Source organism: Lacerta agilis, chromosome 2 (assembly GCF_009819535.1).
Source record: "Lacerta agilis isolate rLacAgi1 chromosome 2, rLacAgi1.pri, whole genome shotgun sequence".
Classification (NCBI taxonomy): domain Eukaryota; kingdom Metazoa; phylum Chordata; class Lepidosauria; order Squamata; family Lacertidae; genus Lacerta; species Lacerta agilis.
In genome coordinates, this window is record NC_046313.1 from 105,044,258 (window position 1) to 105,116,169 (window position 71,912).

The 71,912-nt window shown below is 45.6% G+C and overlaps 1 protein-coding gene, 1 long non-coding RNA gene and 1 other non-coding gene across 3 annotated transcripts; all 3 read right to left on the reverse strand.

Moving 5' to 3' along the window:
• Positions 1–8,298: 8,298 nt before the first annotated feature.
• TRNAQ-CUG lies at positions 8,299–8,371 on the reverse strand. Its single transcript has one exon. It is a non-coding gene; the product is annotated as a tRNA-Gln (tRNA).
• Positions 8,372–30,659: 22,288 nt separating this feature from the next.
• On the reverse strand, positions 30,660–31,978 carry LOC117042963. Its single transcript, XR_004426121.1, has 3 exons — positions 31,950–31,978; positions 31,477–31,568; positions 30,660–30,795 (listed from the first exon to the last, which is right to left on the reverse strand). It is a non-coding gene; the product is annotated as an uncharacterized LOC117042963 (long non-coding RNA).
• A 2,359-nt stretch (positions 31,979–34,337) lies between these two features.
• Positions 34,338–35,478, reverse strand: LOC117042371 (probable cell wall protein ARB_06477). Its single transcript, XM_033141919.1, has 3 exons — positions 35,379–35,478; positions 34,462–34,589; positions 34,338–34,364 (listed from the first exon to the last, which is right to left on the reverse strand). The coding sequence occupies exons 1-3, from the start codon at positions 35,473–35,475 to the stop codon at positions 34,338–34,340; spliced, it is 252 nt and encodes an 83-aa protein (XP_032997810.1). The 5' UTR covers positions 35,476–35,478.
• Between the last annotated feature and the right edge of the window lie 36,434 nt (positions 35,479–71,912).

Here is a 71,912-nt window from a genome sequence, read left to right on the forward strand (position 1 = left end):
GATTCTCTGCTGAGGGATGATAGCCGAGCTGCAGATCTCATCCGTGCCTGTCTCTGCCTGCATACTTTCACCCTCTTGCCTTTCCTGAGGTGCGGCTCCCCTTGATGGCAAATTAAAAATAAAGTGTCCGGAACGCATTGCATCACCTTTGTGCTGGAGAGGTATGCATATTGCGGGAAGAGGAACCTAATAATAGCAGCAGCAGGTTTTCAGCGCCTTGACGGCCGAGTGACACAGAGATATGCTCCTCTGGCTCACTTTGAATTTGCGTGGAAGAAGGTGGGCCGCAGTCAAGTTTCGGGAAGTCTGGAGCCAGGAGTGGCTTAAGGAGTGGAAAGTATGCCCCATTCATTGCTAATGCCCCATTGAAAATGAGAACGGCATGTAATTTCTTCTATGCTTCCTCATGTTTATCCCCTTCGTTGTCTGCGCACATTCTCTCCCCACCCTTGCAGCACATTGTTTTATTATTCCCCTCCCCCCTTCAATATCTGGTAATTGAGTATACTTTGAAATAACCTGGTGTTATCTTTAGGGATAAATCTATTTTGAATGGGTTTCTATACATGGCATTTGGCAGTTCTCACCTGGTCGAGCTTTGCCTGCATCCCATCATCTCTCGCATTCAGCACTTGCTCATTTTCAGCCAGCTGTTCATTGCTGGGATATTTTTTTTAAAGCCTGGCTAATTGCATGCAAAAATTACACACAGAACTGTATTAAAAATGCATACGTTATATGCATAATATGCATTAAAGGTCAAACTCCGTGCAGTTCTCTATTTCTGCTGCATAATTGTGTAAGTGTTAATACATCCATATTTTTATACCGTTACATGGACTTTGAGTGAATCTGTTCACGTGCTCTTCACTTTAGGAAACCTGGGATGTAAATACCTATATGTGTATATTAGTATTATTAACCTGCGATTCACCCTGAGGTCGCATGGCAGGTCACAGCAATTTAAAACACAGTGTTAAAACCCCTTTAAAATGAATTAAAAGAACAAGAGTAGTCTGGGTCCTAACACAGCTGCAGAGTCCTTCCTTTCAGGAGATTGGACTAGATGTTCCTCAGGTTCCCTTCCAACTATCTGATTCTAAAATATATATGCTGAAAGGAAGAATGGGTTGAATTTGGCAAAAGAGAACCCAAAAGTTTGGGTTTTGTATGCAGCTGAGGAAAAAGGTTGCTAGCAGTTGCAAGTGGCTTGCATGCAGACACTTGGGGAGTTTCTTTCAGCCTGCTTCCCACCTACTCAACCTGTATATTTGTACAACAACATGTGCTACAAATGCACTGCAAATATTCACTATCCTCCCTCCTCTCACATACCTCTACCTCTCTCTCCCAAACTCCCTCTCTCCCCCATCTCTCTCTCTCTCTCTCTCTCTCTCTCTCTCTCTCTCTCTCTCACACACACACACACACACACACACACACACACACACGGGTGCCTGCAGAAATTTGGGGGTGGGGGGTTCTGAAGGGGGGGGGAGATAGAAAAGGTGGAGCAGGCTAACTTCCACCGAAAAGAACGTTGTCCGTACATTTTGTGTCATATCTCGGGTTCTAAAAATGCTAGAAATTCGCTCTCTCTTTTAAAAGTGAAAGATAGGAATTTGGGGGCTATGGTTCACTCTAGGGCAGGGGTCAGCAACCTTTTTCAGCAGGGGGCCGGTCCACCGTCCCTCAGACCATGTGGGGGGCCGGACTATGTTTTTTTTGGGGGGGGGGGAATGAACCAATTCCTATGCTCCCCAAAATAACCCAGAGATGCATCTTAAATAAAAGCACACATTCTACTCATGTAAAAACACGCTGATTCCCAGACTGTCCGTGGGCTGGATTGAGAAGGTGATTGGGCCACATCCGGCCCCCAGGCCTTAGGTTGCCTACCCCTGCTCTAGGGCCATCAAAGAAGGGGCTGGGCTGGCAGTTCCTGTGGTATCCTTCCTACTCCTATTCCTCATGGTGAAGCAGATTCTCAACAAGTGCCTAGGACTTCCAGCCACTTAGGAATGCAGTGAGTGTGAGAGATTCTTTCCCAGGGATAAGGCTGCTCTCCCTCAGTTTACCCATGAGAGATCAGAGACTTGTACCTACTAACTGGTTTAGGCTTGTCCCATGTCAAGAAAGGTCTGAGCAGTTTTTAGTGTGCCCTACTGCTTCCCCCAGGTTTTACCGGGAAATTGGAAGGGTGTGTGTGAGAGACCTCCCCCCACCCCACGAGCCTTGCCTTTCCACACTACGAGGCAAAGACAAAGAGACTCCGCTGCACATTACCATATGTAGCAATTCACTGATAAATGTACCTATGTACTGGCTCAATGGGAAAACTTTAGAAATTCATAAGAAATCACTGGTCGTATCAATCTTCTCAGTTCCAATGGCATTTAGGACCCAGGGAAGTGAGGTATAAGGGGAGAGGTTAGTGAGCCCACCATGATGTACAGGTCGTAGTCATGACCGGTGATATCCTGCCCTAAGAGTGTCAGACAAATAATGCCTACCCACCCCATAGTGCGATGAAGGCCATACAAGACAAAGGGGTGTATTTGACTTGACTCAGGGACCAGGAAACTGTAAATGCTTTCCTTTGTACTGTGATGGAGTAAATGTGAAAGACTATATTTGAGTGACAGGGGCATGTCTGGATCTCAGGTTCTACCTGAGACCACACCTTTTCTGTGACATATCTATGATGTCTTGAGGATGCATCCTGAGATGTATTATGGGAAACTTTGAAATATGGATGTAAACATTGTTTGGAGCTTCTGCCAGCTTCGTCTTTGTGCTAGTGGGAAGTCTCGTTGCAACAATAAAGATCAGGCCTACAGGCTACTCTTTTGCTTCTATCTTCTGGGTGAAGTCTCTTGCTTGTGACCCCCCCAACCTGAACCTATGGGAGCCAAGGTTAGGAGATTGTGGGGTGCTCCAAGTACTCCCTTATACACAGGAAACCTGCTCTTTACCTCTGAACTGGAGCAAACATCGATCTGCAGAAAACCCGATGGATATTTGCTCCAATTCAGCAGTAAAGAGTGGGTTTTCCCTGGGTGGGGTGGGAGGAAATGTGGACAAGCCCAAGGCTGTTATACAGGCTTGTGTACAGGCGATATACTCAAGGCTGTATACAACCCTGTGCTAGCCATAAAGGTATTGCTGCAAGTTAAATGAAGGGTTTCGGACAAGGAGGTTACGAGTTCAGGACTTTACACTGAGATTGTAAACCCCTCTGAGTTTGCTCGAACATGACCTTCTGTATAGCTCTTTTCTCCTCTTGTCTTTGAGCAGCTTTGGCCAAACCTCCCTCGATGCATTGTGCTTCTAGACCGGGAACACTTTACAGAGAGGTGCTTGCGGAGAACATGGCAAGGGCACAACACGATGTTCAGGAGCAGACATTCCTGCATCACCTCTCCTCTATGTTCTAGGAGGACTAGGACTGGGGGACATGTGGCTGGGTGGCTATGACAGCAAAGGTAAATATCAACCTCCTTCTCCCATGATGACTAGCAAGCCTCTGCCAGCTCTGCAGAGAGTGACTACCGCACATAACTCAGATAGTTGTTCATTTCCTTGACTTCTGGCATTCCACACTACCGAGAAGGCCCTCTGCCTGGTTCCCTGTAGCTTCACTTCTTGCAGTGAGGGAATTGCCAGAAGGCCCTCGGAGCTGGACTTCAGTGTCTGGGCAGAACAATGAGGGTGGAGACACTCCTTCAGGTATAACAATTACTGGGACATGCCAATAATTAGACAGCGCAGTATTGTTACATTTATTTATTAAAATCTTCCACAGACAAATATATATTTTGAATAAATACATCCTGGCTAGATTGTACATTCCAGAACACATCCATTTGGGATTCGTAGCCAGCGGTGTTGTTAAGATGCGAGGCAGGTGTTTAACAGAACAGAGCCCAAACTTCTCTCTCTCTCTCTCTCTCTCTCTCTCTCTCTCTCTCTCTCACACACACACACACACACACACACACACACACACACACAATAAAAAATAAAGTAGAGGTAGCTAGGTTGGCCCATTAGAAACTTCCAAAAATTCACCTTGGGGCAATACTTTTTATTAGAACAATAAAAATATCACAAAATAGTATGGAGTATGGCGAACTTTCAGGTGCTCCATCACTCTTCACCAGATGGTTAAAAAAAATGCAAAGGAACTTGGAGGAGGAAAAAAATATATTATATAGATATATATTTGGCTGGTGGTATTCCAGGTTTCCAGGTCTGCATCTTCTAGAAAACAAGTGCCACATTTTTAACCAGTGCTTTTCTTCTAGAAAAAAGAGGGGCTGGTACTACATACCCTTGAGGACCCACAGAAAAAAAGTACTGAGTATGGAAGTTAACTGGCCAGGATTAGCCAGTATACTTCCTGTGCCCGAGCACAGGTTTCCCAAGTTCTCCATTTGAGCTCTGCTAATTCTCAGGTCATCAGCTCCGTGTTTCCACAATCCTGCCCATATTCTTTATTTTTGCTGAACAACATGCTCAGCTCTCAGATCAAGTGGGCTCATTTGGCTGCACAAGGTAGAAACAAAGTAGGCAAATAATCCCTATAGATTTCACTGGGTTCCTTTCTAGAGTCATTTTGGGACTAAATGTTTCAGGGATTCCACTTCTGCCCCTCCCGGAGGAGTCTTTAGATGCTTGGGAAGAAAGCTTTGGGAGCAGACCGAATTCTGCAAAGGTTTTCCAAAGAAGCTTATCGCTGTAAGCGGCTGCGGGTGAAGCTCCTTTCCTTCACCACCGACTGCGACTCCGAAAACTCTGGAGGAAACTGTGGGTTCGGTAAACTGGGAGTGTTTGAGTGCTGTAGCTCTCTGTCCTTAGGGAGTAGCAAATCTACAGAGGAGAAACGTGAAGAAAGAAAGAATGATGCATCACATGAGTAAGAGGTGGAGCAGAAACAGCATCCGTAGCTATTAAAACGACGACTTCTACCATTAGGACAGAAGAAGAGTCCTGCTGGATCAGGCCAATGGCCCATTGTGGCCCAGCGCTGTGTTGTCTGCTCTCAACCAAGAAGAAGAAGAGAAGAAGAAGAGTTTGGATTTGATATTCCGCTTTATCACTACCCGAAGGAGTCTCAAAGCGGCTAACATTCTCCTTTCCCTTCCTCCCCCACAACAAACACTCTGTGAGGTGAGTGGGGCTGAGAGACTTCAGAGAAGTGTGACTAGCCCAAGGTCACCCAGCAGCTGCATGTGGAGGAGCGGAGATGCGAACCCGGTTCACCAGATTACGAGTCTACCGCTCTTAACCACTACACCAATCACACACAACTTCTAAAAACACATTTCTGCTCTCCATTCCAGTGTTTGTTGTTGCTGGGTGACTTTCTCATACCCTCCGGCATTTCTCCGATGGAAAGAGAGACGCCCTATTCCATACCCTCCAACATTTCTCCCGTGAAGACAGGGATGCCCTGCCACAACCTCCAACATTTCTCCCATGAAAATAGGGACATCCTAAGGAAAAGCAGGGCATTCCGGGGTCAAATCAGAAACCGGGACGGCTTCTGTACATCCGGAACTGTCCCTTGGAAAAGAGGAATACTTGGAGGGTCTGCTTTCTTGCGCCACCCATGTTCCTTACCAAGCAGCTGAGGAAAACCACGAGGACGGCTCCCAACACAGCGGATACGCTGATCAGAATGATGGCCCAAGAGGGGAGGCCTTCGTCCTGTTTGGGGTTTTCTGCAGAGAAAAGAGAAGGGTTATGAGTCCGGCATTAAAAGAACTATGCACGTACACACTCCTTTTGTGGGTTACCATAATGAGGAGGGAAGGCCAATGGCTGACAATTTATTGGAAAGCCACAGGTTCCCATCCCTGGTGTCGACTGCACTGTGCATTTAAAGCGCATTTGATGCACAATGAAAGCCGATGGCTTTCAGTTCATACCTTTAGGATGTTTCTCCTCATGCCCATCCAAAATCTGGGTTGCTGCAATTGCCACCAGTCAGATTCTACTATAGTGCTTTCTGGGGCAACCGAGGACAATTTTCTCTTAACCAAGATACACAAACCTAGTCCTTCCAGCTGTTAAGAAGTAATGCCTTTCACAGCCTGTGCCATTTCAGACTGCCAATGAGGGCTTCTATATCTGGACCTCCAGTGGAAAAAGCATATCCCTGCATGTAGGAGCATAATATGCCAGGGAAACACCCAGGCCAAAGCCTTCTTCACATAATATTCTTGTCTGCACAGATATTTATGTCTAATATGGGGACCTTAAGTGCTGTGCTGTAATACCAATAAATAAACCTACCTGTGGTAGCGTTTGATGGCAAAGTTAAATCTGTGGTTCCAGAACTCATTGTAACATTGGCACCAGGGGTGGGGACTGTTGTGCCGGGAGTGGAGCTTGCAGTGCCTCCTGAAGCTGAGGTGCCCGTTCCAGTGGCTGCTGGGTCCGGAGTGGCAGTGCCAGAGGTTGCTGAAGATGAGGTACCTGTGCCAGAGGTTGCTGGAGGTGATGTGGCTGCGCCAGAGGTTGCTGCGGCCAGAGTGGATGCACCAGAGGCTGCAGGGGCTGGAGTGGTTGCACCAGAGGCTGCCGGGGCTGGAGTGGTTGCACCAGAGGCTGCCGGGGCTGGAGTGGTTGCACCAGAGGAGGCTGCAGGGACTGGAGTGGTTGCACCAGAGGAGGCTGCAGGGACTGGAGTGGTTGCACCAGAGGAGGCTGCAGGGACTGGAGTGGTCGCACCAGAGGCTGCCGGGGCTGGAGTGGTTGTACCAGAGGCTGCCGGAGCTGGAGTGGTTGCACCAGAGGAGGCTGCCGGGGCTGGAGTGGTTGCACCAGAGGAGGCTGCCGGGGCTGGAGTGGTCACACCAGAGGCTGCCGGGGCTGGAGTGGTTGCACCAGACGCTGCCGGGACTGGAGTGGTTGCACCAGAGGAGGCTGCCGGGGCTGGAGTGGTCGCACCAGAGGCTGCCGGGGCTGGAGTGGTCGCACCAGAGGCTGCCGGGGCTGGAGTGGTTGCACCAGAGGCTGCCGGGACTGGAGTGGTTGCACCAGAGGCTGCTGGGACTGGAGTGGTCGCACCAGAGGCTGCAGGGGCTGGAGTGGTCGCACCAGAGGCTGCCGGGGCTAGAGTGGTTGCACCAGAGGAGGCTGCCGGGGCTGGAGTGGTTGCACCAGAGGAGGCTGCCGGGGCTGGAGTGGTTGCACCAGAGGCTGCCGGGGCTGGAGTGGTTGCACCAGAGGAGGCTGCAGGGGCTGGAGTGGTTGTACCAGAGGCTGCCGGGGCTGGAGTGGTCGCACCAGAGGAGGCTGCCGGGGCTGGAGTGGTTGTACCAGAGGCTGCCGGGGCTGGAGTGGTCGCACCAGAGGCTGCCGGGGCTGGAGTGGTTGCACCAGAGGAGGCTGCCGGGGCTGGAGTGGTCGCACCAGAGGAGGCTGCCGGGGCTGGAGTGGTTGCACCAGAGGAGGCTGCCGGGGCTGGAGTGGTTGCACCAGAGGCTGCCGGGGCTGGAGTGGTTGCACCAGAGGAGGCTGCCGGGGCTGGAGTGGTTGCACCAGAGGCTGCCGGGGCTGGAGTGGTTGCACCAGAGGAGGCTGCCGGGGCTGGAGTGGTTGCACCAGAGGAGGCTGCAGGGGCTGGAGTGGTTGTACCAGAGGCTGCCGGGGCTGGAGTGGTCGCACCAGAGGAGGCTGCAGGGGCTGGAGTGGTTGTACCAGAGGCTGCCGGGGCTGGAGTGGTCGCACCAGAGGAGGCTGCCGGGGCTGGAGTGGTTGTACCAGAGGCTGCCGGGACTGGAGTGGTCGCACCAGAGGCTGCCGGGACTGGAGTGGTCGCACCAGAGGCGGCATCTATAAAATACAATTAAACTTTATTAAAACATTTTAGAGTCATAATTCTAGTCCTGTTGAGAGGTTTGGCTACGCGAGTGCCAAACTGAGTGTCGGTGTGTGTGTGCGTGTGTGTGTGCGTGCACATCTCTGCTAAATCTCCATCCTTCTTTTTTGTTCCTTCTTTGCTGACAAAAGGGAGTGCCTTGCACACTTAGAATATCAGCAGAACCTCTTTATTCCTGTATGAGTACTGTATACTTTTGACTATTTTTATATTTCATAAAATTTCAGAACTGTTCTCTTTGTGGCATTTTGCATTGGCAATGGCAAGGGGAATGTCTCCTTGAGCTGTTTTGAGACAATCCCTGCTCCGCCGGTTCCGCATTTGCACATAGAATATCACAGAATCATAGGGTTGGAAGCGAACCGCAAGGGCCACTTAGTCCAACCCCTTGCAGTGCAGGAATCTTTTGCCCAAGGTGGGGCTCGAACCGACAACCCTGAGATTCAGAGTCTCATGCTCTGCCGACTAAGCTACCCTGTCGGAACATAGACTCACGTTGCTTTATGCTGCCCAATGAGTGAGCATGCAGGACCTCCTGCAAAAGAACCCATGCAAATGGGCCCATCCCACAGTGTATCAAAATATCGTGCATCTCCCTTTACATGACACCTCTGTATTGCAGGCATTTTAGGCCTTCCATACGTCAGGAAAATTCCTGACATGTCCTGGTTTTCGTGTGTAAAAGTGGCCTCAGGAGCAGCTGAATTCCGAGACCCGACTGTCATGCAAATTATACAAAATGTAGTGGTCTTTAGCTGCTAGTCGACAGCCGAAAAGTGACACTAGAGTAGAACACGGATGAAGATCCTGCTCACCTTCCTTAATGGTTTTTAAGTGCTTCCGACAAGTGAAATTGACTGAATATGCAGAAATGGACAAATTGACGGGAAGAATCCAGGAGCAGCAGGACCAGAAATTCATCAAAGACTGGTTAAAGTTTACGAACTATTTAAAAGACAATTTACAATTGAATACGCTAATAGGACTTCAAGAAGTTTTGTAGTTAATGTGTAGAACTATTATTGTAAGTATGATAGTAAAAGTAAGAAGGAATTTTCTGATAATGTAAGCAATGGTTGATTAAAGAAATATAATGCTAAGATATAATTCAGAAAGCCATGTGAAGGGATTGAGGGAAGTCAAGGCTTGCAAGCCAAATGGAAAATGTATGAAAATGTTTGTTTAAATGTAGTATTGTAGTAGTTTAGTGTAAAAATGTAACCATTATGTCTTCATCGCATGTCAGCATGCCAGACATTGGCCTGATCCTAGCAAGGCTTGGAAGTAAACCAGACCAGGCAGATACTGTATTTTTCCGTGTATAAGACTATATTTCCATCCCTATTTTTTCAAGTTTAAAATTGGGAGTCTTATACGCGGATAGTGCATATGGGGGATTTCTTTATTTGGAGTCCCAAAAAATAGGAGTCGTGTTATACACGGGGGGTGGGGGTGTTTATACACGGAAAAATATGGTAATTTCCAGGCTGGAATTGAATTGAAGGAGTTTATCCAGACAAGGCTAGGTTGCTGCCATTGTGGGCTGAGTGAGATGAGGATTGCTTTCGGAGCAGCAGCTTAAATCTCCAAATGGATCACTGAGATACGATTACTGCCAGAAAGGTTGAATAGGCATTAAATTGGATGGGGGAAATAAAGGGCTGACATTTTTATGTCAACAAAATGCTGGGCGTAAAAGGGGGGGGGGAGACACACACCCACTTTCACAAGCAGTACCAATTCCACGCTAAACATTGATCTGGAAGCATCCAAACAAATTCCTTATGGCATGAGCTTTTTGGGGTTATAGTCTGGGTGCCAACTTCAATAAAAAATGGGGCGGTAGGCGGCAGGTTAAGTCCCACGCCACATAGTCGATCACACCATTTGAATGGCACTTCCCACCAACACTGAGGGATCCTGGCCCCCTCAAATATTTTATTGGGGAGGGGCAAAGGGACTTTGGCCCCTAGGAGTTGGCTCCTATGGTTGCAGCAAACTTGTTCTTGATTTGAATGAGATTTTTTTTTTATTTGTAAGTCAGTCCGAAGAACTCATTGGGGCTACAAAACAGGATCCTAAATAAATATTATTATTCTTTAAAACACACATACACCATTTTGCATACGGGGAGGGTTATATACGGTGCCCACAAGTAAGTATCCCTCCCCCCCAAAAATACACATAATAGAAATTCAGATTATTTTCAGCTGCTCCTTCAGCTTCTCATATTTCGAAAGAAAGCATACTTGCTCCATCTTAAAAAACCCCACACATTTTCTTTTGGGAAACTGGTGGTTTCTGCAGGACATTCCGGGATCAAATCAGAAACAGGGAGGGCTTCTATAAATCTGGGGCTGTCCCTGGAAAATAGGGACACTTGGAGGGTCTGCTATGAACCGCCATCCTCCCACTGATTCTCCCTTGCTAGTACCCTCCTCATTTGCCATAGGAGAGGAGCAGCTTCGTGCCTCTCTTGTAAGGTCTGTTTTGCCAGCCACCTCTATTTTCAGGTGGGATCCAACTGCACACTGGCAAATTCAGATTGTGCAATTATAGTTGATTGGGAGGTCTTGCATAACACGTCCGCTTCTTGAGAAGAACCTTACGTTTGTAATAAGAAAAGCGACGGGGCAAATGCGCTAGGAAGCGTGGACTTGCTTTGATTCAAATTCATCTAAGCTCCCTTGCAAACAAATCAGAATGAACGCCGAACAAAACAGCTTGTCTGGAAGCTCTGTGGAACCTGGGAATCTAGCATGAAGGCAAAAATCAAAATCAAAATCCTTACCTGTCAAGTTGAGGCACAACAGCAAAATAATCCACAAGGAACGCTTGGATAATTTCCGCAGGTGGCCCATTGTGGCTTTAGCAGTGCAAGAGTCTGGAGAAGCCCTTTCTAAAACGGTCGCATTTATAACAGGTGGGCCAGAGTAAATGTGCCACATTTGATCGAGAAGGTGTGGCACACCTTATTCATCCTAATGGTCTCTCCACGAAGGGCAGGGCCGAGAATGAGTCTTCGTAAGAGGTAATATGATTAATCTTGCCCTTTGTTTGTTTTGTGACGGAAATAAGAAATACCTCTCTCGACAAGAGGAGTGGAAGAGTTTCTGAATGCTTCTCAGCCCCCCCCCCCCACGATGCAAAAATAAATAAATCCTCAGATGCGGTTTCTGTAAAAAGGGAGCGTGCGTCAAGCAATTGTTAAGAGGGTGAACAGGAAAAAAATCATTTCCAAATGAGCAAGAAATGACGACTCACATATCTCAACCTCCCCCCCTTACTCAAAATTGCTTACATACCAGGAGAATGGCAGGAGAGAGAGAGAGAGAGAGAGAGAGAGAGAGAGAGAGAGAGAGAGAGAAACCACTTGTTACAGAAGAGGAGGAGAGTGAGAATTTAGTGACGGGAGAAACTGGACAGCGGTAGGGAATCAATTTTGTTCTAAGGGTTACGTTGCCAAAAATATTTTACAGGGGCGCTTGCTGCCCTCCCTTGTGCAAGCATGTATGAACACACACACAAACACACACATGCAGGCACATGCAGAAGACTGGTTAAAATGTCACAAGATCAGATATAGAGGCTGCCATATGTCTAGACATAGCTGGGATTTGTTCGCCAGGCATAGCACCCGGGAAAACCCGGGCATATGGCAACCCATGTTGGAAGTGGTTTTTTGGGGGGGGGGGCAAATTTCCAAAAAACAAAACAAAACTCAAAAACTTTTCACTTTTTGAAATAACGCAATCCTAAGATAATAGAGTGGGACGCGGGCGGCACTGTGGGTTAAACCACAGGGCCTAGGGCTTGCTGATCAGAAGGTTGGCGGTTCAAATCCCCGCAATGGGGTGAGCTCCTGTTGTTCAGTCCCAGCTCCTGCCCACCTAGCAGTTCGAAAGCACGTCAAAGTGCAAGTAGATAAATAGGTACCGTTCTGGCGGGAAGGTAAACGGTGTTTCCGTGCGCTGCTCTGGTTTCGCCAGAAGCGGCTTAGTCATGCTGGCCACATGACCCAGAAGCTGTCTGCGGACAAACGCCGGCTCTCTCGGCCTATAGAGTGAGATGAGCACACAACCCCAGAGTCATCCACGACTGGACTTAATGGTCAGGGGTCCCTTTACCTTTACCTTTAAGATAATAGAATCATAGAATTGTAGAGTTGGAAGGAACCCAATGGTCACCTAGTCCAGTCCCCTGGAATGTAGGAATCACTGCTGAAGAACCCCCAACAGTTGGCCATCCAACCTCTGCCTTGAAGCCTCCAAGGAAGGAGAGTCCACCACCTTCTGAGGTAGCCTGTTCCAGAGCCAAACAGCTCTTACTGTCAGAAAGTTCTTCCTAATGTTTAGCTGGAATCTCCTTCTAATTTGAATCCATCAGTTCGGGTCCTACCCACCAGAGCAGCAGAAAACAAACTTGCTCCAAGTCTTCCACGTGACAACCCTCCAGATATTTGAAGATGGCTTTCATATCACCTCTCAGTCTTTTCTGCCCCAACCAACTTGACTCCCAGACCCTTTATCATCTTGGTCACCTTCCTCTGCATGCGTTCCATCTTGTCAATATCCTTCTTTAAACTATGGCGCCCAGAACTTGGCACAGCACTCCAGGTGTGGTCTGACCAAGGCAGAACAGAGCAGTACCATTGCAGACCCTCCAAGTGTCCCTATTTTCCAGGGACGTCCCTGATTTAGAGAAGCCGTCCCGGTTTCTGATTTGATCCCGAAATGTGTCCCACGTTTCCTTAGGTTGTTCTTATTTTCACTGGAGAAATGTTGGAGGGTATGGAGTAGGGACGACCCCCTGAGCCGTCTGAAGGCAATCCTGTATAGCGAAGCTTTTTATGTTTAATGTTGCATTATGCTTTTATATACAGTGGAACCCCGGGTTACGCACGTGATCCATTCCGGGTCGCCATGCGTAACGCAGGCGTGCGTATCCCGAATGCACGAAAAACCCCGAAAACCCGGAAGTAGCACGATCTGAGCGCTTCTGCGCATGCGCGAAGTGCTCAGAAGCGTTCTGCGCATCCGGGGGTCACACGTGGGTTGTGCGCACTCCGGAAACGCTTCCGGGTTGTGGGCGTTCTTAACCCGAACGTATGCAACATGGAGCATGCGCAAACCGGGGTATGACTGTATGTTGGAAGCTGCCCAGATTGGCTGGGGCAACCCATTTCGATGTGTGGCGTATGAACAGTAGAATTATCATTATGGAATGGGACGTCCCTATTTTCATCGGAGAAATGTTGGAGGCTATGCTATTGCTTCCCTTGACCTGGAGACTCCACTTCTGCCTATATTCTGAATGTGCTGAACATTTCACATTTCCTCTTCTTAGTTAACTGTTTTGTGTTGATAATTTGTGTGTTGACGCAGGCATGACCGGGACATTTTGCTCTATGAGATGTCATAGGATATGTTCCCATCTTCCCAATCAAGCTGGCCGTGTTATTTTTGGCTCCTGTGGAATGGCAAAGGTCTCCATCTCGACTCCCTGCAATGGCTGGCCAGGTTATACTATAACATGAGTCAGAAAATCCTTCAAGCACCTCTCTAGGACTAAGACTATAGTAACAGTAGTAGTAGTGATAATGACAACAGCAATAATAACAAAAATTTCAAAGCGGACCATTTGCTGCCCTGCCATGAAAGCCGAAATCAGTCGCCTGAGGCAGCTGCCTCACTTTGCCTCTTAGAAGCAAAATGTTTAGGTATAATTTGCTATGATTTTTGGAGGATCTGTTGTGACTGAACTGCTTCTTTGAGGTTTGGGAGCATTTATTCTCAAGGTTTCTGTAGGTGATAATAACTGAGACGTATGCTAAGTTATTGCAGAGCCGACGAGGAGAGATGTAGAGTTGCAATCTGCCTTTCCTGTTAACTCTGGAAAATAATTAACACTAATTGGGCAGTTGAGGAAAAGACTCAGGGTAACTGTTGCCCACCAGGAAGCGTGAAATGAGGGCTTCTGAAAGTTGTTACCCCTACATTTTGAAGGCCTTGGAGATGCTAAGTTATCTCACCTCATTTTGTACACCCAGTGCTTTTTTAAAAAGAAAGAAAGAAAAAAAGGGTGCTGGTACTCACCATGAAGGAACTTTTAATTTTTGGGGGGTGGGGGGAGTGCAGGTACTACATATCCTTGAATACCCCCAGAAAAAACCCCACTGTGTATACATCAAGAAGATAATATGAGAGCAGAATGTGAGACCAGAAATTTCTTCCCAGAGAGCTAATGGGAGTTAAACACAGATAGAATTTTGAGTCAAACAATGTGGTGGTGAATTTACTTGGAATTCTGGTTTGTCAACTTCAGCAGGAGAAAGGCAGACAGGATGTGATAATTCTTCCCCACAAATGATATATTACCTATAGGACAATTAATCAAGCTTGCAGAAAATGAGCCAGTGGCAGAGACAAAATCCAGTCACCTTTGCCAACTTCTGATATTGCTTCTTTGTCGGAACAGGAAACAAAAGATGACTGGGTTTTTGACAGTGATTCAGACGACTTGGGAATATCCACCTTTGTGGAATGAAGCACGGCGAGTGAACCCAGGTCACCAAAGGCAATCATGGATCCAACATGGACAGATGAACGACCACATGAACCCGCAGATTCAAAAAAATGGTTTATTTAACACAGACGTGTGAGATTGGCAGCAGGGCAAGGAGGTCAGGGGACCCAACTCTGTTGCTCCTTTCCTTGACATAAATAAACCTCAAACTCTCAATAAAGAAATTTAAACTCCAAATGAGGACACATGGATGACGAGGGAGTCAAATGGACCTAATGCAAGATAAGGAGACAGCAGAGAAGCTGAATGAATTATTTGTATCTGTCTTCCCAACGGAAGATATAGGGCAGACCCCAGTGCTTGAGCTAACTTTTGCAGGAGAGGAATCTGAGGAGCTGAGACAGATGATGGTGATGAGAGATGAATGGAGAAAATAAAAACTTGACAAGGTCCAGACAGTATCCGAACAAGCATAATGAAAGAACTCAGCTGTGAAATTGATGATCTTCTAACAAAAATCTACAACTTGTTCCTCGGATCAGCCTCCATAACTAAGGAGTGGAAAGAAGACATTGTAACACCAATTTTTAAGAAGGGGTCAAGAGAGGATCCTGGAAATGACAAGCCAGTTAGCTTAACATCTATCCTGGGAAAACTGGTGGGAAGTATTTTTAAGGATGGAATAACCAAGCATATAGAAGATAAAGCCTTGCTGAAGAACAACCAGCATGGCTTCTGCAAGGCCAAGTCATAGAATAATAGAATCTTAGAGTTGGAAGGGACCCCAAGGGTCATCTAGTCCAACCCCCTGCAATGCCAGAATTTCAGCTAAAGCATCCATGACAGATGGCCATCCAACCTCTGTTTAAAAACCTCCAAGGAAGGAGAGTCCACAATCTCTCGTGGGAGTCTGTTCCACTGCTGAACAGCTCTTACTGTCAGAATTTATTTTTGACTGTTTAGTCAGAATCTCCTCTCTTGCAACTTGAAGCCATTGGTTTGAGTCCTACCCTCCAGAGCAAGAGTAAACAAGCAAGCTCCCTCCTCCACGTGGCAGCCCTTAAGATATTTGAAGTAATAATAATAATTTATTATTTATACCCCACCCATCTGGCTGGGTTTCCCCAGCCACTCTGGGCGGCTTCCAACAAAAGATTTAAAAGATTATCTTCTCTCAGACTCCTCTTTTCCAGGCTAAACATGCCCAGCTCCTTCAAGCACTCCTCATAAGGGTTAGTTTCCAGACTCTTGATCATCTTGGTTGCCCTCCTCTGCACACGTTCCAGCTTGTCAACATCCTTCTTAAGTTGTGGTGCCCAGAATTGGACACAGTATTCCAAGTGTGGTCTGATCAAGGCAGAATAGAGCGGGACTAAATTACTTCCCTTGATCTGAACACTATACTTCTGTTGTTGCATCCTAGAATAGCATTAGCTTTTTTTTAGCTGCTGCATCACACTGTTGACTCATGTTAAGCTTGTGGTCCACCAAAACAGATTAGATTTTATAGATTAGATTTTATAGTTTTAAGGGTATAGATTGGATTTTATAGCTTTAAGGGCTTTTTAAAAACCATTTTTTGCATTGTATTTATTGTAGAGACAAATTATATACTACAAAGTGGTATATAAATTGTTCAATTATATAAATACATGGGGGGAGCAAGAGGTAAAACAATGCCCATATTCCATGTTTTATGGGAAAAGTACAAACTAGTGTGTAAGCTTTTGAGTTCGCCAGGATTCTTCTTTGTTTTTCTTTATTCCTGCTGTCAAGGAATCTGTGCATTTTTGCTACAGATAGCACACCCTCCAACATTCTTCCAATGAAAATAGGTGCATCCTATTCAACAACAACAACAACAACAACAGTTTTATTATTTATACCCTGCCCATCTAACTTGGTTGCCCCCCACTATTCTGGGAAGCTTCAACATATCTAAAAACATAATAAAACATTAAAAAGCCTCTCTATACAGGCTGCCTTCAGATGTCTTCTAAAGGTTGTATATTTACTTATCTCCTTGGCTTGGGGGGTCGCACAACTCCATACTCTCCAACATATCTCCCATGAAAATAGGGGCGCTGTGGGTTAAACCACAGAGCTTAGGGCTTGCCGATCAGAAGGTCGGCAGTTCAAATCCCCATGACGGGGTGAGCTCCTGTTGCTCAGTCCCTGCTCCTGCCAACCTAGCAGTTCGAAAGCACATCAAAGTGCAAGTAGATAAATAGGTACCGCTCCAGCGGGAAGGTAAACGGCGTTTCTGTGCACTGCTCTGGTTCGCCAGAAGTGGCTTAGTCATGCTGGCCACATGACCCGGAAGCTGTACGCCAGCTCCCTCGGCCAGTAAAGCGAGATGAGCGCCACAACCCCAGAGTCGTCTGTGACTGGACCTAATGGTCAGGGGTCCCTTTACCTTTACCTTTAAGGGAAAGCCACACATTCTGGGATCAAATCAGAAACTGGGATGGCTTCTGTAAATCCGGGACTGTCCCTAGGAAATAGGGACACTTGGAGGGTCTGAGATAGAGGCAAGACTAAGTCACAGATGGATTTAGAATGCTGGACTTTGGCCTGACCCCACATGACTCTTTTTATGTTCTTAACCACCATTACATCCATCCTTCCCAGAAGCCCTTAGTGCAACCTAAAGCCTTTGCAGCACCCAAGAGAGCCTCATTTGAATGTCTGCTGCTTCCTCTCACATTCCAACTCAAGACCGTGACCAGATGCAGGCTCCTTGACTTCAGCGTCATTCAACTCCTTTCACTCCCTCCCACGCATTATCGAATTGTGTGAAAGCTTGCACAATATTGTGTTGACATTTTGGTTTGTTCGAGAAAGGTATGGGCCGAACGTGGATTTTGGAATGCTCCTTGTGGTTGCTTCCCGTCATCGTTGCTGTTACTTGGGCAGCTGGCTAGGACGTCATCCAACTTCAAAATGGTGGCTGGGAGATGGAGAAGAGAATGTGAACTATTTAAATATGGAGCCGAAGGAGCCAGCCCTATGAGTCCATGGAGGGTCTAACTTCCCAAGAGAGGGGATGCAGATCTTGAGGGGGTTAGAGGATGCAGAGAGAGTTTTGAGACAGTTGCTGAGGTGTACTCTCGTCTGATGATTTAGTCCTAGTTATGTTTGATGACAGCTCCTTTTCTCAGTAATTATGTGTGCTTTTTAAGCACCTGACTCTGCCATTTCTATTATTTGGAACAGAATTAACACTTACTCAATAGCGAAAGTACAATGCACAAACAATGACTGTTGGCTGATGGGTACCTGCCACATTCCAGACACTGTGTGGTTCCAGTAACATTACCTTATCTACTAACTTCAGTAGCTGTCAAGACACTCCAAATGCCTTCTGAAAGGAATGATGCAGTTTTTCATTTTTGCCTTGGGCTGGCTATTATGAGATATGGGTGGGTGGGTATATACCAGTCAATATAACTGTATGCAGGATGGATAAAAATCAATGATTAAAATTTTGAAAATTTAAATTGGATTTTTTTATTTATTCAAATTGGATTTTTTTAATTTAAATTGGGTTTTTAAAATAAAATGCTTTGGGAGCAAAAATCTTTCTAAAGAAAGTTTTTTATTTAAATTACATTATAGTCCAAATATAGGGGACGCGGTTGGCGCTGTGGGTTAAACCACAAAGCCTAGGGCTTGCTGATCAGAAGGTCGGCAGTTCGAATCCCCACGACGGGGTGAGCTCCCGTTGCTCGGTCCCAGATCCTGCCCACCTAGCAGTTTGAAAGCACGTCAAAGTGCAAGTAGATAAATAGGTACCGCTCCAGCAGGAAGGTAAACGGCATTTCCGTGCACTGCTTTGGTTCGCCAGAAGCTGCTTAGTCATGCTGGCCACATGACCTGGAAGCTGTACACCGGCTCCCTCGGCCAGTAACGCGAGATGAGCACCGCAACCCCAGAGTCGGACACGACTGGACCTAATGGTCAAGGGTCCCTTTACCTTTACCTATAGTCCAAAGGCTATTCATCAAGAAATAAGGATTTGTTTAAGTTTCTCATGTGTGCGAAAACTCAGTCTAAGCTTTTTTAAAAAATTGTTTAACCACATCTGTTAACAAACATGGATACAATAGCCATAATGTTATTGTTTTAGTTAAATAAATTGTTTAAATTGTTATTAAGGAAATGATTATTTTTCTCCTTCCAATAAAGTACAGCAGAAAAGTTGTCCAAATACAAAGTTAACTTATTAAACCTCACAACAGTTTCATAATAATCCGTCTGCCCATTTCTAATAGTATAACCAAATCAGTAAATTTTTTTATATAACTGTAAAAACTACTCTGAAATTTTTTTATTGCAAAGATGAAACCTTCATCTGGTTGTAAATATTAAGATTATACCAGCAAGAATGAGTATTTCTGTAAAAAAAAAAAAAAAGATTTAAATCAAGCCCTGACTGTATGCATATTGAAATACATTGGTACCTCAGGTTACAGACGCTTCAGGTTACAGACTCCGCTAACCCAGAATTAACACTTCAGGTTAAGAACTTTGCTTCAGCATAAGAACAGAAATCGTGCTCTGGCGGCGCAGCAGCAGCGGGAGGCCCCATTAGCTAAAGTGGTGCTTCAGGTTAAGAACAGTTTCAGGTTAAGAACGGACCTCCGGAACGGATTAAGTTCTTAACCCGAGGTACCACTGTAGTTGAAAAGAAGAACCAACATTTACTGACATTGGTGGCTGTGCAGGGAGGGCAAGAGAGGACATTCCATGCCACCTCCCCATAATCTAGGATTTATTTATTTTAATGTACACACACACACACACACACACAAGCAGCAAGTCAATGAGAGGTTTAAAGTGATTTCCAAGACCACTCCAACGGAGAGTGGCTGCCAGATTCGGACTCTTCACATTTTTAGGGAGGTGAGCAGGCAGCTCAGGGGAATGCTGCTGGCTTTGATCTAGGCTGCATTCAGATGGCACTTTATTCTGTCTTTGTGACATTTCCTTACCTCTCCATTTTTACATTTCACGTCATCTTTCACATGGTGTAAAAAGCCGCTTCTGGAAACCTAGCTCAGTCTAGAAGAGGTTTAGCGCTTGTTTCCATTTCAATTGTTTCCAGAAAAGAAAAATCCACTCGAAACTTGGAAATTCACATGAGTTTTGCGTGGGGCAGTATGCTGGCATACAGTTCTTTCCCACTCTTTAAAAATTTAGCATGGCATTGGTGGTAAATTGATTACAAAGCCACTGTTCCATGATGCAACAAGGTCCTGCAGTGTAAAAGGAGCATTGGGACAGAAGCCCTATCATAGCTAGTAAAGCTAACACAAGAAATCCCCTGTCTGAATGCAGTCTTAACGATACTGCTTTTGCAAATGTTCCATTTGGAAACCCTGCAAAAAAAAAAAAAAGTTGTTGTGGTGCCTTTTTGTGACCAGGTGAGACCTTGGGGGTGATGCAGGACTTGCCCCTGTTTTGTGAGTGGCAGGTGGGGCCAGTGGCCAAGAATAGAAAGCAATATTAACCCAGTAGAAGAGGAACCAAAATTGCTTGTAAGGTTCTAAGGAGATGGGTAATGAAAATCCTTTTACTGCGAGCCAGAAACTTAGTGCTACTACAGTGGTGCCACGCAAGATGAAATTAATTCGTTCTGCGAGTGCTGTCGTATAGCGAAAATTTCGTCTTGCGAAGCACCAACGGGGGAAGAGCGGTTTGACGGGGGGGGGGGGAATCGCGAAAATTTTTCGTCTTGTGAGGCAAGCCCATAGGAAAATTCGTCTTGCGAGTCAGCCTTTCGTTAGCGAATGCCTTTCGTCTAGCGAGTTTTTCGTCTAGCGAGGCATTCGTCTAGCGAGGTACCATTGTACTTTGAATCATCGAAGGGTGCAAGAAAGGCACAAGTCTTTTCTATACAGTGGTACCTCGGGTTAAGAACATAATTTGTTCTGGAGGTCCGTTCTTAACCTGAAACTGTTCTTAACCTGAGGTACCACTTTAGCTAATGGAGTCTCCCGCTGCCGCCACACGATTTCTGTTCTGATCCTGAAGCAAAGTTCTTAACCTGAGGTACTATTTCTGGTGTCTGTAACCTGAAGTGTGTGTAACCTGAAGCATCTGTAACCCGAGGTACCACTGTACAAGGATGCTAGAGGGAGAAAGCAGAGAAGTGGAGCTGTTTCTATTTGTTTAGCTATGGCTATCTGCAACAACTTCCAAAAATGGAAGACAGTTGGTGAGTACCAGGCCCATAATGAAGATACTACTTCAGATATTGTGCAAGTAGCACCCATAGTGTGTGCACTGAAAGAGAGAGAAAATATCCAGGTATCAGAAGGTGAAGCAAATATTCCAACTAGAGATACTGAAGCAGCTACCAGTACAGAACAAACTGAATGTCAGCTGAAGTACATATTGAAAGCACATTCTCTATCCGATGGGTGAAAATTTGAGCTGCTTACTCAATGCTGGATGCAGACAGAAAGTTATGGCTTCAGGCATGCCAGTACAGGTCCAAGAACATTTTGGCCTGCATGGTTTCCTAAATATTTTCCATGGTTAGCATACGCTATTGTTTTGAAAGGTCTTGTATCTCACTACAGTGGTACCTTGGTTTAAGAACAGCTTAGTTTATGAACAACTTGGATTAAGAACGCTGCCAACCCAGAAGTAGATGTTTTGGTTTATGAACTTTGCCTTGGAAGCAGAACATGTTCCACTTCCTGCTGAGTGTGTTCCTTTTGTAAATTGAGTCCCCCGCTACTATGGGAAAGCACACCTTGGTTTAAGAACGCTTTGGTTTAAGAACAGACTTCCGGAGTGGATTACGTTCGTAAACCAAGGTACTACTGTATTGCATTTTATTTTCCCAGACGCTAGTACAATGGATGCAGGGCACATTCATTACCAACGTTTGTACCAAGTACAAAGATTTCAATGACGCTGCAAGAAAGCATTCACAAAGTTTGTGCCATAGGGGTTCACATGAAGATGCTTCTCATTTCCTTTCTGGCACAAGCAGGGAAAAGGTGTCAACTGAATAGCATCTTAATAAGTCATATGCAGGAGCACATTAAGGAAAATAAACAGAAGCTGTGATTGTATCAACCACAACTTGCTCTCTGTGAAGAGACCAGTTCCACAGGTAACATAGCAGGCCTTTTAGAGTTTCATGTTCATGCAGTGGATGGAATGTTTTTTAATTGTTTTTTTAAGTTTGAAAGCTGGGGCACATCTGCAGGAATGCAGAATGCATTAATAAACTTGTGTGGCCAAACTTCAAGGGAAGAGGGCATGTGCTTTTATAAGATTCTCAGTTTTAGCAGATGAAACAGCAGGTGCCATATTTCTGGCACAGAGGCATCTCAAGGTATTATTATTATTATCAAATTATTATTATTATTATTATTATTATTATTATTATTATGATCCGTCGATGAAAATGATGGAAATGCATCTGTACAAAAGGGATTCCTTGGGTTCATTTCAGTTTCAGAACAAACTGCACAGCCAACACAATCTCACCTGTCTGTTCTGATTTTGGACCGGATCTCAGTGTTTGTTAGACAAGGATTTAATGCTTGTTCAACCATGGCAAGAAATGAAGCACAAATCTGCGCATCCTAAAGACTTAGGATTTGTACACACTTAACCTTTTGACCCACTTTTTGCAGACCCACACGCAGTGTGTGCCCCCTGGGGGTGGAAGAATATGGAATTGACAGGTGGAACAGAAAGATACAACAACTTTCTGGAATTGAAAATTGGCCACAACTTTCTTGAGTGCAGGCGTAGGTAGGCTTTGGCTTAGGCACTGGGTGCGAATGCGACATTTGAAGTTAGAACAGGGCCCTTTCTGGTTATGGGCCACCCCGAGAGGCTGGTCAACTAAGCCGGTCCTCCCCTGGCAACCATTGGAAGTTCTATGGCCTGTCTGCTTTCCATATGGCTTCAGGACAGAAACTTCCACTCAGACCCCTTTACCAGGGTTCCCTTAGATATCACACCTGCCCGAGGCCAGAGTGATGCTGGCCCCACGGGCAGCCAGCTGAAATCCTCCAGCGGTGGACCAGAGGGAAGACTTCTTCACTCAGGTCCACCACCTAGGCTCCGCCCCTACCGTCTCCCCCAATTGGCTGGTTACAATTTGAATGTTGGTGGGCTATCCCACCATTCCCTGCGGTCCGGCTGAGGTCAAGGCCAATGGCCAGCCATGTGGTAAGGAGGCTGTTTTCCTCTGCCCAGGGGTCCTCATGCTGAGCTGCCACCATTGCCCACTCTGGAGTCGGCTAAGTCATTTTTCCATAGGTGCTTTAGTTGAGGTTCCTGCATTGCAGGGGGCTGGACTAGATGGCATTTGGGGTCCCTTCCAACTCTACAATTCTATGATTCCAGGCAGAGGTCCAAACTTGTTAGTGTCTGAGTGTGGTTTTTGTTTTTGTTTCTGCCCCGAGCTTTACCCCCTTCCCCCGAAAACCTGCTCTTTAAAGCTGAATCAGAGCAAATGTCAATTCAAAAAAGGGCACTATGACACGTAGCTTTAAATTGTGAGCCATGCCTGGAAAGAGTGGAGGAAAGCTAAATGTGGATAAGCCCTTAATCTCACTGCAAATGACCTGAACAACGTAAGTGAGGTGCAGTTTATACAATTAAAGCCACGGGAATATTTTCCCATGACATGGTGGGACAAAGGAAAAACCTCTTGGACCCATCCCTAGAAGTTACGGACCCAAGCAAAGTGTGGAGGAGCCGACACCAAATGGCTCTCTGTTATTACAATGGGCATCTGTACAGCACTTTCCCTCCCAGTTACAACATACGCAATTTAATGATCTTTTTACCACTTTGTGTAGGGTGAAGACATGGCTGCATTTCACAACAATGGAAATTTAGTTGCCTGGCTTGTGTTTGTTGACTGCTCAGGGAGAAAAGTCAAAGGATAAATTTATTTGTTGCTGTTTAGTTGTTTAGTTGTTTAGTCGTGTCCGACTCTTCGTGACCCCATGGACCAGAGCATGCCAGGCACTCCTGTCTTCCACTGCCTCCCGCAGTTTGGTCAGAATCATGCTAGACGCTTCGAGAACACTGTCCAACCATCTCATCCTCTGTCACCCCCTTATCCTTGTGCCCTCCATCTTTCCCAACATCAGGGTCATTTCCAGGGAATCTTCTCTTCTCAAGAGGTGGCCAAAGTTTTGCAGCATCAGCTTCAGGATCTATCCTTCCAGTGAGCACTCAGGGCTGATTTCCTTCAGAATGGATAGGTTTGACCTTCTTGCAGTCCATGGGACTCTCAAGAGTCTCCTCCAGCACCATAATTCAAAAGCATCAATTCTTCGGTGATCAGCCTTCTTGATGGTCCAGCTCTCACTTCCGTACATTACTACTGGGAAAACCATAGCTTTAACTATACGGACCTTTGTCGGCAAGGTGATGTCTCTGCTTTTCAAGATGCTGTCTAGGTTTGTCATTGCTTTTCTCCCAAGATAAATTTATAAGAGGTGTCATTGACTGCTTTGACCGAGGCCCTAAAAGACTCCAGTTTTTATTTAGGGAATGACCCACTTTGTATCAGATTTTGCTTTAAGTGAATGGGAGACGAGCATTGACAAAGAAGTCTGGCTGGTTTCAGACTTCACATCTGGCATTCACCACAGCCCAGGCAGTTTCCATACAAAAGTTCAGCTTTAGGTTGTTGTTTTAAATTTGCCTTAGAGTCTTACAGTATTATTGTTCAATGAACAGACTGAAGCTTTGTGTCTTTCCATGTCCCAGCTCTTTCAATTGTTAAATGGACAAATAAAGCCATTTGTTAAGTTAGTTCTGAAATGTATAATCCCATACAGTACCAACAGGCACAGCCCAACATTGTATCTTGTTGCTTCCTTTCAACACCATGGATTGTTGTGTGGGGTTCAGTCGTATAAAGGCAACAACCTGTACAGTGGTACCTCGGGTTAAGGAAGCCACTTACGCTTGAGCAGGAGGTGGTGTTGTGGGCAGGCATGACCTCCCCACGTGCGCACAGGGTGATTCCCAGCCCTGTGCGATGGGGGGGGGGGATTTCCAGCTGCGTCACCCGCCAGCCAAATAATCCGGTTGGCTGGGGTGTGTGGCCTGCACTATTTAAGCAGGACGCAGCTGGGGGATCGCTCTCTTGCCCGCTTCCTATTTCTGTAGAAGTGATGGGGGGAGGTTGCGCCATCTCCTGCCCTGCAATTTGAAGGGTATTCCATTAAAGGATTCCGGGGGACGTGGCCCTGTCTGAAGCCTAGGGAGGTTAGGGCCTAAGGAACGCTCCTAATCGGTGACCCCAGGGAGAGTTCCTAGTTAATGTGCGTCAGCAGGACTCCCTCTACAGGTGGTTAACCCTTCCCCAACTCCCAGCACATGGGCTGGGGTCAGATATAGTTGGTTAGATCCAGTGCCTAAGTCACTACTGCTCAACATCCATAATCAATAAACTTGTGGCCTTTTCCACTTATTAACCTTATATACTGTACATTGTCTCACGTGTCTATATTTCACCACGGGGTGTTGTGACATAGCCATACAACTTAACTCGTTCCGGAGGTCCGTTCTTAACCTGACACTGTTCTTAACCTGAGTTACCACTTTAGCTAATGGGGCCTCCCACTGCCGCTGCACGATTTCTGTTCTCATCCTGAAGCAAAATTCTTAACCCGAGGTACTAGTTCTGGGTTAGCGGAGTCTAACCTGAAGCATCTGTAACCCAAGGTACCACTGTAGTTACACGTCATAGACCTTGCCCATCCCCTAAAAATATTGTTTCTGCAGACATCCATGCTTACTGGGTAGCTGAGGAAGAGATCTCAGGCAGCTGTTCCCTACCAGGAAGTGACATCTTGTAAGGGTTTGGAAAATGTTCCAAATTTCTATTCTTACCAGTCCTTGTGCTAGATCCCAGAGTTTGCTGTGATCATAGTCACACGCTGAAATAGCCATGAATAAATGAAACAGAATTATTGGTGCAATGGTTCTCTGAAATCAGAGTAACGCTAGATGTGGTGGTGGTTCTGTTTGTTCTGAGTATTGTGTACACACATAGTTGTTGTTGTTTTTTAAATCCCTTGGCCTTAAGGAACATATTTATTTACTTATTTTCTTATGTTTATGCCATGGAACCCAAGGCACTATATGCGTGGTTCCCAGGTGGTCTCCCAGCTGGGCACTGACCAGACACAGGAGGCTTAGATGCAGCAAAGTGGTAGCCTTGTGTGTCTTCACAAGGAATTCCATAGTCAGGGTGCCGCTACAGAGAAGGCAGTGTGTCTTCAGACCGTATCATGGATGGCATCTTGGGAACTGACAGGACCTAAAAGGAGGAAACAGAGGGGAGGGGAAGAGGCCACTCACACTGGTAGCCAATGTGGTCTCTTCCAGCTGTTGTGGGACTTTAGCTACTATCAGCATAGCTAATAGTCAGGGCTTATGTATGCTGTAGTCCAAGGAAGACTAAGATAACATGGGCACAATTTTGCATTCTCTAGGACCTCTTGTTTAGATTACTGCCATGTGCTTTACGTAGGGCTGGGGATGGTCCATAAAATGCAGCTAGCACAGAACACAACCAGCATGGTACTATCTGGTACTTCTGCGGTATCCAACGTAACAGCTGTTCTGTGGAACTTGCACTGTCTGTCTATATGTTACCAGACCTAATTCAAGGTGTTGGCATTAACACGGCGAACCCTGTATATCTTGGGACGTAGGTATATGATGGGGACCCTTTCCCTCATAACAGCCTGCTCAGGTGGTGAGGTTGGGCAGGCGGACAGGCAAGGGAATCTCCTTGCCCCACTGGCAGGTACAGCTCACAGCATGACAGGGCCTTCTCTGTAGCTGCACCCTGACTATGGAATTCCCTTCCACCTGAGGCACAAATAGCCACAACATGGTTAGGATTCCACAGAGGAATGACGATGCACTTATTCTCCCAGAACTTTGTAGGATTTGATTCCTTTGAGTAGTACACAAGCACATTTTGCTCAGAGTAGGTCCATCCATTGGCATTTAGCGCCTGCTAAGAACATTATTGTTTAGACCAGTGTTTTTCAACCACTGTTCCGCGGCACACTAGTGTGCCGCGAGATGTTGCCTGGTGTGCCATGGGAAAAATGGAAAAATTACTTTATATATAGTCAATATAGGCACAGAGTTAATTTTTTTAACATTTTCTAATGGTGGTGTGCCTCGTGATTTTTTTCAAGAAACAAGTGTGCCTTTGCCCAAAAAAGGTTGAAAAACACTGGTTTAGACAGGCCTACCCAGATGCTTAGAAATGCTGGTGTGAATTTTAATCTGCTTTAGTATTTTAACTTATTGTTTGTTTTAATGCATTGTAAATCCCACCCCACCCCCCGCCGATTTTATGGTTTTATCTTTTTGTAAACCTCTGAGGATTTTTTTTTTTGTAACAAGCAAGCAGTGTATAAGTTTTACGAAATAAAATAAAAATACATACAAGTTAATGAACATTGCCAAATCAGTCCCATTAATTTCAGTGGGTCTACTTGAGTGAAACCGCTTTAAGGTTGCCGTGTGATGGAAGGCAGTCTACAAGCAGAATAAAAATACAAACATCTAGAGGACTGCATGTTACCTAGCCCCGTTCTAATGACGTATTGAGGTCATGGGTGCCGCCTGCTAAATAATACATTCTTTACTTGTTTGTAAACCATTTGCAAAGTGTCTGGCATTCTCATAACTTGAATGTAGTGACACCCTAGCAAGAAATTCTTCTTTTTCTGTAATGTGGATTTGCACTTACTTGTTCTGCCTCACTAGGCTGGCTAGAAACACAAGGTGGAATTACCGTAGTTAGGGTGGGAAGCAAGGTCACGTGTATCTCCTAGGTTCAAGTGCTGGGGGGATGAAATATTTGGGACTCGGAGTCACAGCAGGAAGTGAGTAGGAACAGGCAGAGTCGAAACAGAAAGTGTGCATTTGCTAGCAAAGCACGTCCTGCTTATTTCATTTGATCATCCCCAGTGAAGCTGATCTTTATGCAGTTATTTCAGCCACACTAAGCTAAACAGGACTCCTCTAGTGAGCTAAACAGGACTCCTCTAGTGAGCTAGAGCCTGAAATGAAATGAAACTGCCCCCACAAATTCTCCTCACACTTCTCCTTTGTAATTTTCAAGTGTGGATAATCTCCAGGCCTTTAACACCTGCTGAATATTATTTTAGTCTTTGATATAAGAATTTCAGTATTTGGCCCTGATCCATATTTGCTTGGAAGGAAGAGCCACTGAACTCTGTGGGACTTATTTGCAAGTAAGCATACATAGGACCCTGCTTATCCCACTGGGGCTTTAGATATTGCTAATGTCTTCCATTGATTTCACCGGGATTAATTATGACTAACGTTAGCTGCAACGGGGCTTTGATGCTTCAGTTGTTATTAATATGATAATTGCATGTGCCGTGTTTCCCTCACTCCACTAATGGACCAAAATTGTGTATTTTGAGAAGCAGATCCATGCAAGGCAAGATCGTGGGGTGGGGCAGGGTACACATTTTCTTTCTATGGAATAATGTATACAAGTTGAATTTACAAGTGTGGCGATCACACAGGGCCCCCGGTCATTTCACGGACTATTGACCCTGTGCCACCACTATACCGCTGCCACCAACCAGGTCCTCACTGGTAAGCACTGAGTCTCAGTCAGGATTTAAAGTTGAACAAGTTTATTCTCACTCAGCAACAAGCTTTTGATATTATATACACTGTTACACTTTATGCTCTCATTCTCATTCCTGTCTATAGCTCACTCTAACTCATAGCTGTCAAGTTTCCGATTTGAAAATAAGGGATCACCACCCTCACCTGTCCTGGGGACAGTCTACAGTTCTCAGGGACAGTCCACGCCGTGGTAATCCCCCCCCCCCCAGGCAACAAATTAATTTACACCAGGAAATAGAAATCAGGGCAGAGAAGAGAAAGCACTTATTCACGCAGCACAATGTTAACCTCTGGAACTCCCTGCCACAGGGAGCAGGTATGGCCACCAACTTGGATGGCTTTAGAAAAGGATTAGGCAAATTCATGCAGGAGGAGAGGACCACTGATGGCTTCTGGTCAGGTTGGCTCTGCTCTGCCTCCAGTTAGGGGCAGCAATGCTTAATCTGAGCACTTGTTGCCGAGAAACATTCGTCTATTTTATCTTCTTCTTTATATATCTGTCTGTCTGTTTGTTATTAGGTATTTATATTCCACCTTTTTCTCCAAGGAGCTCCCTGGTCCTAGTCCTCATTTAATCCCCACAACAGTCCTGTGAGGTAGGCAGGCAGGCAGGTCTGAGAAAGTCCCGGGACTCCAACTCTCCTTCCCGGAAATAAGGGAAATTTAAGGGATATCAACAATAAGGGATAGCTGCGGGAAACGGCTTGGAATAAGGGAGTTTCCCACAAAAAAGGGAGACTTGACAGCTATGCTCTCACTCCTCTACCTCCCCACCACAAAGTTCCACACACCACCCTCACAACCACCAACCACCAACTGAATTCTCCAACTGATCCCTCTCTATCCCCAACTGAACAACTGACTGAACTAACTGCCAAAACCTCTGTGCTGAGTCTTAAACACAGCTAGACTCCGCCCCTGGGTTTTTATTGGTCAGTCTATTAACCCTTTCACACTCTCCCCCAATATGACATCATCATACTAAGTGGGCAAACGCCACAACAAGCTAGTGCCTATTTTTGACGGGATATTAAGACACCGTGTAGAACTTAGACAAATATTTATTTTTGCTGCTTTGATTCCTTACCCCAAGAATTTACAATACATGGAAACGCAGAACAACTACTGTCGTATAAGACTACTTTTTAATCCAGGAAAATCTTCTCAAAAGTTGGGGGTCGTCTTATACGCCGGGTGGAGAATCTGCGGTCGAGTATATCTCAAACTCTATATTTTAACTGGGAAAGTTGGGGGTCGTCTTATACGCCCGGTCGTCTTATACGCCGGAAAATACGGTACAACTCACAGAGAAATCGTTAGCTAATACTTGTTTAGTGCAGTTCCCAGTTCTGCCAAAAATGGACAATACCTCTGGTCTATGCCTCATGAACTGCCCAATTTGAGAAGTTGTTAACATACTATATTTTAAAATGATTTTTGTCAGAAAGGTATGTCCTTAAGAGTGCATTTTTACCATAGAGGCAAGCACCACTGTGTTCAGTGGGGGCTTATTTCCGGCAATGGTGCAATGGACTTCAAACTACTGGTAAGTCCTAATAAGATGGTATTGTCCAGTACTTCAAAGGTTTGGACCAGATAATCAAATGAATGTAGTCTAGATTATTAGTACATAAACCGAACCCTCTAGACATATGAGAACTAGTTTATTATAGTACCACAAAATGTGAGGTCTGTGCTGGTGGGTCCCTGGCACAAATCTCACCTCAGCCACAGTCCCTGCTCCCCCCATCTGCAAAATGGGGCAAATAATACTGACCTACCTTACAGGGCTGCTGCAGCACGACTACTACCAGGATAAAACATGCAAAGCACTTAAAATGCACTATGCAAATGCTATGTGGTACTGATGTCTGAGAAACCAAATATCCCAAACTTTAAGCAAGCAACAATTTCCCATGGGGATTTACTCCTTATTCGGGAAGCTGTGTGGACACTGCTTCCCATGAAATAACCCTCTAAGGCTCTTTCATTTATGCACAATACACAGCGATATACAGGCCTGAATGTGTACTACAAACACTGCAGAATCGGTTATTATATCCCCTACAATCGACAAAAATACCTTAAGTCTTTGTCCGTTGGAAGCGAGCCCTTTTAGCACTTATGGCACATCTTTCTTACTGCTGCCACCTAGAGGTAGTTGCCACTGCCTGTTGGCAGCTGGAACCAATCAATTGCTGTTCCAAGCAGTACCGATTTCCTGTACCATTAGCAGTTCCAAAACAAGGGCGAGATCACAAGGTCTTTCCATTGCCAGAGAACCCTTCGCTTGATGGATTTCCACTCTCTGCATAGCCACTGATTGCAATCTTTTCTGTGAACTGCCCTTAGACCTCCAGGTATAGGACGGTATATAAATTCAATAAATAACAACAACAATAAATAAATATGTGTGTTGGGGGTATTGCTAACCATAAGAGCTTCTCAATAAATCATCACCTGATACAGAAAGTGTGCCGGGAAGACACCAGAGACGCTTGCTATAAGAAGCCATAATTGTTGGAACCGCTTTTGCTCTGGCCGGTATCTTCACAATCCAGGGACGCCTGAACCCTCTGTTGGCTGTTGTTCCTCCTCCAGCTGAAATCTTGGATGCTCTGGCGCATAAAGTGAGTTTGGTACATGTTGTAAGACCCAGACACAGGATTTTGCAGGCAGTAGATGACCTGCAAGAGATCGCAACACAAGGAAAGGAGTGTGAGCCAGAGGGCAAACAGGAATCGGCCAACACTGGTACACCTGAAGGAGCGTCTCCACTAAGGTCCAGACACTAAGGTCCAGCACCGAGGGCCTTCTGGCGGTTCCCTCACTGCGACACATGAGGTTACAGGGAACCAGGAAGAGGGCTTTCTCGTAGTGGTGCCCGCCCTGTGTAACACCCTCCCATCAGATATCAAGGAAATGAACAACTATCTGACCTTTAGAAGACATCTGAAGGCAGCCCTGTTTAGGGATGTTTTTTAATGTTTGCTGTTTTATTGTATTTTTAGTACTTTGTTGGAAGCCACCCAGAGTGGCGGGGGAAACCCAACCAGATGGGCCGTGTGTGTGTGTGTATAAATAAATAACTAATATAAATATAATATTAATATAATATAATATAATATAATATAATATAATATAATATAATATAATATAATTATAGCTGTTACCCAAGACAACCTTCACCAGATGTCTTTTTGTCTGGGAACTTTGGCATTCTTTGTTGTTTTCTAGCTGGAGCCGCACCATATGGGTGGAAAAGAAATTTTGACTTTCTTACACCCTCCCATACTCCTCTGACGTATCCCGGTCCCTCATGCCCATCACAGCATCTTCTGCAGATGGCAGCTTCCCTCCATCCTTACCATGCATCCGATGCACATCAGGAGCACGACACAGAGCACAACGGCTGGGCCGAGGAGGAGAGGAAGAGCCCATTGTGGGAATTTATTTCCTGCTGGGTTGGAGAAAAGAGAAAGCATAAATAAAAAAGTATCTTTGAAGTAGCTGCAGATAAGGAATGCGCCTCAATATGAATGGGATACACCCAGCAGTAGGCAAGGCACAATGGCTGATTTCTGTTTGAATCCAGGGCTGTGCCTATGGAGAAAGCAAGACCCGCCCGCTTGGAGTGTGATGCTGTCAACCCCTCCATCTCCAGCTCAGGTTGTATATGTGTGTAAATAAACCATATACCCTAAAGACACCACCGTCTCCGCTGTGCCTCATTTCCAAAAGAAAGCACTAACCCTAGGTAAGTGCCTGGAACCCCTGGAATCTCACACCTCTCAGAGATTGGGGTAGCATGTAACAATATGCTTGAATGAAATAAACTTACCAGCAGTAGTGATAGCTGACTGAGACGTTACTGCTGCTGATTTTGTGGTAGACACACCACTGGCACCAGATGTCCCAGTGGGGGCGGTTCCAGCTGTTGAGCAAATGCATTGTCATGTTAATTTCTGCTGTGCATTCTGTTGAGCGCATTTAATGTGTTTTCCAGCTCTTCAACACTTCATACTTCTTGTGCCTGCCAAGAGATGCTATTTCTGGCATGGTTGTGGTAGTAACACAACAGGAGGTCTTTTTTTCTGGCCGCAAAAGCAGTAGTAGCTTGGATGGTGAATAGGTGAAAACTTGCTTCCATATATGAAGCTTGAAATGGACTTGTTTGATCCATTTTATTTTGGGATTTTTTTTTAGGTACTCTTGTCTGTGGTATAGGATCATGAGAAAGAAATATTTAAGAAACAACAACAATTCTTACCTGTTGTTAGCGTAAGAGTGCTTGGAGTGGCTTCAGCAGATGGGGTTGTGGATTCCAACAGGGGAGTTGCTGATTTCAGCAAACCAAAGGTGGTTTGAACTTGAAAAAATAAAATAGTTGTAGGAGTAGAGGTAATAATAATAGTAGGGTAATCTGAATTAGTCATATACAGTGTAAAGTGATCTGTTTTGATTTCTCCTCATCCATTTCACCACTGTGTCCAGCCAGTGACCCAGGGACTGCAAGTGTCTCCTGATTCAGATGTCTGGAGAAATAGAGCTGAGTGTAATCAGCATACTGATGGCACCTTGACCCAAAACTCCTAATGACCACCCTCAATGGCTTCATGTAGATATCAGATAGCACTGGAGATAAGGTAATCCCCTGTGTCACCCCATAACACGGCTGCCAGAGGACCGAAAGAAACCCCAATGGTACTCTCTGGGCTTGGTCTTGATTGGTAGGATTGGAACCACTGTAATACAGTGTGCCCTAATTCCCATTCCCTGGAACTAGTCCAGGAGTATACCATGGTCAATGGTATCCAAAGTCAACAAGAGATCAAGAAGCAGGAACAAAGTTGCACCCCCTCTGGCCTGCTCTCTGCAGAGGTTATCCATCAGGTCAACCAGTTCCATAGCTAGCCCTGAATCCATACTGGAATGCATCTAGATATTCTGAGTCCTCCAAGAATGCCTGCAGCTACCCCACCATGGCTTTCTCCATCACCTTGGCAATGGACCAATAGCTAAAGGGCCCAGAGCTGGTTTCTTTAGGAACGGTCACACCACTGCCTCTTTCAATGCAGCAGGGACCACTTCTTCACTCAGCGAAGCATTAACCACACTCTGGATCCAACCAGTCAGCCCCGCTCTGCTAAATTTGGTAAGCCAGGAGGGACAGGGGTCAAGGGAGCACATGGTCGGATGCATTGCCACCACTACTTGGTCCACATAAGGCAAAACTAATATTACAAAATGTCATTGATTGCGGTACCAGGTACTTCAACCAGAGCTGCAACAAATGGAGAGTCAACATCTCTCTGAAGTTGAGCAATTTTATCCTTAATGTAGCCAGTTGGTCACAGAGGGTCTTCAAGGGCTCCAGGGGTCCCTTTCTCAAACTGTCAGTAGCCTCTGGACTGTCCACCAGCCAGCTTCTAGAAGACGCCATGCAAGCTGCAAAATGTGCCTTTTTCGCAGCCCACACTGCGACTTGGTAGATACTATTGTGTGTTCTTACCAGTGTTAGGTGAGCTTACGGCGTGACTTGTCCCACCTGCTCTCCAGTCTTCATCCAGCTTGTTTCATAGTCCGAAGCCCCTCAGATTATGAAAGAGCTGCTCAGGCTCCAAAACGCTGGAGGGGTCATGTCAACCATTCATTTCTGCTCACCGTTCCATAAGAAGAGAAGGGCTTTGACAAGATCGTCAGCTTTCAGCTTTGGAAAATCTCCCAGAGCATTCTGGAACACATCAGGTTCCATCAGTCTCCAAGGACATGCAATCTGAACAGGCCCACCCCCATTTACAGGTGGGAATGCCACCATTAGTCTAAACTTAACCAGATAATGGTCAATCCATTAGTCCAAACTTAACCAGATAATGCTCCAACCATGACAAGGGAGTTTATTGCACTCCCCTTATATTCATTGCATCCCTCCTATCACCAGGAGGTAGCCCAACAGCATCCTCCATTTTGATGAGTCAAAACATCTTTCAGACACTAACCCTTGAAGGATAGGTCATGGGCAAGCTAAGCAAAGTTATGTTGAATAAACAAAACGAACTCTAACCTGTTGTCAGCATTGAGGTACTTGTGCCTTGAGGAGAGGTTGCATCAGGTGTTGTGCTGGAGTCAGATGAGGGAGTTGTTGATCCCAACTCTGTTGTAGCAGAACTGCTAAGTACAGTTGATGATATAACGGTAGTTGTAGAGGCTTCAGGAGAGGTTCTTTCAGTCACTGTTGAGTCAAACCCTGTACTAGCTGCAGAGGTTTCAGGGTTGCTTGTTTCAGGTGTAGTGGTGGACTCAGATTTGGGAATTGTTGACTTCAACTTTGTTGTAGCAATAATACCAACTACACTTGTTGTTATGATGGTACTTGGGGATGTTTTGGAAGTGGTTGTTTCAGGTATTGTGGATTCAGATGGGGGAGTTGTGGACTCCAACATTGTTGAAGCACTACTGCTAGCTTCAGTTCTTGCTATGACTGTAACAGGGGCAGTTTCACGAGAGATTGTTTTAAGCATTGTAGTAGATTCCAGTTTGGGAGTTGTGGATTCCATCTTCATTGTAGCTGTAGTTCTATCCAAAATGGTCTGTGTAACTGTAGTTGGAGAGGTTTCAGGAATGGTAATTTCTGGCGTTGCAGTGGATTCAGATCTCAGACTTGTGGAGTCCATCATTGCTGTAGTACTACTGTTTGCATCAGTTCTTGATATGACTGTACCTGAAGAGGTTTCAGGGGTGGTACTTTCTGGTGTTGTAGTAGATTCCAATGTGGGATTTATGGAGACCACCTTTGTTGTAGTGATACCAATACCTAAAGTTGTAGGTATAACTGTAGTTGGGGAGGTTTTAGAACTGGTAGCTTCTGGCATTAAAGTGGATTCAGATTTGGGAATTATAGAGTTCATCGTTGCTGTAGTAGAAATACGTGCCTCGGGTGTTGATATGACTGTAGCTGGGGAGGTGGTAGTTTCAGGGATTGTAGTGGATTCAAATTTTAGAGTTGATGACACCAACTTGGTTGCAGCACTACTGTTAACTTCAGTTGCTGGAAGGACTGTGGTCGGGGTGGTTTCAGCAGTGGTAGCTTCTGGCATTGTAGTTGATTCAGATGTGATAGTTGTGGAGTCCATCGTTGTTGTAGGGGTACTTGTATCTAAAGCGGTTGGTGTAACTGTAGTTGGAGAAGTTTCAGGTTTCGTAGTTTCTGGCATTGTAGTGGATTCAGATCTGGGAGTTGTGGAATCCATCTTTGTTGTAGTGCTACTACTATCTAAAGCGGTTGGTGTAACTGTAGTTGGAGAGGTTTCGGGCTTGGTAGTTTCTGGCATTGTAGTGGATTCAGATCTGGGAGTTGTGGAATCCATCTTTGTTGTAGTGCTACTACTATCTAAAGTGGTTGGTGTAACTGTAGTTGGAGAGGTTTCAGGCTTGGTAGTTTCTGGCATTGTAGTTGATTCAGATGTGGGAGTTGTGGATTCCATCTTTGTTGTAGCACTACTAGTATCTAAACTTGTTGGTGTAAGTGTAGTTGGAGAGGTTTCTGGCTTAGTAGTTTCTGGCATTGTAGTTGATTCAGATGTGATAGTTGTGGAGTCTATCTTTGTTGTAGGGCTACTTGTATCTAAAGTGGTTGGTGTAACTGTAATTGGAAAGGTTTCAGGCTTGGTAGTTTCTGGCATTGTAGTTGATTCAGATGTGATAGTTGTGGAGTCCACCTTTGTTGTAGGGCTACTTGTATCTAAAGTGGTTGGTGTAACTGTAGTTGGAGAGGTTTCTGGCTTGGTAGTTTCTGGCATTGTAGTCGATTCAGATGTGGGAGTTGTGGAGTCCATCTTTGTTGTAGTGCTACTTATATCTAAAGTACTTGGTGTAACTGTAGTTGGAGAGGTTTCAGGCTTGGTAGTTTCTGGCATTGTAGTTGATTCAGATTTGGGAGTTATGGAGTCTATCTTTGTTGTAGCACTACTAGTATCTAAAGTGGTTGGTGTAACTGTAGTTGGAAAGGTTTCAGGCTTGGTAGTTTCTGGCATTGTAGTTGATTCAGATGTAATAATTGTGGAGTCCACCTTTGTTGTAGGGCTACTTTTATCTAAAGTGGTTGGTGTAACTGTAGTTGGAGAGGTTTCAGGTTTCATAGTTTCTGGCATTGTAGTTGATTCAGATTTGGGAGTTGTGGAGTCTATCTTTGTTGTAGCACTACTAGTATCTAAAGTGGTTGGTGTAACTGTAGTTGGAGAGGTTTCTGGCTTGGTAGTTTCTGGCATTGTAGTTGATTCAGATTTGGGAGTTGTGGAATCGATCTTTGTAGTAGGGCTACTTGTATCTAAAGTGGTTGGTGTAACTGTAGTTGGAAAGGTTTCAGGCTTGGTAGTTTCTGGCATTGTAGTTGATTCAGATGTGATAGTTGTGGAGTCCACCTTTGTTGTAGGGCTACTTGTATCTAAAGTGGTTGGTGTAACTGTAGTTGGAGAGGTTTCAGGTTTCGTAGTTTCTGGCATTGTAGTTGACTCAGATTTGGGAGTTGTGGAATCCATCTTTGCTGTAGCGCTACTAGTATCTAAAGTGGTTGCTGTAACTGTAGTTGGGGAGGTTGCGGGCTTGGTAGTTTCTGGCATGGTAGTTGATTCAGATGTGGGAGTTCTAGAGTCCATCTTTGTTGTAGCTCTACTTGTATCTAAAGTGGTTGGTGTAACTGTAGCTGGAGAGGTTTCAGGCTTGGTAGTTTCTGGCATTGTAGTTGATTCAGATGTGATAGCTGTGGAGTCCACCTTTGTTGTAGCACTACTAGTATCTGATGTAACTGTAGTTGGAGAGGTTTCTGGCTTGGTAGTTTCTGGCATTGTAGTCGATTCAGATGTGGGAGTTGTGGAGTCCATCTTCGTTGTAGCGCTACTTGTATCTAAAGTGGTTGGTGTAACTGTAGTTGGAGAGGTTTCAGGCTTGGTAGTTTCTGGCATTGTAGTTGATTCAGATGTGGGAGTTGTGGAGTCCACCTTTGTTGTAGCACTACTAGTATCTGGTGTAACTGTAGTTGGAGAGGTTCCTGGCTTGGTAGTTTCTGGCATTGTAGTTGATTCTGAAGTGGGAGTCGTGAAATCCATCTTTGTTGTAGGGCTACTTGTATCTAAAGCTGTTGGTGTAACTGTAGTTGGAGAGGTTTCGGGCTTGGTAGTTTCTGGCATTGTAGTTGATTCAGATGTGATAGTTGTGGAGTCCATCTTTGTTGTAGCGCTACTTGTATCCAAAGTGGTTGGTGTAACTGCAGTTGGAGAGGTTTCAGGCTTGGTAGTTTGTGGCATTGTAGTTAATTCAGATGTGGGGGTTGTTGGCTTAAAATTTTTGCTGGTCACTTCTACTGTTGGGAATATAACATTTATGATATTGCCTAGATTTAATCCTGTGGAGATGAATTATGTTTATAATAGTTTTAAACAAATAGCATTATAGTTTCTGGGGTTTGATCTATTGCCTAGTTTAAACTTCCCAGTCTATACTAATCACATAATCCCCTTTTCGTGTTAAAGATAAGGGATGTTTTCTGTTCCTGTTTCAATATCTCCCTTCTGACATCTTGTATAAATTCTGAATTGATATCTTGCCCTGTCATCTTATCCTTCAGAAGGGCACTTTCTACTGCATTGGAAGCACTTTCCCCAGTCAGGGATCTTAACTGAACGTAAAGCAGCTCTGTACCTCCTGTTCCAAACCCTTCCCTTTTCATTTCTGCAAATGTACTGGGGGCACAAAGTCAAGGGGCTGCTGGTCAGCCTCAGGATTCTCTTCCTTCTAATCTCCTCCCATCACTTGCCACAACCTGAAAGGAGCAGTAGCTGCTGTCCTTTATCTGACTTTGTCTAGCACTTATCACCACAGGTTATCACCACAAGAGGGGAACTTCGCATCAATGCATCATTGTTGAGCTTGTTGTATGCAGCTTCCTGACAGGTAAGGAATAAATCCAAGTGGGTGATTTCCCCCAGATATAAAAGGAAATTTCCATGACTCTTGAGGCTATTTCTCCGCAAAATCTCCCTGGGGAATGGGGAAGGGAGACTGCACAATACCCTGTATATTCTTTGAGCTGATGCCTACATTTATATGCACACTTTACCTGGTATATGTGCATTTTTGTGCACAGGACATCGCTGGAGAACTGCACTGCAAAATTTGGAGCAGTGGGAATTTTGAAAAATGGCTGTGCTTCGGTTTCCATATTTTTTCGGGAAATGCAGATTTAGGTGAGTTCGCTGTTGAAGGTGGGCTGAATCGAAGTTCTTCCCAGTCCTTAGCTCTACCTCTGAGACACTACTGGGGATAAATGAAGGGTGTGTAGGGCCAGGAGAAAGCAGATTGAGAAGGCCAATACACAGAAGAAAGAAATGAAAGGATCTAAAAGAAATAAAGGTTAAAGGACGAACACACCTCAGAGTAAATAACTTTGAATGAGTGATGAAAAAGGAAGCCTATGCAATCAAAAGCAGATAAACAAAATAGAAATAATAGATAATTATATAGAAACAAATATATAATGTATAAGAGAAATCTGAGTCAACAGTGTGATGCAACAGCAAAAAAAGCTAATGCAATTTTACAGTAGGCTGCATCAACAGAAGTATGGTGTCCAGATCAAGAGAAGTAATAGTACCACTCTATTCTGGCTTGATGGTTGGACAGTGTTCTCGAAGCTACCAACATGAGTCTGACCAAACTGCGGGAGGGAGGGGAAGACAGGAGTGCCTGGCGTGCTCTGGTCCATGGGGTCACGAAGAGCCGGACACGACTAAACGACTAAACAACAATAAATTCTGCCTTGGTCAGACCACACCTGGAGTATTGTGTCTCATTCTGGGCACCACAATTTAAGAAGGATGTTGACAAGCTGGAATGTGTGCAGAGAACAACCAATATGATAAAAAGTCTGGAAACCAATGAGGAGAGAGTTGGATATGTTCAGCCTGGAGCAAAGAAGACTGAGAAGGCTATTTAACCACTTTTGAATATCCTAAGGGCTGTCACATGGAAGATGGAACCAGCTTGTTCCCCAGTACTCCAGAGGGCAGGACCTGAACCAACAGGTTAAAATTACAAGAAAGGTGATTCCAAATAAACATTAGGAGGATTTTTCTGATGGTGAGAGCTATTCAACTGTGGAACATTCCACCTTGTAAGTTCTTGTAAGTTTCTTTCATTGGATGTTTTTAAACAGAAATGGGGTGCCCATCTGTCAGAGATTCTTTAGCTGGTATCTCTGCATTGCAGGAGGTTGGACCAAATGACCCTTGTGGGGTGGGGGTCCCTTCCAACTCTCTAACTCTCCAATTCTATTATTCTATATTTTTTACATGATTGACAAGTCAAACCATGGGCTCACCAGAGATTTATAGCCATCTACTCTTTTTTATAGGCCAGAGGAATACTCACATTATAATCTTAAAAGCTTTGAGAAAAGTCTACCATACACGGTAGAGAGCCATAGAGAACCCATGATTAATCCAGCTTCTCTTTCCCAGCAGGCCCAGGCCAGCAGTACAAATAATTTAAGGGTCGCCCAACAGCTTCCATCCAATGAAGCTGCTTGTTAGATGATTGAGGGCAGACAAAAGAAAGGACTTCTTCACACAACACCCAGTTAAACCATGGGAGTCCCTCCCACAAGATGCTGTGAGGGCCAACAACTTTTTTTTAAAAAAGGTTAGATAAATTTTAGGAATTATAAAGCTATCGACACCTACTAGCCACAGTTGCTATGTTCTGCCCTGGCCCTCCTTAGCCAAGGAAGCCACATGTTTGATAGCTACCTCTTTACTGACAAGAAAAGCACTTATAGCAGCTTCCACAGTGCTCTGGATGTGTACACACACTTCTAGCCTCAAGGCGGCTGTCCACAGTTCTGGGCTCTACAGAGCAGTTGCAACAACAGGGAGACCCCGCCCCACAGCTGGCTTATATACCCTCTTATGATGGGTTGTGTGCCCGTAAGCTGAGACTTCTCCTGCACGGATACTACCACTGCTCTTCCCACTTCATGTCCCTCTTGGTTCTAGGAGTCAGAGGGGCAGGGGAAGGTGGGAAGTCTACTGCCCTGTCTGTCCCCTGAAAACCCTCTTCTTCTTCTGCCACATGTGGCGCACCTTCCTCCATCTCGGATTGCCCTGACTCTCCCTCCTCCCCTGCCTCCTGCCTTGCGGACAGCGTCCAACCCCATGAATCACTGATCCCCTCTCCTGGGTCCCTCTCTGTCCGGGGGCTGTCAGGGGAGCAGGCTTATCAACAGGCCAGAAGGGAGACTCAGAGGCTCAAAGTCTAGTCAGCTATTTTATTTAGGAAATTAGTAGACAACAGAGATCACTTTCAAAACCAAGAATGCAACACAGAAATGATAGGTCCCAGACAGGGCAGGGGGAGAAATTTGATTCAGATTGATCAACTCCCGCCTGGGAACCAATGTCCTCACTGTGGAAGGACGTGTGGATCCAGAACTGGCCTCCACAGTCACTTATGGACTCATTGTTACAACCGTGTTTATGGAAGACAATCTTACTTGGCTACGAGTGATCACCAAAGAAGAAAAAGAAGAAGATTTTTCAAGTCTGCATTTCCCGAAACAATATGAGAACCGTAATACAGTCATCCTTTGAAATTCACACTTATCCGAATTTTGCAATGCAGTTCTCCGTCCAACCTGTGCTTACAAAAGTGCATATATTATGGGGAAATTGTGTAAAAATGAATTACACGCACAAATGCATTATACTGTATTGGGGGGAATTGCTAGCAGAAATGTGTGCATTAGTCAAAGACTGCGTACTAGAAAAGCACACTAGAATGCTGATGAATTTTCAAATGGTTTTTAAATATATATATATATATTGCGAATCGCTGCAGAAATATGGAGAACCAAACTTAATGTTTGAAAAATCAGAACTGAAATTCACAGACCCTTTCACCCTTAGCTCAGAATCATGGTGGTGGTGTGGAACAAAACGCCTTACCTCCTTCTGTCACATGCATGCTCAGAACAAATATAATCCACAATGCAACCCTGGGTGCTTTTTGTATTCCGTTCATTGTGCTTGCTGCAGCTGGATGCCAAGTACTTTGAGAACACACCTTTGCCTTATATAGCTGCTGAAGCACTTGAAGTATGCCTCATTTGGGGCTTGCAGGTGTTGCTCCAAAGCTGTAACATCGCCTTTTGATCGGAAGGTGTGGCCTCCTGAGCTCATGTCATGTATTTTAGGGCCTAATGAAGTGTACACAAAAGACTGGGCTGGGAAAGAACGATTACTATACCTTGGATTGTTTGACTGCCTCATCACAGGCCCTGTATCTGATTATTTTTAGACATGTTGTCCTTGGCAATCAATGGAGGGGAAGTTGATTTAGTGACTTTCATGAGCCCTAAATGATGGGGCAAGAGCTCTTGCCAATACTGAACGTTGTCTACGTAAGTAGGCTTTGAAAGGTGGTAACAGAGGATGGTTTGTAGCAGAAGTCAGAGGGGTGGAGGACCGGATGTGGCAGGTGCAAGGTATTAAAGCGGTGATTGGGTGGAAGGGTGTATGGATGAAAAGAGGATGGAGGAATGGTGAAGGTTACATGTCTTATATATATTATATGAGCCTGCGTGATATTTGAGATCATCATAACGTTCTTGTCAAGGTGTCTTATAGAATCATAGAATCATAGAGTTGGAAGAGACCACAAGGGCCAACCAGTCCAACCCCCTGCCAAGCAGGAAACACCATCAAAGCATTCCTGACAGATGGCTGTCAAGCCTCCGCTTAAAGACCTCCAAAGAAGGAGACTCCACCACACTCCTTGGCAGCAAATTCCACTGTCGAACAGTTCTTACTGTCAGGAAGTTCTTCCTAATGTTTCATGTGAAGGTCTTCATGTGAGGGTCCTGTGGATGGCAACTTGTCAGGGACTGTGAGGAGGAGGACTGCACTGAGAAGAATGGTGGGAGCCACCCCCTCCCTCGATCCTGAATCTTCCCAGTATAGATTTGGAACAGTGGTTTGCAGAGGGGCATACTGTAGTTCAGAAGGCAGCAGCTGGGAAATACTGGGTGGGGAACAGCTAGGAGAAGAAACACTGGGAGAGAGAGGGTGAACAGATTCACAGTCTCTGGATGGCATTCACCCCCCCTTCCCCAAAGTCACGGAGAGCTCAGAAACTGTTAGAACAGAAAGCGCAGAGGGTACAAGTTCAGATTGCAAGATGTAGGAGTGACGTAGATTAATAGGGAAGGAGGGGGGAGTGACCCTTAATTGGGAGTGCCACCATTCTAGGAAGACGTGTTATTTTGTCTTTTGCTGTGGTTATTAAAGAAACTAACTGGTAAGATGTTCCTTTCATTTGATCTTCTTATTTACTGCCACGGGGGAGGAAGCTGATTCCCCGAAGCCTGACACAACTGGGGAGAGGGCCTTGGGGGGGGGGTTACACCCCAACTGTAGAACACCCTCCCAAGAGTGGTCCACCTAGCACCTTCATCGTTATCTTTCTACAGATGGCGCCAGAGAGGGGGGGCACACACAAGATTTCCCAGTGCAGAATCTGTGTTGATGCTGCTCAGCCTTTACATACCTTGTATCACAGAAAAGGCCACTAAGTCTCCAGTCGGCCATCCAACCTCTGCTTTGAAGCCTCCGAGGAAGGAGAGTCTTACTATCAGAAAGTTCTTCCTAATGTTCAGTTGGAATCTCCTTTCCTGTAATTTGACTCCAATGTTTTATGAAGGGTTAGTTCTATTTTACTCTTAGATTTTATGACTATGTACAGTTCTGTACTCTTATTCTTAGCATCTGTTGTGAAACTGGTGTGTGAGTGGTCCTTTGTACTGTACCCAGGACAATTACAAAGTGAACTTCTTTGTCCTGAGGGAATTTATGACCAGATTCACATACATTAACCCAGGGTATAGCTTACGATGTCTGCGCTAAAGTGCCAGCTCACACCTGCTTTGCTTCTCCCTTCCAGGAGTTTTCGATCAGTATAGGTCAGCAGTTAGGCCATGGTTTGGCTCAGTATGCTATCCGAACCATGGGTTGTGGTTAATGCCCCTCCTCTTTCACCGGGGCCTCTAACTATCAGCTGAACCTTGGTTAAGCAGCAAAGACTTTAATCGTGATCCCAACTTTGAATAACATGCTAAGCCAAACCTTGGTTTAGCTGCCATGACACACAGAGCTAAAAAGCCCGGGGGGGGGGAAGTGGCTGTAATTGCCTCCCCGAGAGCCAGCACGTTCTTACTGAACCATGGTTGAGCTTAGCATGACATGCAAACATGGTCAATGAGTCCTGATAGAAGGAGAGAGAAAGGAGGTCCTTCCCTCTGAGCAGGGGCGTAGCAAGGGGGGTGGAGGGGGGGGGGGACCCCCGGGCAGCGCCCCTGCTGGGGGTGACATATCAGGGGCGGCCCCGCCCCCTGGGCTTATTATTATTATTATTATTTATTTATTTATTTAAAAAAATATTTTAAGGCTATTTTCGGCACTGCCGGGGTGGAGCTGCAGGGGCGGCCAGCGAGGAGGGGTGTCACCCCTCTCGCTGGCCACCCCTGTGGCTCTGCACCGGCAGCGCCGAAAATAGTCCCCCCTTCCAGCGGCGGAGCTCCGCATGGAGGCAAGGGGTGGGCCAGCGAGGTGGGGTGCCACCCCCTCCTTGCTGGCCCGCCCCTTGCCTCTATGCCGAGCTCTGCTGCTGGCTGGCTTGCGGAGCTGGGGCATGGAGAGGGGCGGGCCAGCGAGGAGGGACATCCCTCCTCGCTGGCCCGTCCCTCTCGCTGCCCCGACTTGCGCTCCGCCAAGGGAGCCCGGGCGGCGGAATCGGGAGTCTTTGCAGCCCTCAGAGACTCCCGAATCCGCTGCCCGGCACCCCTTCGTGCAGTGACTGCTCACGCAGGCACGAGCAGCTGCGGCACGAAGGGGTGCCGCCACCGGGTGGCAGCTTCGGGAGTCTCCTGAAGCCACCGCCCGGCACCCCGGAGGGCGGGGAGCCGCGTGCGTCATGATGTCATGACGCACGCATGCACCGCGATGCCTCGCCCCCAGGGGTGCCCCTTGGCTTCCTGCCCCGGGCAGCCAAGGGGCTAAGAACGCCCCTGCCTCTGAGATCTTGTCCAACGGGTGTGCTCACCTTCAGTGGCATCGCAACCGGGGGGGGCGGTGCGCACCCTGTGCCATGTCTGGGGGGGTGACAAGAAGGCACCCTGCGGGGGCTCGCCCCACAGCGGTGGCACAAGCCACCACTGCGCCACCGCGCCTGCATGTGGAGGATCCTCTGTTCGCGGCAGCAGCCGCGAGCAGAGGATCCCGGCGCCGGCGGCAAACCGCTATGTACAGCGCATGTACAGCATTGCTACGTATGGCATATGCGCTGTATGTAGCAACACCACACATGCTCTGTACATAGCGGTTTGCTGGCGGCGGCGTTGCAGCACCGTACAGACGGCGGTGGGATCCCTCCGTCACCGCTACAGCCGCATGTAGAAGATCCTCTGTTCGTGGCTGTAGCCGCAAGCAGAGGATCCTGGCGCCATGCATAAGGTGCTTGAGCGCCGCCGCCAGCAAGCCACTATGTACAGCGCACGTGTGGCGTCGCTACATATAGTGCATGCGTTGTACGTAGCGATGCCGCACATGCGCCCTACGTAGCGACGCCCCGTCCTGGGTGTCACGATGCCTTCGTTCGCCCCTGCTCACCTTCCGCTGTGGGTGGTGTTGCGACTGGGCATCTGGGACTTCTCAGTGATCCAACTGGGGGGCAGACGGATGCTGCCCTCATTGCACTGACTCCCAGCTGTGTCACATGCCCGGCTGTCCAATCATCATGGCTGGGGGCTTGGTCGTGGGCTGTTTAAACCACTGCGTGGCTGAGGGGGCTTCCTCCTTTCGCCTCCTCGCTGGATCTCCCAGCCCACCCTCCCTCCTTTTATGCGTTGCTATAACAGCGACCTTGCTATGGACAAATGTCGGCCGCCATATTGGTGGGGCTGGGTAGGAATTTTTCCATTTGACAGATTGGCACCAGCCATTTGGTTTTTGCCTACCTTGTAGCAATCATCACAACTTTGTAAGGTTAGGCATTGGGAAAGCCTTTGTTTAATGGGGGGGAGGTTGTAGCCTCTGCCTGCCCCTCCTCGATAAGGGCATCCTGTTAAAGGGATCAGGGTGTTTGGATTCTGTCCAAAGCTTGGGTGTGGGCTAGGGCCATGCCATGAACCCAATGGGGACCCCATAGGGTGCCCCTATTTGACATATGTTTAAGGAATTTAGGGAAGCTTTTAATATTTGATGAATTATTGTATTTTAATATTTTGCTAGAAGCTGCCCAGAGTGGCTGGGAAAGCCCAGCCACATGGGCAGGGTATAAATAATAAATTACTACTACTACTACTACTACTACTACTACTACTACTACTGCAGACAGGCAGGAGTCTGGATATAGCCTGGTTTCACCCAATGGCTAAGTCAAATCGCTCACTTTTGTAACCAAAAAATTGTGGCCTAATTTATCCCATAAACCTAAATATTTGTGGCCGTGTGTTTACTGTGGGGCCCGGGGCCTTGGCACACATCTCTGAAAGCAGCCCTGGGAGCTATAAAGACTCTAGAGGTGGGTAAACAGAACCTGGTGACAGATTGTAAACAAGCAAAATATTGCTGTCCCAACTCATTACTTGTTTTTAAAAAATAATGGGTACCCAAAACAAGTTTTACTTAATCATAAAATGGTAGATTCCAGTGACATGCTCACCGAAATAAATTCTTCTCTCTGCCCAACACTCCCAGCGCACTGGCCAGAAATGTAAACTGAAACCAATTTCTGGAAGACAACTAACTGTAGGCCCAAACTGAAATTAAGGTGCTTAAGAAAGTTGCTGATTGAAGACCAGTTTTATTCATTTGTTTGTTTTAGACAATTATAGATTGTTCTTTAAAAGACTGAAGTAGGCTAAAGCAGAGGTTAAGAACCTGAAGCTCTCTAGGCGTAGCTGGTTAGCAGCTCCCAACATCCCTGAACATTGGCTCTCCTTCTGCCTGTCAGCTGTTGTGGTGCTGGTGACAGGAGGTCAGGTAAGCGTTGCTTCCTTGCCCTTCCACATGAATCCTGGACCCACGCATTTCAGCTATACCCATTTCATTGACAGTCAACCCATTTCCTCCGTAAATTGTGATTCCTCAAACACTGTCGTGTTTGGCTTCTCCAGGTTAAAAAAAAAAATTCTCCACAAGACTCCTTACAAACATAGATAACCTTTGCAGTAAAACTAGCTGATACTGCTGCACACGGCCCCATTCTCCGAGGGGTGCAAGTTTCCAAGGGTTCCAGGCGCTGACCCAGGCTTCGTGTGCCCTTTTGGAGACTGTGGTGTCTTTATGATATATGGCATATTTACACAGGTATACAACCTGAGCATACAAACAGAGGGGTTTGCAGAATCAGCACCCCCAAAGGGTATTTGTTCTCCCATAGCTGTAGCCTTGGATCCAGAGAGAAATCAAACATTGCTCTCTGACCCTCTTTCCAGATTACTTCTAGTTCACATCTCAGCCCCTTTTCAACTCTAAACTCAGTCTTTGTCCTTCTAACTATCTCTGAGTTGTCATATTGCACAGATCCCCCTTTCCTTTGTTTTCTTAATGGCCCATCGCCCGGGTGATCACCTCATCAGGAAGCTAAGCCTGGGTTATATTTTAACACTTGCTGGGGTTAGTGGGGTCTGGCACCTGAACTCACATGACAATACATTCGCTCCCCATTTGTTGTTATTTTTGTTTACACAACTTGTTACAATGGTGGGTGTGTTCTGGATCAGCACCATAGCATTGGAGGGGGGGGGAGTTAGTGGGATTTAACCCTTTGCCACTCACTCACTGTGGTCCTGATCCAGATCCCCTTTCGCATACCTGCAATTTACATGTCAGGAGGGGGAGGGAATCCCATTTGCTTCAAAGGGGTGTTTCCCCCCCCCCATGTATATTGCAAGTATTGGAGAGGGTGGGAAACAAAGTGAATCAGAACCACAGTGAGGGGAGGCAAAGGGTTAAAGCCCACTACATCTCATGGAGCTGATCCTAATCGCTTTTTCCACTGTGGTGGCAATTTGTGTAAAATAAGGGCTCGGATCAATAGCTAATTTACCATCTACTTTGGCACTTAGGTGGCTTCAAAAGAGTTATACATATTCATTGAGGGGAAGCTATTTTCTTATAATGGCTATAAACCCATAAGGAATATGGAATAAGGAAACCTCCATGTTCAGGAGCAGTATGCTGCCAAATACCAACTGATGGGGTGGCACATGGGTTCGGCAATTGAATTCTGATATACGTAACCGAATGTATGGTTTATTCATATTCCAGACAGTGACTTTGAAACATCCCCTTTTCAACTTCTCCTGTTCCCCAGGGACTTTCTATGGACCGCATTTTGCCCTCCAAACAATCCATGGACTATTGTATACTCAAAGAATAGCCGTTCAGTCAAAGTTCATTTCAAGCTAAGGCTGAGGAAGGCCAGGCACTTCCTCGTCGTTAAATCCCACTGACAATTAAGTTTAGCACTTGCCTGTGTCTCTGGTACATTTAGATAAAGCCCTTAATTCCCTTCCTTTGTTTCCTTTTCTAGCCATTGCATGACACCAACAAAAGGTGCGTTCCATAATATGCTAGCTGTGTTTGGTTTGATTTAGATATTGTTCTCTTTGCTTAACCTGTTTTTCTGTCTTTCTGCAGCTGTTTGTGGTATTAGTCCCATCGCTTCTGTGGTGGTGCTGATGTTACATAAATCAAATCTGTCCTCTCTGCTTTCGTGCTGGGCCGGATTCAATGTTCTTGCATTAATTCACAAAACCTGAAACATGCCAGTGTGGTGTAGTGGTTAAGAGTGGTGGACTCGTAATCTGGGGAACCGGGTTCGCGTCCCCGCTCCTCCACATGCAGCTGCTGGGTGACCTTGGGCTAGTCACACTTCTTTGAAGTCTCTCAGCCCCACTCACCTCACAGAGTGTTTGTTGTGGGGGAGGAAGGGAAAGGAGAATGTTAGCCGCTTTGAGACTCCTTCGGGTAGTGATAAAGCGGGATATCAAATCCAAATCCAAACATGTTCAAAGTCCTTTGAGGGATGTCGGATTCCTTATGCTCCACTTCAGTTGCTGAGATCTTCCGAAGGAGCACTTTTGGAGGTCCCGACACGGCCCTGAAGTTTGACTGGCCTTTACCAGGAACTAGAGATGCAGAGATTTCCCATTCAGCCCTTTAGTCCTCACATGCATCAATGTTTCTGCTTTGCTGTAGTTCGCCTTCTGCCAAAATCCGCCTCATTCATCTCTGTGCCCACTGTGGCGAAATTACTTAGCCCGTGTAACTCACGTGATTTGCACAAATAATTACATTAGCGTCAAGTTATTCCATTCCATTTATTTCAATGCAAAGGAAACGCAAAGCAAATGGTGTTTATGTGAAACATAAATCAATTACACGCCATTTGTAGACTCGAAGCAACAACAGCAAATATTGCTCATATTTGATGGATTGATTTCTGTTCCAGACACTGGATGTATAAGCGAATATTGGCAATTTCTACTTCCTTACCCATCAGAATTCTTCAACATCTGCTCAAGAGATCAAGCTATTGATATGACAGGCTCTGCCCTGTGGAACTCCTTGCCAGCTGTGGTTGGGCTGGAGTCGTCCCTGCTCTCTTTCAGACTTATAAAAAGAACATGCATTGTTCACACAGAGCTTTTGAACCTGAGATACTTTGTCAACTAGCTTTTATTGATGTGTTTTGCCTTTTTTGTTGTCTTTACTGTTGTATTGTGTACAAGGGTTGTATAGCGGCTTGCAATGCTTTATTTGCGGTCTATAACTGTCTGAATAAAATAAATAAAAGATATTGTTTATTGCTTGCCTAGAAAAGCTATTTTATTCATGTTGAGGATGATGGCTGTCTTACTCATTTCCAATACATTGTTCCGTGTTTCTCAACCTTTTATAGGAGCGTCTGCTCATGAGGAAAAACTACTAAGATGTATATGGTTTTGTAGTATCTGTTTAACAGCCCCCACCCAAGCAGGTGGGGTGAGTCACAAAAATCTGAAGAGCTAGTAGCTACAGGGAATTGAAGACCATTAAGGAAGCACCCTCTGCAAGCAAGCTGTACGTGTGCATTGACAGGAGGTTGTTGTTTGTAATACCAAAGCAAAACCAAACCATGGTTTAGTGGTTTAGTGAAAAATGAACAAGCACGAATTAGTTGCAGCGAGTCTGGGCTTGCACACTCCCCCTTCCTCTATGTTCAAAAGATTTTGCTTTTGGGTTTGGTTTTGGTTTTGTTAACCACAGTTTGTTGTGTTGTCTGGAGCAACGTACTACAAATAACATAACTATGGTTAGTTTCAAACAAGCTGATTTCAAACCGTGGCTTGTTTAACCATGGTTACTGTTAACTACAATTCCTGGTCCAGATGGCAGCACAAAACGATGGTTAACTAAAAGCAGAAGTGAAAGCTTCTGAACTCTTCTTGGCTGTGTGAGAGGGGGAGATGGGAGGGGAGTGTGTGACCCTGAAGGCTGCTGTGGCTCACTCATCATCTGGTGCCAGGAATGACGGCTGGCAACCTGAGGGCCACATGTGGCCTAAATCCTAATTTCGTGTGGCCTCGGCCTAATTTCATGCAGCTGGTAGAGGCGGCATGATATGTCCTGACAGAAAGAGAGAGGAAAGGGACAGTATACAACAGCCCAGCATGCAGCCCCAACAGATCACTCACCCCTTGAAGAAACAGGGGGGGGGGACCAAAAGTGACGTGTCCCTGCTTTCCTATCTGTGGGATAACCCCCCTTCCATAGCTAATAAAGCCTCTGGAAGTGAAAGGAGAATTTAGATTTCACCGTGGCCCTGATTCAAATTGCTCCCCCTGAAATTCATTGCAGATTAAATGCTGAATATGCATTCATACACTTTCTGTGCATCATCTAGTTTGGCCTTTAGTCCTTCCGCAAATTGGACCAGCCAAGCCACCGTGTTGGCTCAACTCTGTTTCCCATTTGTACTGGCCATCCCTCTGCATCTTCCTCACTCCACCAAGTCCCAAAGCTCAACAACTTTGGCCAACTTGGGCCCGGTTTTTACTTTTTTCAAATATGGCGACCCTACTTCAACCCTACCAGGCCCTTGTTGAGTTGGATCCTCTTTGGGCACAAGATTTTGGCTAACGAATTTCATGCAGATTCAGCGTTAAGTCTATTCCTCATTTGCTCTATACCAGAGAGTTGCAGATTGCTAGCTAGGGCTGGTGACCTCTTGCAAGGCATCACATGGGCATGGCGGGTGTTCGTGCCTGTTGGAAACCAGCCTCAGTTTTGACAATTTCATTAGGACGGACTGTATTGTGTTGCCCCGTGCGAGGATTGCTAGCAGTCAGACTCGTTCCTTAATCCCATTAAGCTCTTTTCAAAATAAAATCTGCAAAAGAAGTATGCCTTGCCACCTCAAATAGGGTGCAAGAATCACACACAGGGATGTGAGTGCCGTGTTAAAGAATAAATGTGCGTCACTGAACCCTCCAAATATTTAATTAGGGCACAGGGATTTTATTAACAATTATATAAATTGGCAGAAAAGAGAGAATACAAAGATACCCTTTGGGTTAAATTAAATGCTTGGGGGAGCAAAGAAACATGGGAAGCTACCTTTTACAAGTCGGACTCTTGGTATTGTCTTACACACAGGGATAGAAAACCTCTGATCTTCCAGATGTTGTTGGACTCCAAGTCCCATCAGTCCCAGACAGCACGGGCAGGGCCTTTGCATCCCATTTTGCTGCTGGAAGCTAAACAGGAAGTGCTACCCCACTTTGCAGTGCAGCCAGCCCCACTGCCTCTGCCTCCGATCCACCTGTAATGATCTCTGGCAGACAAGCAAGCCCCGGTAAGAAGTAATTGACTCTCTGGCAGTTTTATGTATGTTTGTTTACAAAAAGACACATCCAGAGCCCGGCTTCTCACCTGCTCGCATTTACGTTTGTTGGTCAGTCTGAAATTTCGCCCCTCCTACAACTGGAAGGACAGCAGGCTCCTGTCTTCCCTCTCTTGCCCTTCCGTTGCCTTCTGATTTTATCCAATCGTCTGAATCAAGGACTGAGAGGCTGCCCTTCTCCCTCCTCATCACTCAACCCAGACTCAGACCTCTGCTTATCTGCTGATTGCCTAGCAACGCTCTGGCTGCCTTCCAACTCTTCCTCTTCTTCAGAGCTAATAGAGTCTTCTCCAAAAGGGGGGGTCGAACTCCCTCTCTTAATTCTGACAGGCAGTTCTCATTTGCAGAGTCAATCCCTAGTTCAATCTCTGAGTGTTACTCATCCCCTGCACTCTGGGGGGCCCACGTTCCTGACACCACCTGCCCATGCGATTCGCCTATACGTCATAGCACCTAGTGCTTTGCGTTTGGTGAGGAAAAGCAACATACCTGTATTTCAGGGAGCTCTTTGGTGTCTGTCAAAGTGGCAGGACGAGAGGCCCTGCTGCATTATTTATGAAGCAAAGCAGAGGGCTAGTAACTGCAGCCAAATTCATCTGGGCCAGCCCTATCATTAGGCAAAGTGAGGCAACTTTCTCAGGCAGCAGATGCTGGGGGAACAGCCGCCACCATCCCAGCTGTTTCTTCGGAGCCCACACACTCCAGCCATTCCTTTCTGCTGGAGTGCAGCAGTGTGTAACAGCCAGGCTTCTCTGCATCCCCTTAGCTAGCCTGCTGCCATGGGGTGATGAATGATACTGCCCCATGGAGCTACAGTGTTACCTCGCAAGACGAATGCCTCACTAGACGAAAAACTTGCTAGACGAAAGGCATTTGCTAACAAAAGGGTGACTTGCAAGACGAATTTCCCTATGGGCGCAACTCGCAAGACGATTTTTTTTTTTTTTTGTCAAACTGCGCTTCCCCCGTCCGTGCTTCGCAAGACGAAATTTTCGCTAGACGACAGCACTCACAGAACGAATTAATTTCGTCTTGTGAGGCACCACTGTATCTGTAGTATGCATTTAAAGCTGTATCATGCCACTTTGAACAGGCATGGCTCCCCCCAGCCACCCAAAGAACCCTGGGAACTGGAGTTTGTTAAAGGTGCTGAGAGTTGTTAGGAGACCCCTATTCCCCTCACAGAGCTACAGTTCCCAGAGTGGTTTAACAACCAATCCCCCTTCCCAAAGAATTCTGGGAATTGCAGATTCTTACCGGGGCGGGGGGAGAGAAAAGCCATGTGCTATAAACATATTTGTAACCAGTTGCCAGGCGGCAGAGGAACCAACCCCCACGGCAGGTTTCCAGGAATGGATAAGACAAGGAAAAGTCCTTACCATCTGCTTTTTATTCAATATGTACAGTGAGAGGCTTGGGAATGCAGCCTCTTGGAATAATGGTGTTGTATTGAGTAAATCTCCACCCCCCTTCTCTCCCACTTCCTCATTCGTCAACAGCAAACACCCCCCCCCCCACGGTTGCTGCTTAGGGCCTTCTGTATCCAAGCTCTTTGCTCTCCTACCTTTAAGGCTTGCCAGGTTCTGGGAGATGGTGGGCCTGGAATGCTTTCTAGTGATAACGCGTCAGCCAGCTGCTCCGGCTCTGCCTCCTTCTCCTCTCCTATTATTTCCCAGCTTTCCCCCTCACCTGCCTCTGAGCTGTGATCTCCCTCCAATCCCTGTTGTAATTCTGAACTTCTTCTTCTCTGGAAGGTTCTGGCTGGGGAGGCCGTCTCCATCATTCCTCCTCTGCCCAGTCCCTGACACCAGTGCAGCTCACTTGAGCATCACAGCGCACATCAGTAGTGGATCAGAGGCATGATTCCTCCTCCTCCTTTAGCTCAATATTAGCAATGGAAGTTTATAGCTCTGACCATGTTAATATGCAGAGCAGGGGCTGGGTTCTAAGTTACAGTGAGTGGAACTCGGCTCATGGAATGGTCTCCCTAGTGGAGTGGTGTCCAAACTTTTTTCCAAAGAGTGCCAGATTTGATGAAGTGAAGGGCCGTGGGGACCGACCAAGGCGGGCCGGATTAGGACCCCCGAAATGGACTTTGGACATCCCTGCCCTGGTGAAATCAGGGGTGATACCTCACCAGTTCCCTCTGCAGCCTCATTTCCCCCCTGAAAATCTGCAGCAGACCTATTATGCATTCAAAGGAGGAAGGAGGGGAGGATCCTGGCAATTAAAATACACTCCCATCTCGTTCCTGTTGCGGAGGGAGATGACAGCCTTGGAGAATTCAAACAGAGCGAGCATGTATCATATAATTTTGAGGCACATAATTAGTTAATTGGACAGATTATTTTTGTAACTTAGGTGGCCAGACAGAGTTTGGGACAACGGTGCTTTTGCTGGTTAGGGATACTTTAAGCAGGTGACATTTTAGGAACTCTGAAATCACAGCTGGGTGTGAGGCAGATGTCGCTTTTAACCTTCCTTTGTTTTGAAACGAGCACTTTACTTGCTCTGACATTGTTGCCGTTAAAAGCACACACCCCAGTGATACGTTCTTGACAGTGACTCCAATTTAATGCAAGAGAGAGAGTCCATATTGGACATTATTGTTTCTAATGAAGACTCGGATAGTGTTTTACTAGAGCAGATTACCAAACATTCAAAAAGGAGAGATATACTAGTCCTGGGAGACTTCAACTTCCCCAATATCTGTTGGACCTCAAACTCTGCCAAGAATGTAAGGACTGACAAATTCCTCCATTGCCTCACTGACAATTTCATTTCCCAGAAGGTGGAAGAACCAACAAGGGGATCATCTTATTTTGGACCTGCACCTTACCAATAGGGAGGAACTGATCAACGAAGCAGAAGTACTCGGAAACCTGGAAGAAAGTGATCATGTTCTCCTGGGTTTCATGGTACAAGGAAAAGCTGAGTGTGGTCGGACACAGACTCTGGACTTTAAGAATTCAAATTTCAAAAAGCTTAAGGAACTACAGTACTGGGTAAGATCACATGTTCAGAAATAGTGAAAGAGAAGGGATTCCTAACTGCAGCCTGTTGCGATGTCTTAACCAGGGCAAACTGTGGTTAGTCGTAACTGTGGCAGTAACCGCAGTAACTGTTAGCAGTAACCACAGTGGATGAGAATATCCTATTTTTACTAACCGTAGCAGCTTTGGGTTTATGGTTCAGATGTCCTGCTAAACTGTGGGTTAACCTAAAATGGAAGTGGAAGCTTCTGATCACTTCTTAATTATGGTGAAGCCAGGGTGTGAGCCTGAGGCTTATGCCAGCTCTTCTTTGTAACAGTAAACCGTGGTTTTGCTTACCATGTGACAAAGCAGGGCCATGATGCAAGAGAGAGGGAGGTTTAATATTTCATCCTAGGCACTGCCCAGATCCAATGACCCACTGAAGCTGTAGTTGGCTGTAGAAGAGGAACTCTGCTGTTCATTGGAGGGGCTAAAGGCAAAGCAAGGAAGCACTCTGACTACTCATCTTCTAGCTCTTGAGGCATCACCTGGTGTTTTAGGGGAGGGACCATCATTGAGTGGCAGAGCACACACCTTGTACGGAGAACCTACCAAGTTCACTCCATCCCACCTCCAGGGGGGGAAAAGATCTGGTATCAGGCGAGATGCCATTTGGATTAGATAAGATTGGGCTGGATTAAAGGGTTGCCATATTTCAAACAGCTGAGCTTTGTTTTTTTTGTTTTTTTAGTTTGGCCCAAAATTGTTGAACTTTTTGGGCATAATCACAAAAAATTGCTGCCATAGGCTGTCATACATTCAGATTTTCCTGGACATTTTCCTGATTTCCACCCAGACACTGCTGCCGACTGCAGTATTCCGTATATGTCCGGGAAAATCCAGATGTATGGCAACCCATCTGGATGAACAAATAGTCTTAAGTTTTCAAGGTTGCTGCTTCAGCCAGAATCAGGTCCAATAGATGCAATATGATGAGTGGATCCATTGCTCATTGCTAAGAAGAGCCAGTGTGGTGTAGTGGTTAAGAGTGGTAGACTCGTAATCTAGGGAACCGGGTTCGTGTCTCCGCTCCTCCACATGCAGCTGCTGGGTGACCTTGGGCTAGTCATACTTCTTTGAAGTCTCTCAGCCCCACTCACCTCACAGAGTGTTTGTTGTGGGGGAGGAAGGGAAAGGAGAATGTTAGCCGCTTTGAGACTCCTTCGGGTAGTGATAAAGCGGGATATCAAATCCAAACTTTTCTTCTTCTTCTCTTCTTATGCCTTTTATAATGCAATTCTACATGCGCTTAATCAGGCCACATTCACACCATACATTTAAAGTATTGTGATACTGTGATAAACAGTCATGGTTCCCCCCCCAAAGGAATTCTGGGAGCTGTAGGGTTTTTTCCCCTGGGTGCTGAGAGTTGTTAGGAGACCCCCTCACAGAGCTACAGTTACCAGGATGGTTTAACAATCCATCTTCACAGGGAACTCTGGGAAATGTAGCTTTAAATGCATTTTGTGAAAGTGGCTTCAGAAGTAAAGTCCTTACTGTGTTCAGAGGAGATTCTTCACATGTAGCTGTTCACAGAATTGTAGGCTTGTGTTTTTAATCTAATGTTGCAACTTGACAAGTTGTTGTTTTTTTACCTGCAAAGTTTGTTTCTATTTTATTTCTTAAGGACACACACACACACACACACACACAAAAATTTTTCTTGCTTATTAGATTGCCGGCTGTCTTGAAAACCGGTACATGAAGCTGTAGAGATGCCTTGTAAAAAAAGCAAATATGACCCTCCAGATTATTAAGGCTGCAATCTAAAAAGCACTGGCCTAGCAATGAGCCCCACTGAGCAGAGCACCTCTGGCTCTTTCAGGTGAGGGATATATCCCAGGTTCAATCCCTGGTTTCTCCAGGAAGGGTTGGGAAAAGCCTCCCTTCCTGAAACTTTGGAGAGCTGCTGCCAGTCAGTGTAGACAGAACCAAGGTAGATGGGCCTGTGGTCTGACTGGCAGTAGCGGCCTGCTGGGACAGAGTGAGGACGTCACTTGCTGACCTTCCTGCTGCCTCTGCATTGAGAAGCCAGCTAAGAAATGCCATCACATCCTGTTCCACCCTGCAAACCACTCCTGATTAGGGATAAGGCATGTTTCTAGGTCAGTGCGAGAAACCAGTCATTTCCAACAAAATCACCCGTTTCCTAATTACATGATTGAGGAAAATGCTGGCTGGTGAGCTTCACAGGAAGCCACTTTTTCTTTGAAATTATGGATGGGGAAGGAACACCTCTCCTCCCTTGTGGGCCTTTCCTCCTTGTGCCCTGTAGTCCCAATGAAAGCCAGCCACTCCCTCTGCCTAATGACAGGGCCGGTACTGCTTGTAGGCTGCTTCCAGATGGCCTGTTTATTGAGCAAATCCATCCTGATTTGTTCGCAGGGAGATTAGACAGCGTCGACTATTTAAGGAATTTACCTTCTGATTGGTGGAGAGGTTAGATGGCGTTGCATCAAAGCACGCCTCGCGTTTCCCAGTGCATCTTCCCACCCAGTTCTTTATTTGCAAAAATTCTGGTCCTTTGGATAAGTGGGTTTGCTGCGCAAGACTATAATGTTGCAATCTGAATTGCCATGTGCTTGAATCCCATCCTGAAACAGCAATAACCTAGACGAGCCCTTGTACATTTGTTTGATCAATGGCTGTTAACCCTGATGGATCTGTTCTGCTTCTACCCTTGGCATAGCTGTCAACTTTCCCCCTTTTTTCAGGGAAATTCCCTTATTCCAAATAGGATTCCTCGCGAAAAAAGGGAAAAGTTGACAGCTATGACCCTTGGAGGCAGTCATGTGTCTGAACACCACTTGTTGGAAAATGCAGCAGGGGAAGAGTGCTCTTACGCTCAGGTCCTGCTTGTCAACTTCCCATAGGTATCTGTTTGGCCACAGTGGGAAGAAGATACTGGACTTAGATGGACCATTGGCCTGATCCTGCAGGACTGTTCTTATGTTATTTATACATGTGCATAAACTGTGTTTATGGAAACTTTTGTATAAACTATGAGCAGTGAAACTAAAAATGTGATTTGCAGGACAGTCTTTTGGGACGCAGGTGGCGCTGTGGTCTAAACCACAGAGCCTAGGGCTTGCCGATCAGAAGGTCAGCGGTTCAAATCCCCGTGATGGGATGAGTTCCTGTTGTTCGGTCCCAGCTCCTGCCCACCTAGCAGTTCGAAAGCACGTCAAGTGCAAATAGATATATAGGGACTGCTCCGGCGGGAAGGTAAACGGTGTTTCTGTGCGTTGCTCTGTTTCGCCAGAAGTGGCTTAGTCATGCTGGCCACATGACCCGGAAGCTGTCTGTGGACAAACGCAGGCTCCCTCGGCCAATAAAGCGAGATGAGCGCGCAACCCCAGAGTTGTCCGCAACTGGACCTAACAATCAGGGGTACCTTTACCTTTACCTTTTATATGTATATATGCGTAATCATAATATGCACAAACTCTTTAAATGTTCCTCTTCAGCCATGCCTTTGACATCCAATGCCTTTTTAAATGTGTTGTGAGAGAGGAAATTGTTGGTTTGTGGTTGTTCTTATTTTGTTACGCATTTTGTGGTTTTTATATTGTAATGTTATGTTGTACACCACCTTGATAATGTGCTTGCAAACAAATCGGTTGTGCAGTTAAATACAGTGGTACCTTAGGTTACAAACGCTTCAGGTTACAAACTCCGCTAACCTGGAAGAGTTACCTTGAGTTGAGAACTTTGCCCCAGGATGAGAACGGAAATTGTGTGCTGGCGGCGCTGCGGCAGCAAGAGGCCCCATTAGCGAAAGCACGCCTCTAGTTAAGAACAGTTTCAGGTTAAGAACGGACCTCTGGAACAAATTAAGATCATAACTAGAAGTACCACTGTATTCTAAGTTGCTGGGACAGGTTGCATGGCTTTGTTATGGAGCATCAACCTGATCCAGGAAGATATTCTTACATTTGTTTAAAATATTTCTAGACTGCTCTTCTAATGGCTCGAAGCAGTTTACAAACGATAATTAAAAACTGGTTACAAATCCATTTGTGTACTATTGTTTTTCAAGACTCACTCAATATAAGTTTTGCCAGGTTTCCTTATACATTTGAGTAACCCGCCCTGAGGATTTGGGGATGGCCTGGGAATTTGAAGAATGAATACACGCCAACATCCCACAGTGCACTTTCAACCTCAGGGTTTTGTCTTGGTTTGCAGCAGCGGTGACAAATAACAAATCTCTAAATACCGATCAGATTTGGTTTCGCTCTGTGGCCTTTCTTGATGAATATGGGTTTTGGTATGCTTCTTCAAGGGCAATTAGTAATAAGGTAACCATGCCAAGATCAAAGAATGGCAGACATATCATAGCCAGGAGAGGGGGCGGGGAATGAATATCATACCGAGGAGCTTAAAGAGATGACCAGCTCAGAAGTGTGGGAGATGATCACATTGTATTTTTATTTTTATTTAATATTCCTTCCAGTGCACAACTATAGCTGCTGCATACCAGCTTGGCTTGTGACCACAACAGAGCTATAAAGTAGCAGAGGAGGAGAGACAGGAATCTGGAAGTTCCTTTGGTTCTGATCTGAGTTTGGTGGCTAGGTGGCGCCATCTCCCTTATGTGTTTCAGCGCATTGTTTGGTCTTCCAATCTCTCTCTCTCTCTATATATATAAGTGTGTGTTTTGCCTGACTTTTCAGATCTTCCGTTTGCTTTATGTGAGGGATGGGGAACCTGTGGCCCTCCAGATGCTGCTGGACCACACTGCCCATCTGCCCCATCCAGCATGGGATGATGGGAGTTGTAGTCCAGCAACATCCGGAGGGCCACAGGTTTCCCAGCCCTGTTTTATACAATTTTAACCAGACTTTCTTATCGTTCTTTTTTTCCTTTCCAAGTTACCTTCCATTATATCTTAGACTACCCCCTCCATGTTTTCTTAGACTGTGTGACCCATTGTACTTGATCCCTTTGTCTTTCTCACACTTTGCATCAATCCCTTCCCATCTCCGTTGCTGTACAAGTCACTTCCCCTGTTTTCCAACCCTGCAGTTCCTTTATATTACTTTACCTATCATCTATGCTTCATATCCTTATATGCATGTTTCTGAAAAACAATAACAACAACAGCACCATACTGTTCAATAGTATATTGATTCCTCTTGTCTAAGGGTATCCTGTTTCATCCTACTTACCATCAGATATTGTTTACCATGCATTGATAAATGTTTCCTGCAAAAAAAAAAAACATTTTCTTGCATTTCATATTGTTAAGTGCTCTGTGCTTCCAACAAACAATGAGGACTCCGGAGGTAGTACAACAGAGTTTATTTTCCTTTGGATGAAAGAGCACTGAAATATTATGATGCTTTTGTAATATCTGTTTATTTACAAATATACAAGTAATAGCACAGCGGAAGCAAATAAGCACTACTATAGCATGAAGCAAACCCACTAGCTTGCATCAGGATCCTAGAAAAACTCCCTGCATCCAAGCATCTTCAGCCAACTCCCTGCATCTTCAGCCAACTTGCAGCTCCAAAATTCTCTTTCTCTCTGATTCTTTCTAAATCCAAATTGCGTGCTACATCCAGATTGTGTTCTCCGTACACCTGCTGGAAGGAGTCACCATCCCACAATCTGTTGAGTATTACATTCCAATGGCTGGAGAGAGATTCCCAGCTATCAGGCGAAAACCTCTTGTCATTAGTTCCCATTAATGAAACATCAAGCAATCACTCTGGACTCCTAAGCAAGCTATCAGTCTAATAAAGGATGGCTTCACAGCATCCTGTGACACCATGTTCTGCAGATTTATTTCCATGTCTACCATTACCAGAATATTATTAGACAAATGCCCTTCCTATTTAGTTTAATCTCTTCTTCTGCTATTGATTGCATCCTCTATACATATATCAAACAGCACGGGGAACAGTGAGCTCTTTGTTCAATATCATTTCCCCTAATAACTTCCTGGTTTTGTATTTATTATTTATATTTTTATCTCATCATCTACTCCTGTCTTCTGCAATGTAGTGAACATTTTCTCCCATCTTGTTTTATCTTCTTTGTATATAAAGTCATTTCTGCTTTCTCTACTTTCTCCATCAATATTTGGATTGCAAGGGTAGCTTCTCTCGTTCCTCTTCTCCTTATTTCCTAAAACCAAACTAACTGCTCATTCAATTTCATTCCAATCTTTCTCTGAGTGATAATTTGTTAGCATTTTTGAAGGACAGCTGAATAAACTCATAGTTGCATGCATTTTGAATTTGAACCTCCCTAAAATTTCGCGGCATATGGCCACTCTCGTCTGTTTCTTTGATTTATTTAAACAGATGTATTCTGGAATAATCCTCTGCATGCTACGAAAGCTTGGTAGAGTTGCTATGTCTTTCTGCTGATTTACTTCTCTGTCAAATTCGTATCTCGGAATGTTCTCCTGTCATTTTCACGCTTGCATAAGGGAGAGATGTGAAACCACATTGGCAAGTCTGTCTTATTGTGCTATAGTTTTAGTAAACCGGGTCCCTACAGGACGCTTGCTATTCTCCTGGTTGCATATTTACTAAAGGTTTTTTCGCTTGCCTGGGCAAGGACCAGTAGTATAGAGTAGTAAGGCAATAGTAAGGGTTGGACAAGGTGTGGTCCCTCCAGATGTTGCTGAGCTACAATTTCCATCCATCTTCCCTGGACTATGCTTGCTGGGGCTGATGAAGAAGAAGAAGAAGAAGAGTTTGGATTTGATATCCCGCTTTATCACTACCCAAAGGAGTCTCAAAGCGGCTAACATTCTCCTTTTCCTTCCTCCCCCACAACAAACACTCTGTGAGGTGAGTGGGGCTGAGAGACTTCAGAGAAGTGTGACTAGCCCAAGGTCACCCAGCAGCTGCATGTGGAGGAGTGGAGACACGAACCCGGTTCCCCAGATTACGAGTCTACCGCTCTTAACCACTACACCACACTGGCTCCCTGATGGGAGTTGTAGTTCCACAACATCCAGAGGGACAAAGATTCTCCACACCACATCAAGTTATATGAATGGATATTAGCTAAGAATAAAACCTTAAGAGGCAGTTTGCACACCAGACTCTGGAGAAAGAACCACAGCAGATGTCCAGCAAGGGTAAAGATGTCCTGGCCTGGTTGTAAGCAAATGCATGGTCCTTATTCCAAAATATTTATAATCTGAGCCCTGCGAAGTGTAGGAAGCAGAATGTCCGGAGTATATGTTAATTCAAGCGGCAGCAACTGAGCAGGTCGGTTACTCGGCACATTCACATCTGATTATACCATCTCATTGCGTGGCTTCTCAAAATTTCCCGCACGGCATAGCGTGTGGAACATAGCTTCCTCCTGACCCACATGTGTTCTGTTGTTGAGATTTTCTCATTTTCAGACAGTAGCAGACCTTCGAACAATGAAAAAGGAGTTAATACATTAAGTTATGTTTACCTAGCGACAGCCAAATCTGTCAATTTCAGTTTCTCGTCTTCCCACCTCTTTCATTTATTTCTCCATATGTCCACGTCAGTTTGTGATTTTTGTTAAAAAAACCAAACTCATGAAAATTCACCTGCATTTTAGTGTGAATTTTTCCTAACATACACACTTCTGCATACAAATTTGCCTCCTATGCACATTTTTGCAAAGCAATTTCCCCTAATATAATGCATTTTGTATGCTATTTTCACGAATATGTGCATCCTAATCCTCATTTTAGCCTAGTATATGCATTTTTATATTCATTACATTACTGAAGAACCACATTGCAACATTCAGAGAAGTGCGGATTTCGAAGGAGGGCTGTGTTTCAGTTCATGACTTATTTCAGGAAGTGCGCATCAGAAAGATTCACCTTTAAATGCAAACTAAATCCAGTGTCTCTCCGTTCCCTCTGTTCACCTCCCTTTTGTCTTACTATAATTTTCTGGAAATGGCTCCCCTTGGAAATAGGGAGGAGGACTACACAATTGTGTTGATTTTTTCCCCTGGAAGACCTGATCTCTATGCCTGCTACACTTAAGGGATAGCAACAGGGTCCGTTACAGCTGAATTCCACCCACTATTCTGCTTTTCTGTACTTTTGGAATGATTTCTAGATTTAAACTTGGTTGGGACAGCACTCAACTGGAATTCGGGGAAGGGTTCGTCCTAATTTCTCCAAGGGAAAACTGAACGGCTTTGCCTTCTGTTTCTTTTTGACACCACTGTTTACAATCCTTTCCCCAGCTTAGAAAAATGAAACTTTCGGCTCCCCCTTTCAGTGAACTGTTGGCCGTGATAAGGAACTTGTCATTAAGAATAAGTGCCCGACTTTGCTTCTTTCCTCTTTCCTCCCAGCCCCTTTTCCTTTTAGGTTGTGTATTTTAGATTTGTGAGCCTCAGGGCAGGGGCTCATTACTGGATCATTGTGAGCCACTCAGAGGCACATTTGGGGTTGATGAACAGGGATTTTTTTATTTAAAAAAAATACCTTCAAAGAAATGAATACAGGAAATGCTCTTTGCAAGGGGCATTGAAACATGGAAATTGTGGGAATGCCCGTGCACGTTTTTCCATTGTGATGCATCTCACATACGTCCCTCAAGCTGACTCACACATGCACCTAGGATCAGATAAGTGAGCACAGGACCTCTGAAGGGAAAGGTCCCATAGTCTCTTTTTCTCACCCCTGGGAGCATATTTGTCTCCTTCTCCTTCTCCTTCTCCTTCTCCTTCTCCTTCACCTTCACCTTCTCCTTCACCTTCCCATCCCCCAATCCACTTCCCCCCCATGGTGATCAGTGCATGTTGTTCAGTCGTTCAGTCATGTCCGACTCTTCGTGACCCCATGGACCAGAGCACGTAGGGCACCCCTATCCTCCACTGTCTCCTGCAGTTTGCCCAAACTCATGCTAGTCGCTTCGAGAACACTGTCCAACCATCTCATCCTCTGTCGTCCCCTTCTCCTTGTGCAGGAGATCAGTGCATGGACAGCCTCAAAAAAACCAAACCCATATCACATACTTACTGCTAAAGCTGTTCCAACGATCGCCATGCCTGCACCGATGCATCCCAGAACAATCAGGGAAAGGGCCCAGGGCGCAAGCGATACATGATCTGAAGCGGTTGTAGGTTCTGTAGGACAAAGGAAAGCTAGAAGGAGAACAAATCGAGGCCAACACCCTTATTATTCTCCAACCTACTGATTTGCAGCATAACCCATTCCTCAGCGGTCCGATCACCGGGCAAGGGAAGGGTTGCTACTAAGGCTAAGCAAACTTCAGATTCTAAAGGACTATCCAATGACCGCATCTCCAAAATCTGCTCTAGAGGGTTGAGGGACCCTTTGGGAAAGCCTGAGAGGTGGTATGGAGCTATGGGGGTGGGGATGAAGGTGGAATTAGCAATCATTGCCCCTCTCCCAGCACCACCGATGAAAGATCTGCCAAAGATCTCAAAGTAGCATGCATCGTTTTCTGCCCTTCATCTTATCCCCTCGACAAACCTGCATGGTAGGCTGACCAGCCCAAGGTGAAGCCCAGTGGGCCTTCATGGGCAAGTGGGGATTTGGACCTGAGTCTCTGCAGCCACCGCCCCACTCTCTAACCACGCTACCAGGCTGGCTCTCTCTGAGTTACATTGGAATCAATCTTACCATGGGTGGTGCTTGTGGTGGTGCTTGTGGTGGTCGGAGTTGTGGTGGTGGTTTCTGTTGGCAGAAAACAAGGGGTGAGGACATGAATGAATGCTGCATAAATGTCATTTCAGCTTGCAAGCGGAGAATGCAAAAGGACTTTACTTGGTGAAATGTCGCCAGGGTGACTAGCCTGCTATTGCTGACCCTACTCTGGGTTGTAGTCCAATTTCAAGGACCGCTTCTTACCTCAAGAACTGCCTCTCCCCATATAAACCAACCCAGACTCTTCGTTCATCATCTGAGGCCCTTCTTCATCTGGCTCCTCCAAGAGGTCCAGAGGGTGGCAACATGAGAACGGGCCTTCTCTGCAGTGGCTCCCCATTTGTGCAATGCTCTCCCCAGGGAGGTTCGCCTGGGGCCTTCATTATATATCTTTAGGTGCCAGACAAAATGTTCCTCTTCAACTAGGCCTTCAGCTGATTGACATCCAATTTCATTTTAAATGTGTTGGTCGCAGTGCCAGATTTGCGTATAAGCTAAACAAGCTATAGCTTAGGGCCCCACTCTCTTGGGGTGGGCAATTTTTTTTAAAGGACAAAAACAACTGGATGTACATTTCCAAAATATAAGATAAAATAATAAATAAAATAAAACCGACATATAGCAAAAGTGTTTTGTGTTGTGTAGGCCCCTATGATGTAAGTAATGGGCCCCGCCTGCTAACCTGCTCCCTAAAATATCACTGGTTTGCTCATTTCTATATATAGGGTGCCTACATTCTGCATGGATTGGTTGCATGGCAACACGGGCAAATGGCTTTAGATACCTATTAGGTCCATAGATTACAATATAGCATAGATTCAACACCAAAAACAGTGACAATTTGTTGTTGACAAATGACAGCTGGACATATAAAGAGCCCCATTACCTTCAGTAACTTAGGGCCTCATCAAACCTAAATCTGGCCCTGGTTGGGGGGGGGGTATGTGTTTGTTTTGCTCTTGCTTTTATTGTGTCTTTTGTGTTTTTACTTTCTATTTTTAACACCCCTGAGATCGTGAGATGAAGGGTGGTATACAATGTGTGTGTGTGTGTGTGTGTGTGTGTGTGTGTGTGTATTCTTTTAGGAGACCACGGTTCGAATTCCTCTTCAAGCAGGCTGATTAATATTCCACAGCCTTCTAATTGTATCTGTGGTGGGGAGAGGGCTTATTGTTTTGCTGTCTCGGTTTAATTATCTACTTGTGTTTTATGTTGCATTTATTCTGTGAACTGCCCTGGGGTCTCTCGATGAAGGGTGGTGCAATAAAAAATAAAAATAAATAAAATTAACTTTCTAATCTCTCCACCAGGATGGCTCTCTATGAGTTGCACTGGAATCAATCTTACCAGTGGTGGTAGTCGTTGGAGTCGTGGTGGTGGTGGTGGTCGGAGTCGTGGTGGTGGTTTCTGTTGGCAGAAAGCAAAAGCAGAGACAGACATGAATGCTGTGGGGTGTCATTTCAGCTCGCAAGCGGACAACGTAAAACGACTTTACGTGGTGAAACGTTACCAGTGCGGCGAGCTCGCTACAGCTGACCCATCTTCGGGTTGTATTATAAGAGAAAAAGCAGAGCTTTTGCTTAAATGTGGGGTGGTAGAGTGGGGAGGCAAAAGGTGGGGCTGTGGCAGAATATATCTCCCGCTGTATTTCATAGCAGTGGCAAAGAAAAACACGCACAGAGGAAAGCAGTGACAGAGAAAAATGGCAGCTATGAGCCATTGGTGGCTGCCATCCCCACCCGCCCTACCCCTCACAAACCACCCTCAAAACAACACGACGTCATTACGCAGCATAAAGTTTCTGAGGTAAAAATGGCCACCGGAGGGCAGTGCTACAGAGTGTGGTAAATAATGCCTTTACTCTGGAACAAAACAAACAAACAAACAAACAAACAAACCACCACCAAAATAGTCTCCCCCCCCCACGTCCATTTTACTACATAGGTGTTGGGCAGTGAAATGGAAGGGGCTGTTTTAGTTTCCCGACCGTATATGCCACCACACTTCCTCGAAACTCCTCATAGTGTCTAAAGCCACCGGAGGAAAGACTTGCTGATGTTCCCATTTCACTAGCATCTCATGGCCCAGCTGTTTCGTATGTTTTCAGAAAGAGATAGATTCTTACCTGTTGTTGTGGTTGTTGATGCCGTTGTCGTTCTTGTCGTAGGGGGTGGGGCTGTTCCTCCTCCCCCTCCTGAGAGGAGACCACCAAGGCCTCCATTTCCTCCTGAGAGGAGGCCACCAAGGCTTCCTTCCGCTCCTCCTCCTCCTAAGTTGAGGGAGCCGGATCCGTCCCCTAAGTTGAGAGAGCCACCAGGGGCTCCGCCTTCCCCTCCTATGCTGAGGGAGTCACCAGAGCCTCCTAACAGCTGGGCAGCTGTTGAGAAAAGAGAACAAAAAATGATGGTGAACCAGGTCAAGCACCCTCTCTCCTAGTTCAAGTCACATAAATCCCAATTCTTTATAGTGAACTGATTGGGCCTTCATTCAGAACTGTACCAGCCAGAGACATCTCTGCTTTGCCACAGGTCGGCCTCTCTACCTCACGGACAAGAACACATGTTCTGCCTCATGTTCTGCTTCTCAGGAAGTCTCATGTCACAGAAGTTACCTTCTCCTCAAGCCTTGGTATGCCATAAAAACCTAGAGTGGCATTCTGGAGGTAGGCCATCCCAGGTTGAGCCAGTTGAACCAGCAAGCGGATTATCTGAAAGCAAGGATAGGGAACCCGAGGGCTTCCATGTGTTGATGGACTCCAGTTCCCATCAACCCCCAACATGGCCGATGGTCTGGGATGATGGGAGTTGTAGTCCAGCAACATCCGGGGCACCACAAGTTCTCCATTCCTGTCTTGAAGGATGGGATTGGAACATTTTCAGTAAAAAATGGTGAGTATTAGGCTGTCAGACTTCAGAGTTTGCAACAGCTGAAGTAGGTTTCTAGGTACATCTTCTGCGGAAGCTTAGATCCGAGATAATCAAGCTGCTCAATGGCTTTGGGTCTTTTTCATTCAGTTTTATCAAAATCTTAAGAATAAAGGTTGCAAGATAACTGAAAAGTCATTGGGTTTTAGGTCCAAGAGAGTAAGGGACAAGCTCCACTCCAAACTTGAATTGGATTGGCAATGGAAATAAGCCAAGCTATTTCCCCAAAATACTTTCCTGAACCAATCTGATTTTGGAAAGATAAATGGCCCACACTTCACCTTAAGAGATTGATTTTGTATTCAGGTGGTCCCCTGACCAGGTAGTTTTACAGAGCCAGCCTCTTGTGTCTATCTTCCTTATACTTTTTGACTCCTGGGCATCAGCAAATTTTAAATCATCACCCGCTGACTGACATTAGGACTGAACTGAACACTGGCCAGCAAGCCAAAATACTAGTTGGGTTTGTTTACAGTGTATGACTGACTAAGCATGAGGTTGGGTAGTTGGTTTGTTTAGTTAACACTTTTCTGCACTGCCTTTCTGCTCTAGGTTGGTTCACGAAGAACAAGAAAAAACAATGTCCAAAAAGCACAGAAGAAGAAGCAACCATAACAAATCACAGGCAGAACCGTCTCTTGTCATGAACACCCAACTCCTGTCACCCAGCAATTAACTATTGCTAAATCTTTTGGCAGAATGTTTAACACCAAGCTTCAGGTGGCTATATAAGGATCTCACACGCAGTGTTTCACAGCTAGTATGAAGGACCCTCAATGGGATGCTTCAGCCTCTGTTAAAATGTAGGGTGCCCCCTGGTTCCGTGAATAGTAGGGATGTTTGTAGGATTGGTTTTTTGAGCCAAAAACCTAGGATTTGAGAAGCCAATTTCCCAAAAACTCTTTTAATGGTCAGACGTTTTCATCCCTCTTCATTGCTCTTTGTTCGCAATTCTCTCGCTTTTTGTATGTAATCCACCTTCTGGCAAAGGCATTTTCCTCCTTCTTGGAATACTCTGATTTAGTCAAGGGTCACAGAGTGAATGTGACAACATCTCAGCTATGTAGCTACAACTACAGTGGACGCTCGTGTTGTGAACGCGATCCGTGCAGGAGGCACATTCGCAACCCGTAGCGTTCGCAACCGACGTCGCTGCGTCTGCGCACGCACATGATGCAATTCGGCGCTTCTGCACATGCACAAAGTGCGATTTAGCATTCTTACACATGCACGAGTGCTGAAACCTGGAAGTAACCCGTTCCGTTACTTCTAGGTTTGGCGCGGTGCACAACCCGGAATCACGCAACCTGAAGCAGCTGTAAACCAAGGTATGACTGTAATCCAGAATTTCCGAGCACAATTCAAAGTGTTGGTGCTGACCTTTCAAGTCCTAAATGGCCTTGGCTCTGTATGCCTGAAGGAGCATCTCCACCCCCATCGTTCAACCTGGACACTGAGGTCCGGCTCCGAGGGCCTTCTGGCAGTTCCCTCACTGTGAGAAGCAAAGCTACAGGGAACGAGGCAGAGGGCCTTCACAGTAGTAGTGCCTGCCCTGTGGAACGCCCTCCCATCAGATGTCAAAGAAATAAACAACTATCTTACATTTAGAAGACATCTGAAGGCAGCCCTGTTTAGGGAAGTTTTTAATGACTGTTGTTTTAATGTATTTTTAATCTTTTGTTGGAAGCCGCCCAGAGTGGCTGGGGAAACCCAGCCAGATGGGTGGGGTATAAACAATAAATTCTTCTTCTTCTTCTTCTTCTTCTTCTTCTTCTTCTTCTTCTTCTTCTTCTTCTTCTTCTTCTTCTTTCAGAGTTAGCTATACAATGATGTTACGGTGAACAAATATCTCTGAATTGAGAATGTGGGCAATGCTTCCTGGACTGGCCATATGAATGACCCTTGTTCTTTGGCTCGTTGGATTTCCTTTGGTCTGTATAGGTGAACACACTCTCCGTCTTTAAGCATCCTCTCCCCAAAATAATCTAAAATGGGGCACCCTCTACTCCCCATGGAGAGGGGAGTAGAATGACCTTCAGGGTGGAATCAGCAGGCACAGCTAGAGCTAAGCAACTCCATGGCACCCGCTGCTTCTCCCCTAGAAACACTCCTCCTGTATAGCAGCAAATTCAAGTTTGGAAACACCTGGTTGATGTCTAGAAAGCAACATGTAGTTCTGCCTTCGAGGAAGCTAGATTTTGGGTGCACCTCTTAGCTTTCTCAAACCACCTGTAGTTTCTTATCCTTATCACAGGGTAGGAGTGCCAACTTTAATAAAATAAAAGGGAGGGGCAGGTTAGCCCCACCCCGCACAATCAATCACATGATGCGGCAGATATTTGAATGGCAATGCCCATCAACTTTGGAAGCGGCCAGCCCTTCAAAAAAAATGGGGGGGGGCAAAGGGACCTCGGCTCCTTGTCACTGGGCCGTGTGAGGCTAGAGAGCAAGAGGGGGAAACCATGCACATCTCCTTGAGCTTCTTGGAGGAAAGGTAGGATGGAAATGTAATAACAAACAATAAAATAATTGCATTGTTTATGTGCCACATTTGCCCATGAATCTGTAGGCTTCGGGTAGGTCAGAACAGGTAGCACGGAGGACAAAAATAAATACTGAATTGAACCGGCCCTTTTTGATCATTTACCAATACGGGGCTTTGTTATTTTGTCCTATATACCCAGCAAACTACTTCTGGAACCAATGTAACCAACATGGATTAGCCACAGCAACGGGAAGAAAAAGCCTTACCTGTTCCTTGAAAGCACAGAGCAAAACATATGAGCACGTTTCTTAAAAGAGGCACAAATGACATCTTGGACGGGCCCATGGCTGGCAAGAGGAAAGGAGAGGAGACGGGCAGCTGGCTCTCAGATGTGGTGGTGGTGATAGTTTCAGGTCTCCAGGTTTCTGCTGCTTAAATACTTCTGAACAAAGTGACTCCTCACATCCAGCTAACCAGTTCAGGCTGTCATCACGAGATTGGTTTGCTGACATACATTTTGCCCAACAGGATCCCTTTCCATGTGTTTTTGTAAGGAAAAAAAGAAAAGAAACCCTACTGTCCACTCATTCGGAAAAGGCGGATACAACAGGAAACTGACGCATTCTTCCACCTAGAAATTAGGGATCAAGAAAAATCACTCTGCGTGAATTTAGGGAAGTGATGTACTGGTACAATGGGAAGAACACTGGTAAAAAAAAAAAAAAAACCACAACCCTGTGAAAATTTGGGATTTTGTTCTTGGAGAACACAGAGTCCCATTGTGCTAGGCTAGCAGGATTTCATGCAGGTCAGTTGGTAGAGCATGAGACTCTCTTAAATCTCAGGGTTATGGGTTTGAGCCCCACATTGGACAAAATATTCCCGCATTGCAGGGGGTTGGACTAGATGACCCTTGTGGTCCTTTCTAACTATACAGTTCTGTGATTCTAACTCTGCTTGTACTGTGTTGCATTTGCTTTTGAATGCCAGTTGCTGGGATCACAAGTGCGGAAAGTACTGTTGCATTTAGGTCCTGCTTGCGAGTCTCCCACAAGCACCTGGTGGGCCACTGTGAGAACAGGATGATGAATCCCATCTAGGATTGGCCATTGGCCTGATCCAGCAGGCTCTGTTTGCATTCTTATGGACACAACCCATAGCTTGTACCAGTAGGAGAGAGCTAGTTTACAGCCCAATGAGGCCTACAGCTCAACAACTGCTTTACCCTTAGGCTAATGGATTACTCAAAATTAAAGTGTGAATTTGGGGCAGCGATCCCCACTTCCCCTCATAGGAGTGCTTTGAAATGGTTCCATGCAGAGGTGCTCATTGTGAGAAATCATAGAATCATAGAGTTGGAAGAGACCACAAGGGCCATCCAGTCCAACCCCCTGCCAAGCAGGAAACACCATCAAAGCATTCCTGACAGATGGCTGGAATAACAAACACACATGGATTTCGCCAAATTGAAAATAAAAATACAGTGGTACCTTGGTTCTCAAACTTAATCTGTTCCAGAAGTCTGCTCCAAAACCAAAGCGTTCCAAAACCAAGGCACGCTTTCCCATGGAAAGTAATGCAAAACGGATTCAATCCATTCCAGACTTTTAAAAAACAACCCCTAAAACAGAAATGTAACATGAATTTTGCTATCTAACAAGACCATTGATCCATAAAATGAAAGCAATAATCAATGTTCCGTACTATAAAATAAGACAGTATTGTAGATGATAAAAATTAAAATTATTATTACTTTCTTACCTGCCCTGATGATAGTCATTGTTTGGCTTTTAACCATTTCTGTAGTAACACAATCAATCAACCAATCAATCATAAAACGAAAAACAAGCCACAGTCACAGAAATGAAAAAGCCACACAAACAAAAACGCAAAAAAATAGCAAAAACAAAAGCAACAAATATCACCTCAGAACACTGCGATCAGAAATGGAAGGCTTTAATTACAATTGGGGGGGGGGGGGCTTAAATTTGCTGTTCAAGGATAAAACGGGATGAAAAAACCTTTATTACGATGGGGGGGGGATTAAAATTTGCTGCGCAAGGGTAAAATGAGAGGGAGAAAGCCTTAACTACGCGGAGGACTCTATTGAGCTGCCCAACAGTGAAAACGGAAGCTTAGAAGCAGGTTCAGCTTCCAAGGCAAAGTTTGAAACACCTACTTCCGGGTTTGCAGCGTTCGGGTTCAAAGTTGTTCAGGAACTAAGCTGTTCGAAAACCAAGGTTTCTGAATAAGTGTGCATGCACACGAAATCTGAAGAAGTGTGCATGCACACGAAAGCTCATACCAAGAACAAACTCAGTTGGTCTCTAAGGTGCTACTGGAAAGAATTTCCTATTTTGTTTCGACTATGGCAGACCAACACGGCTACCCACCTGTAAACGAAAACCAAGGTATCACTGTAAATCCACAAAGTAAGTAATTCTACCTAGATCCTGAGGACAGGTGATTCCCCTGGAGGCAAGGCAAACATTTTATGGGCCAGCAACTTTTTTTTTTTTGTCATTTTCTCTGTTTTGTAGTTTTACATCTTAATATCAGTATTTAAATTGTTTTGTCATTTATTTACTGAAAGTTGCCCACAGAACCTTATGTTATGGGGTGGCAAATTAGGCAGGGGATTATAGTAGCATTAGGATTCAGCACAGATGGCCTGCTGACTTCATTCTAAGGAACGGTTATCAAAGGTGAATGTGGAAATGTAATT

Excerpts from the sequence above, each read along its gene's own strand:
- LOC117042371 (XM_033141919.1), bottom strand. The coding sequence starts at position 35,475 with ATGGATTCCACAACTCCCAGATCTGAATCCACTACAATGCCAGAAACT. Across the intron at positions 34,590-35,378 it reads TACACCAACCGCTTTAGATA|TCATAGCAAGAACTGAAGCT; the intron begins GTAGTAGCACTA and ends CCCCTGTTACAG. Across the intron at positions 34,365-34,461 it reads GTACCATCATAACAACAAGT|CTAGTACAGGGTTTGACTCA; the intron begins GTAGTTGGTATT and ends AAACCTCTGCAG.